This window comes from Mytilus galloprovincialis, chromosome 5, assembly GCF_965363235.1.
Source record: "Mytilus galloprovincialis chromosome 5, xbMytGall1.hap1.1, whole genome shotgun sequence".
NCBI lineage: Eukaryota > Metazoa > Mollusca > Bivalvia > Mytilida > Mytilidae > Mytilus > Mytilus galloprovincialis.
The window spans coordinates 47,301,454-47,373,542 of NC_134842.1; the positions used below are offsets into that span (position 1 = coordinate 47,301,454).

General features: G+C 32.4%; 1 protein-coding gene and 1 long non-coding RNA gene across 2 annotated transcripts; one reads left to right on the plus strand and one right to left on the minus strand.

The window, feature by feature from the left end:
- Nucleotides 1-8,369: 8,369 nt before the first annotated feature.
- On the minus strand, nt 8,370-12,753 carry LOC143075931 (uncharacterized). The gene is made up of 2 exons (XR_012978473.1): nt 12,136-12,753; nt 8,370-8,619 (listed from the first exon to the last, which is right to left on the minus strand). It is a non-coding gene; the product is annotated as an uncharacterized LOC143075931 (long non-coding RNA).
- A 2,671-nt stretch (nt 12,754-15,424) lies between these two features.
- Nucleotides 15,425-32,639, plus strand: LOC143075932 (uncharacterized). Its single transcript, XM_076251513.1, has 7 exons — nt 15,425-15,515; nt 21,397-21,465; nt 27,062-27,367; nt 27,891-27,997; nt 29,363-29,561; nt 30,204-30,299; nt 32,007-32,639. Exons 2-7 carry the CDS (start codon nt 21,399-21,401, stop codon nt 32,186-32,188), a joined length of 957 nt encoding a protein of 318 aa, XP_076107628.1. The 5' UTR covers nt 15,425-15,515; nt 21,397-21,398; the 3' UTR covers nt 32,189-32,639.
- The last annotated feature ends 39,450 nt before the right edge of the window (nt 32,640-72,089 follow it).

Here is a 72,089-nt window from a genome sequence, read left to right on the forward strand (position 1 = left end):
GGACCTAAATGCCAAAATATGCTTGAAAACTAAGAATTAGCGAATTTTGTATAATGAATGGATATTTTAAATAATGAAATACACTGCTGCGACCATTTAGTACCTTATGATAGATATACCTTATTTCTCATTCGAAAGCTTATTAAGAGAGGAAAAAAAAATATATAGTGGATATGTTCTGCAACGTATATAAGAGGAATAACGAAGAACCTTAAAACGGCAAAATACGTTTGAACATTAAGAAATAGCTTATTTTGAATAATGGAATGGACTGCTGCAAGCCGTTAGCCCCTTATCAAGGCAAAGTTAATACACAAAATTAAAGCTTATTGATAGAGGAATAAATTTAGTTTAAACAATATGTGCTGTAATGACCATTACAGAGGTTACGGAGGACCTAATTTCAAAAATACGCGTGAAAATTAAGAAATAGCCAATCTTGATTAACGAAATGGATATTTTGAATAATGGAATGGACTGGTGCAACCCTTTAGTCCCTTATTATAGATATACATTATACTTCATTCAAAAGCTTATGAATAGATGAAAAAAAATATATAGTAGATATGTTCAGTAACGCATATTAGAGGAGTAACGAAGGAATTAAACATCGAAATACGCTTGAACATTAAGAAATAGCTTATTTTGAATAACGGAATGAACTGCTGCAAGCCGTTAGTCCCTAATGTAGGCAAAACTAATACACTAAATTAAAGCTTATTAATAGATGAATAATTTTAGTTGAAACGATATGTGCCGTACTGACCATAAGGGGTTACGGAGTACCTAAATGCCAAAATACGCGTGAAAATTTAGAAATAGCCAATTTTGAATAATAAAATGAATATTTTGAATAATAAAATGGACTGTTGCGAGACTTTAGCCCCTAATTATAGATATACCTTCAACCTCATTCGAAAGCTTATTAAGAGAGAAACAAAATATATATAGTTGATAAGTTCCGCCGCATTTTAGAAGAGTAACGAAGGACCTAAACATCGAAATACACTTGATTTATGGAATGGACTGCTGCCACCATTTAGCCCATAATTATTGATATACCTTTTACCTCATTTGAAAGCTTATTAAGAGAGGAAAACAAGATAAATAGTCGATATGTTCAGCAACACATATTAGAGGAGTAATGAAGGATCTAAACATCGAAATACGCTCGAACATTAAGAAATAGCTTATTTTAAATAATGAAATGGACTGATGCAAGGCCTAGGCCTTTAATCAAGTCAAACTGTATACAAATTAAAGCTTATTGATAGAGGAATAAACAGAGGATAAACGATATGTTCTGCAACGCATATTAGAGGAGTACAGAAGGAACAAAATATCGAAATACGTTTGAACATTAAGAAATAGCTTATTTTGAATAACGGAATGGATTGTTGCAAGCCGTTTGCCCCTAATCAAGACAAAATTAATACACCAAATGAGAGCTTATTGGTAATGGAATAAACTGAGTATAAACGATATGTGCAGCATTGACTATTAGAGGGGTTACGGAGGACCTAAATGCCAAAATACGCGTGAAAATTAAGAAAAATAAGAAATTTTGAATAATGAAATGAATAATTTGAAAAATGGAATGAACTGCTGCGACCTTTTAGCTCTAATTATAGATATACCCCATATCTCATTCGAAAGCTTTTTAACAGAGGAACAAAAGGTATACAGTCGATATATTCCGCAACGCATATAAGAGGAATCCTGAAATTACTCCCAACACTTGAAACTTTAGTTATAAAATCAAAATCATTGTCTCTAATTTCACAAAATCGACATCGTTGAAACACGGACAGCGAAGAGGACCCCAAAATAAACTGGTTTGGAAACAGAAATGTTCATATTACTGCTTGCTCAACGTGGAATTGGGGTAACAGGACAAGTACAAAAAAGCAAATATTTATTTGTATGTACCTGTTATTTGTACAATAGTTGGCTAATTGCAGGATTCATTTTTATACCCCACGCAACGAAGTTGCGGAGGGTATAATGTTTTTGACCCGTCCGTCCGTCCGTCAGTCCATCAGTCCGTCCGTCAGTCCTGTTTCTTGTCATCGCAACTCCTCTCAAACCAAACAACAGAATGTCATGAAACCTTTTTAGATGAAAAGGACATATTATGTAGTTGTGCATATCGTCAGGAAATTACGATTCAATTTTTTTTCTAGGAGTTACGCCCCATTGAACTTATTTGCTTCAATGTACTACTGCAACAGTTTGTCATCGCAACTCCTCTAAAACTACACTACAGAATTTCATGAAACCTTTTTAGATAATAAGGACATACTATTAGATGTGCATATCGTCAGGAAATTACGATTCAATTTTTTTTCTAGGAGTTACGCCCCTTTGAACTTATTTACTTAAATGTACTACTGCAACAGTTTGTCATCGCAATTCCTCTGAAACTACACAACAGAATTTCATGAAACCTTTTTAGATAATAAGTACATACTATGTAGATGTGCATATCGACAGGAAATTGTGATTCAATTTTTTTTATAGGAGTTAGGCCTCTTTGAATTTTTTTGCTTTAAGGTACTACTTCAACAATTTGTCATCTCAACTCCTCTGAAACCACACAACAAAATTTCATGAAACTTTGTAGATAATAAGGACATACTACGTAGATGTGCATATTGACAGGAAATTACGATTCATTTTTTTTTCTAGGAGTTAGGCCCCTTTGAACTTATTTGTTTCAATGTACTTCTGCAACAGTTTGTCATCTCAACTCCTCTGAAACCACACAACAGTATTTCATGAAATTTTGTAGATAATAAGGACATACTACATTGTGACACAACAGCCGACAGTTTATTTTTGTGTTGATTTAGATGTAAATGTGAAAATAAAAGAAGATAAAAGATAGACGTTTTGCTATATAATATTTTGATATGAGCGTCACTGATGAGTCTTATGTAGACGAAACGCGCGTCTGGCGTACAAAATTATAATCCTGGTACCTTTGATAACTATTGCTACATTTTTGTTGATAAACAAACGCCACTCCGTCAATCACGCTCGTCGTTGAGAGATGTCCGACGTGGAGCGATTTTGCTTTTTATAATTATAATCTCATCCGTTAATTCACTGACCAATTCAGATTCACAGTCACTGTCATATGACGATTCCGTAGTTGAATCGGGAATGTCATTGTACACACGAGTTGTCGGACTAAACTGGTCACCCGCTGATTGATACTTCGGCACACGATAACAGTGAAACAACAGCAGGGGTCCAGTTTATTCTCGGACTTTATCGTTGCTAAATAACTAACGGAAGTCTTCGGGAGCATTCGAATCAAATATATAGGGCCTCTAATGGGAATCCAGCAATCGAAATCCATTGACCTTGTTGTGTTGCACGACTTCTTAATCCGGTAAAAGGCTTTCAAACTATTATTTAATTAAACAGTTTAGCTACAGAATGGCAGTTTCGATTTTGTGGCCGTAATTATTTGAGTAAGGTTCATTTAATTGATCTGAGGGAAAGTTCCTTTCTTGTCATTATCGGCGATGGGGGTAACTGACCAGTTTAACGTTTCTTTACGAAAAAATCACTTTATACATACACACAGACATGCTAATTAGTTTGTAATAACAACTCACAAGTTCATTAAACCTCAAATACCTTCGTGGATACTCTGCCACCCTGTGTTTGTTTAATTAAATCATGCAAATAATTAATTATATTTTATTGTTTTGATTGGTATTGATCGATTTTGACAGGTAATTTTTAGATACAAATTTACTAACGAGCCTTCAAAAAGCGTTCGGAATTCGGTGTTGACAGGGTTCGGTTTTTTCAGGTTAGATTAACGTTAATTAATAGGGAAATTGTGTGGGACTTTGAAAATTGTTCGGTTTAAACTGAAATTCGGTTTTATCAGGGTTCGGTTTACCCAGGTTTCACTGTTTGTAGATGTGCATATTGACAGGAAATTATTAGTCATTATTTTTTCTTATACAATTTTGTTTTCTTACACTTATTCAATTTCTCCAGTGACAGTGTGGGGACGTGGGGTATGTGAGCGTGCTCACTAAGGTTCTTTAATTTTATATGCTAAGACTTCATAAAGTTATCCTTAAAGTGAAAATGTCCTTAAGACCTTAGTAGTACTCCTAAAGTTGGGACCACCATTAGGACATCTCTTAAAATAAGATCGTTTCAATAACATGGCTAAGAGCAAAAAAATCTCCTACGATGGTCTTGGGACATGTCTTAGTCCTAAGACACCTTCGATGACACGACCCCAGGTCACTACAATTTAATTTATTTATCTACAATGTACGCTTGCGTTAAACAATGGAAATTAACACTGTATATTATAATTCTGTTGACTGGTAAAGAAGAATTTTACAAGCCTGTCGAAAGAAATTGTACAAGCCAATTCCGTAGAAATTATTGTATAGCGTGAAGATTGTATGTTTTTCTTGTATATGTTTCGACATTTTACAGATCGTTTTCAAAACTCCATTTCATTACTCTGTAATATTTTCCACTGAACATACACAAAACACTTTTAAGGATAATTATATAAAAACCGCGCCCAATAGTCAATAGTGTCCTGGTTTTGATTCCAAAATATGTAGTCATACTTGAATGCAAATGTTTTAGCTCACCTGACACCAGGGCTAGGTGAATAATTCTCATCATTTGTCGTGCGTTAACTTTTACAAACATAAAAGAAAATGTGGTATGATTGCCATGCAATGAGACAACTCTCCACAAGAAACCAAAATGACACTGAAATTAACAACTTTAGGTCACCGTACGGCCTTCAACAATTAGCAAAGCCCATAACGCATAGTCAGCTAAGAAAGGCACCAAAATGACAATGTAAAAAAATGAAACACTTAAACAAAAGACACCGGTACGTCTAAACACCGCTCAGGACGTCCTGAGTGCACGCAGGACATACAAACTGCACTCAGGACATGAAATATATGTTTTAGTGTGTTGTGAAGGTATGCATTCGATAGATAATATAACTCTTCATCTAATAATTTTTGTTTTGATAAAATCATTTTAACATTTTAACATTTAAGGAGTTATCGAAGTTTTCATCGGCCGTTTTTGTGAAATATGTCAGGCATGACCTAGGATTATATATATTGAATACCAATTATCAGGTTTATTTTGCCTAGCCAGTCAAGGTCGTTAAAAATTTCCATTTGTTGTTGTTTATTAGGTCATTTGGTCTTTGATAGTTAGGAGTTATTAGTGATGGTACTAACCGCATACAAGTAAACTTGGCAAACAAACAAAATAAGATGTCTTTTGAAATATCAAAAATAAAATGAAGATATATTGTTTTAGAAAAAACCCGCTAAATAAACATTTTTCGTTTTGTTTGTAATAATTGAAGACAGTCGAGAAATATGAGAAATCTACATATATAGTTTGGAAATTTTAATTCAATAGACCACTTTCGAGTTCATCCGTCACCGGAAAAAAACTCGTCAATTATACGCGCCTTTATGACGTCATTTACCAGATAGAGGGGATCGCCTGTATCCCTGCACTATTAACGTTCATCAAGCGTCTTAGTGATCGTCATTATGCAGGATAAACTAGAAATAATGCTTGTTATATAGGTACTTAATAACAATTCCGAATGACAGTAGTGCTGATTGTCAATTTTGAGAATTCAATTTGCCGAATAATTCGTACAATATAGAAGTATAGTTTTCCAACCACTCGTTCAATATTGGAATGGAAGTGACGACGCCCCTTAACGCACAAATGACGTTCACTAAAACTAGAGTTTTTGACGGAAATGCATCGAACTCGAAAGTTGTCTATTCATTTAATTTCATTAACTTAATAGAAACAAAACATATCGTTATTTAATATTTTATTTGTATGGATTTTCGTACACTACATTTTATTTCAATTTCGTGCGATGAAAATTTTAGTTTTATTCTTGCTTCAAAAATTAGGAATTTTTATTATTAGATGTATTAACGACTAACTTCTTTCGATGACAGAAACCAACCCGCGTCAGCATACACTCCAAAATTCATTTTTGATGGGGGAGTGTTATGACGACAAACGCTCGAGAGCTGTAACCGAGGTGTTGAATAATGGACATTCATTTAACTGTCTCACGACTTTGCATTGGTACTGATTATGCTACCTGTCATCGTTATTACTACGTCAGAAACTCGTAGACTAGTACGCCATCATCGTTGTTAGCGGGCTATCAAGCTAACCAACCTGGGCCTGAAAGTAGCCGTTGTGAAGTACAAAAGAAACATCAAAAGAGTAAACAAACCAAAAATAACTCAGCATAACCAAGATGGCCGCGCACCAAAATAGCGGCCTTCAACCTGTTGCTGATTACCAAGGATTTGTATAGTAAGTCTTACTATACAAATCCTTGTGATACCAACTGCAGAAAATATCTAAAGCTCACCAATTGCCCGCGGGATGTATATCCAGTCAATGTCGTTAAACACTTCCATCATCATCATGTTAACTACGTACAACAAGATCAAAGCCACAAACATGATAAGCAGAAAAAAAGCATTAATATAGTCCATTTGCCAATTCCCGACCCTGTAATTAGATACCTTTTTTTAGTTGTCTCCATTATGAGGGACATTCATTTTTTTTTATTACAATGGAGAGCTAGCAGGAACAGCAAATTTACCTGTGCGTAATCATAGATTTTGAAATCTTTTAATTACATTAATTTGTTGTTTAGATACATACTTACGACATCAGAAATTATTGTTAAAAACTTCCAAGTGCTCCACGAAACCTCTTTCTAAATTATTAACATCTATTTTATCAGCAATCAAAGATGGGCTTTAAAGTTATTGTGAAACTGCCTATTCTAGAGGTGGCGTGAATCAGATGTGGATACTTAAAAATTCCAAAGATCTTTTAGAGTACATACAATCTAACTCTCTTTCATCTTGTAACAGTGTTAAAACATTTGACTTTTCTACTCTTTACACAAGTATTCCACATTCCAAACTAAAAGACGAAAGAGTTGGTATTACTTTGCTTCATAAAAAAGAATGGCCAACGTAGATACAAGTATCTTGTCTTAGGGAGGGATAAATCATACTTTGTAAAGAATCACTCTGATTCAGACAAAAAATTCTCTGAAACCTATATTATCAAGATGCTTGATTTCTTGATTGACAACATATTTGTAACGTTTGGATTACGTGTTTTTCAACAGACTGTCGGCATCCCAATGGGAACAAACTGTGTCCCTCTACTTGCCGACTTGTTTCTTTATTATTATGAAGCTGACTTCATGCAGGAACTTCTTAGGAAGAAAGATAAGAAGTTAGCAATATCCTTTAACTCTACTTTCCGCTATAAAGATGACGTTCTTTCACTAAACAATTCAAAATTTGGTGACTATGTGGAACGCATCTATCCCATCGAATTGGAGATAAAGGATACTACAGATACAGTTAAGTCGGCTTCATATCTTGACTTACATCTAGAAATTGACAATGAGGGTCGGTTGAAAACAAAACTTTACGACAAAAGAGATGATTTCAGCTTTCCAATTGTGAACTTTCCATTTCTAAGTAGCAACATTCCAGCAGCACCTGCATACGGGGTATATATCTCCCAATTGAAACGATATTCCCGTGCTTGCATTTCCTATCATGATTTTCTTGACAGAGGGTTACTGCTCACAAGGAAGCTATTAAACCAAGAGTTCCAAATGGTGAAGTTGAAATCATCCCTACGTAAATTTTATGGACGCCATCACGAGTTGGTTGACCGTTATGGAATAACCCTTTCATGAATGTGACCTACCGAATTAGACTATTTACCGGATTTGTAATCACATAAGCAACACAACGGGTGCCACATGTGGAGCAGGATCTGCTTACCCTTCCGGAGCACCTGAGATCACCCCTAGTTTTTGGTGGGGTTCGTGTTGTTTATTCTTTAGTTTTCTATGTTGTGTCATGTGTACTATTGTTTTTCTGTTTGTCTTTTTCACTTTTAGCCATGGCGTTGTCAGTTTGTTTTAGATTTATGAGTTTGACTGTCCCTTTGGTATCTTTCGTCCCTCTTGTTGTTTAGATAAATACTTACGACATCAGAAATTATTTTTCATACAAAATTAGTTTAACCGCCGATACATCATTTTCAATCCATTATACTTTGCATTGGCAAAAGCCAAATTGTCCGGTATGGAACCAGTCTCAGATTAACAAAGGGAAGTAATTTGTTTAAAAAGTTTGTAATAACAGAATCAAATCGGACCAAACATTTTGCCTTATTTTGCATTAGAAATGCACAGAAGACTAAGTTGATGATATACATGCATTGGTTTAAGAATGGGATAAACATTACTTTTAACGAGTGACTCACTTTAAATATTGGTTTTATCGTGCAAAAAAACAAAAAAGAAGACAATTTTCATTCCAAATGTAATTAAGATTAATTGTATCGATGTATACCACCAGGACCAGTGCATCTATCCATTTTCAATGATTTTAATCTGAGGAATCTGCTCTAATTTCTGCATGATGACATTTTCAACCTTTCAAGCAACTGTGAAGTGCTGCAATATATTTTTAAGCAGCACATAAACAGTTATTAGAGAGGTACTTTCAGCTGAAACGAGAAAATATATTAGTTTTGAAAAAACACTTTATACACTAAATAAAACATTTCAGTATCTCTTTTTATAATTTTTTTTTTGTGTTATAATATTTTTTTTGAATTTTACATTTGTTAGAGATACATGAAGTACCGGTACCTTATCCCGGCCTCGTGTTTCTTGTTTGTACACCTGATTTCTCTCACAGTCTATTAAAAAATAAACAGGGACTAAATTTAAAGTCAGTCCGGAGATTTAAAAAAAAAATATGTGTTCCAGGGTTCACGTTCCCCTTTTCTTGCCCACTCTTCATGTTCTTTGTATGTACTTCATGTCCAGGTAAATGAAATGTGAGGTGAATATCAACTAAGGTGTGATCAAGTATAAAAAATCAAACGACACTCTCTCTAAAAGAACAGATATTATGAAACCATATAACATTTTAGTTCCAGGAAAATATCTTAAGAAGGTGGAAATAAAATTATGTTATGTTTGTTCCAAAGAACTTATTACCATTCAAAGACTTGTTCCAGGGGGAACAAGTATTATGGGAACAACAATCATGTTCACACCACTATGAGAATAAAAAGTTTTCTGGCTTTTGGCTTCAGTTGGAAAAGTTTTAAGATCTGTCATACACTAGATGTGTAAAAGTTAAATGCATTTTGTGTTTCAGAAAGATAATTTCTACAGGGGCGGATTCAGCCATATACATTATTAGATAAAGAACTTGTGTTATGATGAATCTTGAAAAATAAGTGATGAAAACTGCATTAATATGACCTCAATTGGAGATATAACCCAGAGCCCAGAGGTGGATTTAAGGGGGAGCAGGGTGTTATTTCTGAACAATTGGTGGAATATAAAGGGAACACAGACGGATAAACCCATTTGAAAAAGGGGTTCCTAACCCAGGACAAAAAGGGGGGATTATATAGGGAACACAAAATCTTACCGCTTTTGAATCCGCCACTGTGGAATCACTGAAGAATGACTAGAGAGGGCCCCTACTTTATGAAAATTTCTAGATCCGCCCGGGTCTGTGATAAATTTAAATCTAAATAAGCTATTGTTATTTATTACATTAAGTAGGTCAACAGCTCATCTAGCTAATAAATATATTGTTGTGCCTTTTTATGTATATGGCTCGTTGTAGATTAACATCTAAGAAATAGTTAAATTCATGTTTATGATTTGTGTCATTATTGTTTCATTATTGTAACAATTATAAAAATCATTGTAATAACGTATTTAAGCACGTGAGATTCATTGCTATAAAAAAATAAACAGCTTACGCCCGACGTCTTGTGTGGAAGTTTTATGCAATAACCATAAATAGTTTCTGAGGAAGTTTTAAACAATAACCATTTATTGTTTTTGAGACACGGCGGGACATGTGAACCCCCCCCTTTCCCACCCTGTTTTATTTTACAAATATCACTAAAATAAAATTTTGAATCAAACCAAAAAGTATACAGATCTTTAAATTAGTATAACAAAGAAGTGTGTACAGTTTCAAGCAATAATCATAAATTGTTTTTGAGCTACGGCGCGACATGTAAAAAAAACCCTCCCCTTTTTAACAAAATACTCAATAACTCAAAAATAAAATTTTGAGTCATCACCAAAAAGTATACAGATCTTTAGATTAATATAACAAAGAAGTGTGTAAAGTTTTAAGCAATAATCATAAATCGTTTTTGAGATACGGTGCGACATGTAAAAAAACCCTCCCCCTTTTAACAAAATACTCAAAAACTCAAAAAAGAAATTTTGAATCATCACCAAAAAGTATACAGATATTAAGATTAATATAACTAAGAAGTGTGTAAAGTTTTAAGCAATAATCAAGAAACGTTTTTGAGATACGGTGCGACATGTGAAAAAAAGCACACCCCTGTTTTAGTTACAAAGTGCCGTAACTCAAAAAGTTTAAATCTTATTTTCACCAAAAAGTATACAGATCATTTGACCATCATAAGAAACAACTATATTAAGTTTCATGAAATTTGGATAAGTCGTTCTCAAGTTACGGTGCGACATGTTTACGCCGGACAGACGGACAGACGGACGGACACCAGACATTTGTATACCATAATACGTCCCGTCAAAATTTTGACGGGCGTATAAAAAAAACTTTTAACGAGGCGTATATCGGTTTATTAAATATATCTTTTTAAACTAAGAAAGTTGGTTTTACTTAATTTAAACAAAACATTAAGGTATCTTACACTTTATCTATTTCATAAATAAAAAGCAATATATATATAATTATATATCGTTACAGTTTATGTATAGAGGGGAAATGCATACTTAAACCCCGTGCCTACTTTGGTGTTTGTACACCTGATTTCTCTAATATGACCTCAATTGGAGATATAACCCAGAGCCCAGAGGTAGATTTAAGGGGGTGCAGGGAACTATTTCTGAAAAATTGGTTGAATATAAAGGAAACACAGGCGGATCAAGCCATTTTAAAAAGGGGTTCCTAACCCAGGACAAAAAAGGGGGGATTATATAGGGAACACACAATCTTACCGCTTTTGAATCCGCCACTGTGGAATCACTGAATAATGACTAGAGAGGGCCCCTACTTTATGAAAATTTCTAGATCCGCCAGGGTCTGTGATAAATTTAAATCTAAATAAGCTATTGTTATTTATTACGTTAAGTAGGTCAACAGCTCATCTAGCTAATAAATATATTGTTGTGCCTTTTTATGTATATGGCTCTGATCTGGTTGTAGATTAACATCTAAGAAATAGTTAAATTCATGTTTATGATTTGTGTCATTATTGTTTCATTATTGTAACAACTATAAAAATCATTGTAATAACGTATTTAATCACGTGAGATTCATTGCTATAAAAAAAAACTTTTAACGAGGCGTATATCGGTTTATTAAATATATCTTTTTAAACTAAGAAAGTTGGTTTTACTTAATTTAAACAAAAAATTAAGGTATCTTACACTTTATCTATTTCATAAATAAAAAGCAATACATATATAAAAATATATCGTTACAGTTTATGTATAGAGGGAAATGCATACTTAAACCCCGTGCCTACTTTGGTGTTTGTACACCTGATTTCTCTAATATGACCTCAATTGGAGATATAACCCAGAGCCCAGAGGTAGATTTAAGGGGGCGCAGGGTTCTATTTCTGAAAAGTGGTTAAATATTAAGGGAACACAGGCGGATCAAACCATTTTAAAAAGGGGTTCCCAACCCAGGACAAAAAAGGGGGGATTATATAGGGAACACAAAATCTTACCGCTTTTGAATCCGCCACTGTGGAATCATTGAAAGTTGACTAGAGAGGGCCCCTACTTTATGAAAATTTCTAGATCCGCCAGGGTCTGTGATAAATTTAAATGTAAATAAGCTATTGTTATTTATTACGTTAAGTAGGTCAAGAGCTCATCTAGCCAAAAATAACAACTAAATGCATTTAATACCTATCTATTATATCTATTATACTGACAATAAACAAATAATACAAATAAAATCCTATTTGGAATTTTCATACCTTGATAAACTCGTAATATAGTGTAAATCTCAAAATATATAACTTCCATTTTCTACAGACTGTACATGATATCAAATGTCCTTCACATTACATGTGACGTATTTAATCACGTGAGATTCATTGCTAGAAAAGAAAACCCTTTTAACGAGGCGTATATATCGGTTTATTAAATATATCTTTTTAACTAAGAAAGTTGGCTTTATATAATTTAACCAAAAATTAAGGTATTTTACACTTTATCTATTTCATAAATAAAAAGCAATATATATATCAGTTTAAATGAGAAATATATGATTAAAGACCGTGCACTCTTAAGTTATATGTTTGAAGCAAGCGCATAAGTCATCATATATACGTCTTGAAATTTCGAAGTGTCGGCATTTCACGAAAATAAACGCAATTGAGCTAATTTTTGGTGCATGTGGAAGATAATGTAAAAGCCTTTAAGATAAATACCGTAATTCAATGAACAAATAAGTTTTTCATAGAGAAATATATCGCTACAGTTTAAGTATGCAGGGAAATGCATAGTTAAACCCCGTGCCTACTTTGGTGGTCATTTTTACGCACGAAATGCTGACTTTTACGCCAATAATTGATATATATATATATATATATATATATATATATATATATATATATATATATATATATGAGTCTGAAAGATTGTGTAACAATACCGATAAATAGATGGAAAACAAAACACTAAAAAGTGTTGAAGATCATTGCACAAAGATGGAAAAACTGAACAGATGATATAAATTATACAATAATTATTGTATAATTTATATCATCTGTTCAGTTTTTCCATCTTTTTGTATAATTTATATCATCTGTTCAGTTTTTCCATCTTTGTGCAATAATATTCAACACTTTTTAGTGTTTTGTTTTCCATCTATTTATCGGTATTGTTACACAATCTTTCAGACTCATATAAGTTTCCTGTTTGTGTAGTATTGTCAATTTTGATGATCCAATACCTATTAAGTTTACTGGTTGGTAGATTCGTATAGACTCTATATATATATATATATATATATATATCATTTAAAGAATGCAACGTTATTAGTTTAGGCTGGGGCTTATAGTCCATAAGGTTATAACGGTTATGTTTATTCGGTACTGGAATGAAAATACAGATATATCTTTTAAGTACATTCTTAATCTGATACCAAATGACATATAATAGAAAATAATTCGTTTAATGCAATAGAAAAACTCAATATAAGGTTATGTTGAAGTTAATTTTAAAGATATGAAAGTCAAATGAATAGTAAGTTCCGCTTTTGTCATGTGCTTCATAACAGAGATTAACGCAACGTTCTTTGATAGAAGTCGAGGGACTAGTTAATCGCACCGAAATACTAGTTGCAGACCACACCGAGATTAAATGGTATATCACGAAATTTGTTGTGTAATCTAGGTAACCTAGGTTGACACCTGAAATGTACAGTTCAGCAGATAACTTAAGATAAGATGTGTGTATGCTATGTTTTTTTACTACATGACTCTCTGTGAACTGCACAGACTTAAATGTAGAAGGATATATAATTTCATTCTTAAGATTTAGCTTTGTATTAATTTCTAATTTGTTTTTAAATGTTGTATGCATATTTTATCCACACTATTCATACATTTATTTAAAAAAGAAATAAACAGATACTTATCAGATTTTCCCGTTTACACCAATTTTTACGATACGATAATAGACAAAAATACTTCACGACACTTTTACAAATCCATGTTTTTAGACGGAGGACGAAATTTTTTTCCTGTTTTAAAAGTTTTCATCTCTCAGTCTTCAACGATATCGAGGTCTCCCGTATTAACATGATTGCATGAATCGCTTCTTAAATTTGACGATTCACATTCTCAAGTTAAATAAGTGTTATTTAACACTGAAGTCTTCTGTAACTGATGTTTAATTAAGCTAGCTTTACTTGATCGTAGTTTTAACATGGGTAGGTATGAAATTCGTGATTATTTTGCCCGAGCGAAACAATAAAGTATAGTTTTCACCAATTAGTCCGATTCTGATAAGGACAATTAAGGTAATTTCTATGTTCGATGAGTATAAGTGCAGAGCGTTTGTGAGGCTCTTACATGAACCTTTTTTTTTATTTAAAAAGAAGCAAACGACTGGCACTGTGATTTTTCAGAGAGAGGAGTTTTGAACAGCCAACATGGGCGGTTGTAGTATCTAGATCAAATTTGTCAATTTCGAAATGCAACACATTTCAGTGATAATAAATAAATTAGTAACAACATGTGCGTCATTTAAGAGTTTAGAAGTAATTTAAGTTAATGAAAAATATTAAATACATGCCAATGTGATAAAATCATTATTTTACAGTAGTCAACTTGCATGTGCAAACAAATTTTATTGGATTTAGAGCATGGGTTTATTCACAAAGCGAAAGAAGCACGTTACATTAGAATTAAATAATAAATTTTGATAGGGTTGTTTGTATGTATACGAAATAATGGTTGGTTTCTTAATTTAGAAAAAGGTGTGGTATTTAGTTATGAATGGTAGAGTCATTCAAAATGCTAGATAAGTTGATAAGATCAATGATTCCTAGTCTGGTGAATACAAGCTTTTGTACGGGTAAATTCATGAAGTGCGCTGAAAACAAGATTGTGTCACATTCAATGACAATATCATGTATTTTTACTAACTGGTAATTGACCAAGAATACAAACTAATTGATGTCTACTATTGATTTCAAATATAGATAAGAGATAGTCAAGTGCATCAATTGTTCGATGTTTAATTCGTTGATTTCGATGGTCACGCTTGTCATGAAACCTATTTTACCTTGTAGTCTTCTATCGGCAACATTCATGGTAATAATAAAAGATTTTTAAGGTATGTTCCCTTGTCCCATTATATAGTGATTATACCAATATGATGTGCTGTCTGAAGTCCTCAAAACAAGGCAGTTCGATTTTATAAGAATTTCAAATTGTGCATTTAATTGCCTTCAAAAATTAGTTATTTCTTGATAGTTTTGAGTGATTACAATTTTTCAAATTCAATACTGTGATTGTGTATTCCTTAGTGTTAATAAATTATACCTTCGAATTTTGTAAGGTATCGAAAGAGATGATAATGGTCCTATATACGTCTTAAAACACTGTTTGCTTAATGATAAAATTGAAAATGGAAATGAAGAATGTGTCAAAGAGTCAACAACCCGACCAAATGAATTCATTGTGTCATTAGATAAAGTAATGGGGTTTTTTTTCTTCGTACTTTTAAGGCACATTTTCTTTATATTTCATAGAGCTTAAAGAAGAATTTCTAAGTAAGGGACCTCCACGTGGTGATATTTGGAAACGGCAATTTGCAATTTGCTGGCTAACACCTTGCAATATCAGTAAGTATCGTATATGTATATGTCGCTTCTTTTTAACCTTTCTTCCATACTAAGGAAACAAGTCGTTCCTGGATGTACATCTTTATCAACCTTATGTCTCCAAAGTAGATATAAATTATTATAACGTTTCAAATAAATCAAAATTTATGTTCAGGAAGAAAATACTAGTTAAGGGAGGTAAATTTATTTCCTGAACCACTAGGCAAATACTCTTGCTTAATAGAAAATCTGTTAAGTTACATCGAACACAAAAAGAGACAGTTTGGCTAACGTTCCAATTCTTATTTGAACTTTCTCTGTCCAGAGAGCTAAATCGGTTGTATTTTATAAAAGAAAGATTTGAACACATGACAATTGCTTTCATTATTAAAAGGGCCATTAATTGACAAAAATCATGTTTCGAGTTGAAAACTGTTCGCAGCAATTTGGGGGTATTAATGTTGCATGTATTTTTTATTACACTAAACATGATAAAGAAGATACTTAAAAACACAAAATTTATTTGTTCTTTATTTGTCATAGCTAATCAATTATTTATGGAACAATGTACAATCCAATCAGGAGCGTTACAGTCCTTTGGTGGTGTAAACTTCCAACTAACAACTTACACCATTTCACTATTACACCATTCACCATACACCATTCCACCCTTACACCTTTCACAATACACCATTACACCATACACACTGTGCCATTACATCATACACGTTATACCTTTGCACCATACGTCTTAAAGCAATTTAATGTCAACAGAAAGCATTCGTAGGAGCAGGTTACTTCTTAAAGAAGAGAGTATACCTTACATAATAATGACTTCACGGTTCAACTAGAAAGCAAGCGAACCAAAGATATTATCCTTACCTACACACTCAATGCAATCGGCTGTAAATGTCGTAAACCATATATGATTCCACTTTACTTCATTACACTATTCCCCTTACACCATACACCCTATCTTACACCTTCTATCATGCACCATATGCAATATACCATTACACTATGCACGTATTTTTGTTAAGCTTACACCATACAGGGGCTCAACCTCTATAGATTAGTTCTACCTTTTTGAAGAACAATCATTCAAATACGAAATTTAGTTTTAACTAATATGATTTTGCCTAAATATTTCACGAGATTCATTTGTTTTTTGGCCAAACAATCTTTGTATGATGATTTGTTTATAAGATGATTATCACTCTTCTAAAAGTATCGTATGTATATCGGTAGGGATTTCTATTAGACAGTTGAAATGACACTAAAGTTGTCATTGTTATTGTAAAACTAGTTGAAGTTATTCAATGTTGTCGATTAAAAACCCATAGATAAATTAATGTATCAATGAGATAAAAAATGTTGCTCGTCCGAAAATCTTTTCTGGCTCATCATAAGCGCTTATTACAACAATATTTGAAAGCAATGGATGCGTAAATACGATGCAATGTTTGGCGCTATATGACATAAATGAATCTAAATCAAGTATGACATTTTAGCTGAGATGAACTTTGCTCGAGGGAATGAGAATATTTGTATCCGGTGATAGTAAATGAAATAATCGCCTTATAAATTCCATATATAAGCAATCTGTAATAGTTCCTTTCTGTATGCAATACATTTTGAATGCATGTTGTGACAGTTTTTTTTTTGATTTTATAATATGTTGCTTTATCCGTTCTACGTTTTAATGCTGTAGTGTACATAGTACCTTAAATTTACCACTTTTGTCACTGGAGAATTCTTCTTCTTTAAAATATAATTTCAACGCTTATATTAAGTTAATAATCGCAACATACTTGCATGTATCATACATATGACTTCTACTCTGACTTATGTTGTCGTATACCTCACGTATATCGAACATTCACTTGCTAGTACATTAATATCTTTTCTCATGGTCATTGAAGGTATTTGCAACCCATTACGAATCTAAGTTCATTCAGGATTTACAATTTAAACCTATGTTAATCCAGAAATTTCCAGAAAATTAAACTTTTTTTCTTAACCTGATTTTTGGGTTAATATGACGGTAAAAAATAATTGGTGGACTTTTTTTTGCTACGGTCGTTTGAAAATACCCAATTTCAACTATCTTCTCATTTGTTACCCATTTTTGCTAATATCATGCAAAAACACCCAGTTAAACAATGATTAGTTTTAATCATACTTTCACTAAAAAAATTAACTTAAACATGTTAAAAAAAATAGGTGTTAATATAAAAACATTTTATAACATTGTACCATTCATCCATTTTCATAATATTTTGGCTAGTGAGACTGACTTAATTTGTTATACAATTTCATTACTCAAAAACTGTTTATTATAAATACAATTTTTTGTTTCACAGAGATAAGTTTGATTATAATATTTTTTAAATTCATTCAAATTTTCCACTTATTATAAATGTTTTGAAATTATTCCAGAATGAGATTTCATTGAGACGGAAACTTCATCATAAAGGCTTCAAACTTATATACCCGGCACAATAGTATGTTTGTCCTAACAAATATTGCTCAAGTTTCAATGCAATTTCTTTTTTGGAATCTAAATATTTAACGTTTTGTTGTATCACGAATCCATGTTGAGTTTGGAAACAGCTGTGTATACACCATGTTAATCCAGGGTTATATAAATATCATTGAGCTTTAAGGGAAAGTTTGTAGTACCGAAAAAATAACTTGCCGATGACAAACAAATTTCGTGAAAACTGTTAGGATGGCACAAACTTATCTTTCATTCGTATTTTATCAAAACAAACTATATGCTTTAAAACATGTCATTGTATTTTTGACCGAAGCCGTAAATATTGCCGCATTATATCTATACATTTTAAACGATTAGTTCTAATTACTGTTTGCAAAATCACTTGACCCGCAATAATTGTCTTACTCGTGTAAAAAGTACAGAACTTCACAAGTCATGCAAGTAATCATTTGAATAATAGCGTGTACCAAAGTTAAATTTAGCTGACTTAATCATGTCAAGGGATATGGTGGATGACCTTAACATTAACAAACATGACAACGACCTTTCATTATCATTATATTTATTAGATACTGTTATATCTATAGAGGTGAAATACCCGTATTAGTGTCCCCGACTGGATCGTCTTTCTTGTTCCTACAGGACAGATTTAAACAATAAGAAAGTCATTATTGTTTACTCTGTAACTAGATCACAAATACAAAAATGAAACAACATCACGTAATTCGAAAGAATGACATTTGTGTTTTGTTAAATGTTAAAAAGGTTAGCGTTATTATACTGCTAGTGGTGATATAGATCACAGTTATTTTAAGTACCCCTGTATTATTAAGTGAAAGCTTTTCTTAAAAATGCCAATCAATTCTAAAGAATATTAAACCCGCCTATTAAACTGAAAATATCTATCAATATTTAGATAAGTGAAATGGTCTCCAAAAAAAACCGTATAATTTATATTCTTACTATGTCCTCATTTCGAGTAGAAAAAGTAAGACTAGTTATACATAGATACATGAACACGATAACAAAACAAAATCATTTTTCCGTAATATGTGTGATACCCTCGATATTTCTGTATACATCATTATTAACCAACTAAGTGCATTATTGCCAAAAGTGACTGTTTATCAAAAATTACAGATTTTCTGTAATGGCCCTGTTTTTCTGTAATGGCCCTGTTTTTTTCTGTAGTAGCCCTGTTTTTCTGTAATGGCCCTGTTTTTTCTGTAATGGCCCTGTTTTTCTGTAATGGCCCTGTTTTTTCTGTAATGGCCCTGTTTTTCTGTAATGGCCCTGTATTAATGCCCAGTTTGTTTGTATTAAGCCTTGTTAGGGTTTTTAATAAAGTTAATAAAACTAAGTTGTAAAGAGTATAATACCTTTTTGTATTTTATTTAATTTAGTAACCAGCAAATAACATTAAAGAACCATATAAAGGGATCACTGTTCATCCTGTTTTTTAACACATATCTCTTTCAACTTAATATCTTGGATATTTGATATATTTAAAGCTTTAATGGTGAAGTACACATTATTTTGTTCAAACTAAACTGTCATTAAAAGAGTAAGACCGTACATCAAGTTAGCAGCAACACATACACTTTTGGTCAGTTGGTTAATAAATGTATTAAGAAATGGGTGTTTTGATAATGGCCCTGTTATATGTCCTCGGTCAGTAATAATGGCCTCGGATGTCTGTAATAGCCCTCGGCGTTTCCTCGGACCATTACAGACTTCCTCGACCATTATTACAGACCTTGGACATATAACAGGGCCATTATAAAAACACCCATTCATTAATACTATAGTAATGCTGTATATGATAGTCCCTTTGAAAGTTAAACATAAATTCTGAATATTCCGTCAACAATTGTATACATCATTAATGTTCTTATCCTAAACAGATAATCTTAGCCTAGTACCCTTAAAACTAAATAAGAAAGAAAAACAAACTGTTAACAGCAAAAACACTACCAGCAATACATGTACAATATGAAAACAAATGAAAAATGAATGAAACCATTTAACGGCTACTTCTCAGAATTATTGTCCATCCATAATGGTTTGTGAGAAGTTTTCATATGTTTCCCATGATCAACTTCAATAAAAGACGAAACTGCAAACATAAGACATAAACCTGATTAACAATACAAGATCTTAAACATGCCTAACGCAATTAACAGTCTATCCTCTTTTAAAGAAGAAATTGCCATTGTTATTCATAATGGTTGCCTTTTGCTTTGAAAAATGTTTTCGACAGAGCAAAATGTTTAGCAATAAGATCAACAGAAATGAAGTTTGTTCAGAAAATAGTTTGCCTTTTTTTTTATCCTCACAATGAATCAACAATTATATAATATTGTATTAATAACACTTAGCCGAGAGGGTGATAGAGTAGATTGTTACCCCGTGAAATTATTGTCAACCGCGGCGAAGCCAAGGTTGACATTGCCTTTTCGAGGGGTACCAATCTGCTCTATCATCCTGTCAGCTATGTGTTATTTTATTCATTATACTGAATGTCCTTCTATTATAGTTTTTTTTACAGATTTCTATGACGTCACGTACATAAGAATGTTACAGGTATTAGAAAAAAATAACAAAAGTTAAGCAAGATAATTTTATTTTAATTTGACAGTCTAATAATAAAATCTGACCCAAAACGTGAAATTTTATCATTGTATTTAATAACTGGATGTACGTTCAAATAAACTCCTCATAGATACCAGGACTAAATTTAGTATATACGCCAGACGCGTTCATTGTCCTTTAAATTATCGATTTTTGATTGGTCTAGCCTAGAGTGTACCATTCAAAACAATTGTCATTCTCTCAGTCATATAATAGAGTAAATTAACACCCTCGTATCAGCCAATCAAGTTATGGCATTCTAACTTGAAGTATAATTAAGTCAAAGATCTGACAGAGACCAAATGACCTTGATAATAGAAGTATACAGAGGCCCAATTCGACATATAACACCACATTTGAAAACCATCTAATTACTGACGAGGATTGTCACGTTTCCCAGTGCTCAATTCTCTTCTGAATCTGGGAAAGTGTTGTTACAGCACGACATAACTGTTAAGTTAATTGGAAAGGGACTTAAATATCAGATAGAAGCGAAGTACAAAAGAACATTTAAAAAATGACAAATAGAAAAACAGCATACCGATATTAAAGCGCTCGCAGTTATAGAAAAGCTAGTTCAAGCTAAATACAACTTATAAATAAATTATGATATCTGACCTTATTTTTAACTTATGGGTTATGTGTACTAGGTCTTACCTGGTAGCTCAGTATTTATAAAATATGCGGTATGATATCCCTAAACAAAGTAGATTTCTACCTTTAACTTTTGTTTAGATCTAATTATTTTCTTCAGTTTCTGTATATTTTCAGATATGTGTACCACTATCACGATGTATATAGTCAGTCTCTGTCAGTTCATTGCCGCATCAGACACATCAAGTAAGGGTGCAGCTTTTCATCGTGATTATCTCATATCAATTTATTTAACTATAAAACAAGATCCCTTTGCTGTTGTACGATGGTCTTGAAATGGAAGTACTGCTATACGAATAATATGTAAACATATAATTTCATTATTTTAAGGTAATATGCAAACAAATTTGACCATGTAGATATATGCTGAATGTATAATGATATAGTAAATTTGAATATCTAACACCTGTAAATAAATGTTATATTAATTCATAGCTGAAATACGTAAGACCAAAGGTAATAATGTTTCATTTAATAAATAATTTTCTGTCGTATCGTGAAGTGTAAAGACAATACAATTCTTATGAGTGTTTCCGCAATAGACATGCCGTCGATTTGTGTTGACTACTTAATATATATAATTGCTATTTAACCTCAACTGTAGTATGTTAAAGGATTGCCAACAAATAGCTTTGTTTTCAGTAGAAATAACTCTATCAGGCCTTTCTTGTTCTACTTGTTATCATCTCTAGAAGTAACTCATGATTCCTCATGACTCATGAGATGGAAAACACAACTCAATAAAACAAAAACAAGATTTTTAAATGAAAATTAAAGGAGTAGGTCCGGTAAGACCCCTTTTTGGCCCCAAAATATAACAGTTTTACAAAATTGTTAAAATGTAAACTTTTAGTTATTTATTGTACAGTTGAATGCTTCTGCTACATAAATATGGGCTGTTTTTGACAATACAATGCACATATATCGGGTTGTAGCACCATTAAGTCATGCGAAATTACTGAAATCTTCAAAATTCTATCATTTTAGTTAAATTTTAGACAGTTTCTGTGTAAAACGAAAGTGGCCGCATTCGTGTTCATCCTTAATATTGAAATGTAAGTTGTATTTTATGATAATACATAACATATATAAAGGTTGTGGATGAACACGGATGCGGCCACTTTCATTTTTGACAAAAACCATCTGAAAAGTGACGTTTTTTTGGCATATTTTAGAGATTTCTCATATTTGAGCTTGAATCGGATCGTTTTTAATGACTAAATTAGTTAAAATCTTTCACAAAAACTAATTGAATCAAGTGAAATAGACACTTAAGTGTTTAAAAAGTGGTCAAAATCTTTCGTCAGATGAAACTGAAATTTGAGGCCAAAAAGAGTCCTTACCGGACCTACTCCTTTAAATGCAAAAGATAGTCCATTAAAAATACAAAGAACTTTACATTGTTTGAAATCAATGGCTACATATCATGGTTCTAAAGTTATTCTTTTTTAATTCTTAAAATAGTTTTGATGCGTTAAAACAACTTCGAACATAAGTGCTCTTTCTTGTTGCATTATTCAATAACATGCGTTGTTGAATACCGTATGTCGACCTATATTTGATTGTATTACGATAAAGTTCTCGTTCTTTGGCATCTAATTGGTGCTGGGAGCTTACAAAAATTCTTTATCGTCAAAAACTTTAATTTTGAATAATTGTCTTGTAATATATGTATGCCCCTAATTTCTTTTGAAATTGATTTACATAGTAGTCAAAAGAAGTTTAAAATTGTGAAGGATTATTTTTTCGAATTTCTGAAAAACCAGGTTCAGATTTTTTGTTTGCTGCTTTGTATTTGTTCCAAATCTCTTTCTTGAAGTTAAGTTAGAAAAACTAAATGATTTCATGGTTCATTGTACGTAGAAGTTATGCTTTATACCATTGATGAGATGCAGTTTTTGGTAATGTATTCTTGTCAGGAAATGTTGTAATTTTAGTGGTATTTTTAATTTGACCCTATAAGAGGGAATTTTGACTAGCCATAAAACCAGGTTCAGCCAACCATTTTTTCCTAAATTGTCTTGTTCCAATTCAGGAATATGTAAATTGTTATCAAGTAGTCCGTTGCTATGGAAGTTGGTGTTTGGTTTTGTTTGCTGTTCAGTGTTTCTGGTGTTCCGTTGTAGCTGTTCCCTAAGTTTTATTCGTAACCCGGATTTCTTTTCGCTTAATCGATTTATGACTATTGAACGACTTATCCATTGTTACACAAAACAAAGAAAGGCATGTGTCTACGAAATGCTAAGGTATGTTTCTTTTCGCAAATTAAAATTTGTAGTTCTCTGTAATCTAAAGAACGTTTGTTTAAGGTAGATCATAAGTAAATGTTTTTGAGACAGAATTTTCTGTTAATTTGACAAAATGAAGATTTTCCTATGCTTTTTTCAAAAATATAATAAAAAGTATGGTCACCGTGCTATTTTGCAAGCTATGAGTCTTTGAACATTGCCTAAATTTGGTTAGTTTGTTCATGAAAAAACACATAACAGTGCATAAAAAAATTTCTATGAGATAGAATTTTGAAATGAATTGCGAGAAGATAGGTTTTATAATATGTTTTAAGAAAATAAAAAGAAAACATGGTGTCACTGAACTTGTTTTCTTGCCACAAGTAAAAATAAAAAAATTCCCTATTAGCCCAGTATAAATATTGTGCTAAAAGAGTTATCCTCCCTTAAATGACTCATTTGAAAAAAATGATTTTAAAAACCAAAAAGGTTGATATTTGTTAAAATATTTTGAATAATACAATAAATTAGCAAATTGTCTTTATATAAATAAACAGTCTAACTATTAAATTGCAAATCTGTTTCCAAACTTGCTGATTTGGGCAAATGACTAGACCGATTTTGTACTGTGATTGTAGTATCCAAGATGGCTGAATACCATGAATCTACCTTAAAACGGATTATCTTAGTGCGTTACTGGTCAGCATTAACACAGTTTGCATTAAGCAATCTGCCAATTTCTCTCGGCTTAACTCTCGCAAACTTTACTAGTCTAAATGCTGTTCTTCTTAAATGTTTAGTCTAAATGATATACCGTTGGAAGTCAAGTTTTAATGTTGTACGCATGACATCTAAAATAGTCTTGATTTTTTGTTCCTTATTGTTAATTTTCCCTTTTTGATGGGGATGTTCCTTTTACACCATCTTACGGTGTTTATATATCACAACTCGTTTGATATCCCTATGTCTGTAGTGACGCTAACATGAGTAACCCCGCCACATTCTATATGTATGTGCCTGTCCCAAGTCTGGAGCCTTTAATTCAGTAGTTGTCGTTTGTTTATGTGTTACATATTTGATAAAATAGAACTGACTGTGCAAGATCCTTATGTTTAATCAAATTCGTTAAAAACAGAATGTGTTATTATTTCTGCAGAGGTTATGAAAATTAGATACAACTGATTTTTAGTTAAAAGCTAATCAGTCTTAAAAATGCTACTGTATCAAAATAGAGTCTTTAGTCTTAGATCCATGATTTTTTTTATTAGTTGTATAATTAGTGGCTTTGAACAAGCTGTGAGTAACTGCGAGTACGCGCAGATCAGTATTTTGGGTCTTTTTGTTGTTTGATATACAAGTTCCCGGCTACTTTTTACTTTGCTTTTGTTACGTGTATTTCTATTTGTTACCATCTGAGGAGTTATGCCATTCTTTACTCATTTTTATAGTTCGCTTTTATGTTAAACTGTTACACCACTGTCGAAGGTTAAGGGGGTTGGGATCCCACTAACATGTTTAACTCCACCTCTTACTGTATGTATGTGCCTGTCCCAAGTCAGGAGGTTGTAATTCAGTGATTGTCGTTTGTTGATGTGTTACTAATTTATTTTTCGTTCGTTTTTTGTACATAAATTAGGCCGTTTGTTTTCTCGTTTGAATTGATTTATATTGTCATTTGGGGCCTTTTATACCCGACTATGCGGTAAGGGATTTGCTCGTTGTTGAAGGCCGTACGGTGGCCTACAGTTGTTAATGTTTGAGTCATTTTGGTCTAATGTTGAGAGTTGTCTAATTTGTAATCATATCACATCTTCTTTTTTATATTGAACTCAGACATTGCTAATCTGGACTATTTATTTAACATATATTGTCTCTCTTTATAATTAATTAGGATTTATCCTTTAATAATTACTTAAAACTTAAACATGGTATACAATCAAACTTTATACATTAATGACGACTGTATTCGCAATCAATACTTCAACTGTATATTTTAAATTGAAATATATTAAGATTTTTACCGCTTCATATTTTTTTGAATACATGTATGTATTGTGTTCTATTTCAATGCATTCCTAAGACTTAACCTGTTTCCTAGTAGTAAGCCTGGTTTGAATTGATCGTGCTTCTTTTTAGAGCCTCTGTTATAAAACTACAGATACACAATGAATCATTTATTGAATAACACGTCACAGATGTTCAAGTTCTCTAGACAAATATAAACATAACAGCTGTTCCCACGGCGCCGACCATGCCGACGTCAATAACTTAGCATTGATCAGAAAGATAACCTGAATTTATCACCGCATAAATAAATATCACGAACAACTAGAAATAAGTGGTCTTTTATTTCATAACTACCATGATGACAGGAAATATCTAGTACCCTTGGCCTATGTTCAATATGATTACTTTTTATGTAAATATGAGATAGAATCGACAAACTACGATTCTAAACCAAAGTACGTTATTTGTTTACTCAAGAGCTTTTTATGTGCCAATGAACAATGAACAAAGACACATTTGCATTTCTTATTCAACACAGCAATTTCAAACTATACTTATTCTTTAAGAGTATTGATATTTTTCTATCTCGGTTATTAAATTGTATCATCTAAATACTCACTTTGGTATGGCTTGACAAAATATTTTCGAGTATGCGCTTCCAAATTCTTCTTTTCTATTTAGAGTTTAATTTTAACATTAACGAACTAAGAGCAAAATACGAACGTGATTTCGAAAAGCAACTCTAACAATTTTTTTCCGAACTTTATCTCAAACTTTAACTCCGTGGTATGCCACATGGCTATGTGTTGCATATCATTATAGTTACATGGGGATTTTTAAATACTTAATACCACACACGTAGATTCCAAAACCAACAGCAGATAACTTATGTGCACTAAAGGACAAACCCTAGAAATCAGATGTAAATTATATCTTCTTAAAAGTAATGTAAAATGATATTTTAGATAGAACATATACATGTAATAATTTTTTTCTTTTAATTCAAAAAGCAAATGCGAAGAATTTTTTTATATATTGCAGTCACCATATATGTAATGATTCCAACCTATTGCTGATTAAATAACGCTACGCAGCTTATTAAGAACTAATAAACAAACAAAAGATAATTCTCATTTGTTAAAAGCAATTCATGAATGTAAATCTATATATGTATATATGTATATATATTGTCTAAAAATAGCAACAATCAACATTCAATCTATTTAAGCGTGGATCAGTTTGTGAAAGTAAACTGATACAGTTACTGAACTAAAATTATATAAATGTCTAAGAATATAACTTAAACACGCTAATACGTATATATGTATATATGTATAGATATTATTAAGTATTTAGGTATTTTTTTTCCTCGATATCAAAATATGAACTGAAGCATTATTCTTATTCCCAGATTTCGCTCTTTAATTACGTTAACAGTTTGATAGTGTTTATTCGCTTCATATGAGATTCAATTTTTGCGGTATACAGTAATTTGTTGTGATTTTAGATTGGATAAATCATATCAAATTATACCTGTTACATTTCAGTCAAATGGGATGTCAAAACTAAATCTGTTATATATGGTAAAGAAACGTCACTCACCTGTAATGGCCAAACCTGTTCACCTCACTCAAGTAAGCAATGGATTGGAGGTCCAAGCTATGATTTGCTGTGCTCGGAAGATTATACGGCAAATCGAAACAAGTATGAAATGGTGGTCCAGTCTACTAGTTTTTATTTTGATTTGATGATAAAGAACTTCACGTTTGATGACGCCAACTGCAAATACACTTGCGTTTGTGGATTACATCAATATACAAAAATGCTAGAGTTGGACAGTTTAGAGTTCATTTGTAAGTGTTGGTTTAATCCAGCAAATTCACGTTAGACAAATAACACGGAACATATGTATTCTGGCTTCATTTGATTAGATAATCTGAAATAAGGTATGTACTCAGCGTGTCAGTCAAGCACAAATCAGGATATGTATGAAGATCATCACCGCTTTTTATATGATTTGAGTGATGAATATCTTACTAAATGATCAATTCAAGCTCCTGAAAAGTCACAATATTTACATATACTATGTAATTTATGTATATGTATATCTAAACATAGTACTAACTTAAAGTCAATTTAATGAATCAAAATCTTTTAAAAACTTCGAAATCAAGAAGCAACAATTGTTCTCAAAAAAAGTGAAAAAGATGAAACGGGAGGAAAAAAAAGAATTTAAAAACCTTCTTACATGTACATACTTTAAAAAGTGCCATAATAATTATTTCTAGACGACACTTTTACTCAAAGAACAATACATATTTCTTTTTTTGTTCTCGTAATGTATTTTTTATTCTTCCATATTTTGTATTGATTCAGACCCACCGTATTTAGAAAAAGACGACATTGTGACAAAAGAGAGCAAAGTTCAGGTGGACATATTAATGCAGGTTTTCCCTTTACCTACATGTGTGATTTCGTATCAGGTAATACTTAGTGAAACTTTATGAAAAATATGTGTGTAGGTGTGTAGGTCTATGTGTTAAGAATAGTAAAAACCAAAGAGTAGTAAATGTGCTTTGTCACAGATTTTGGTATTTTATTTCATTTTTGTAACATTTTTGGTAAAACTTTGCGTACGACTTTGAAATGAAAATTGAAAAAACAGTGCATTTATCTCTTTTTTTCTACAATATTAATGATTTCAAAGTAGATGAACATTTGTATAGAAAAAAAATATATAAATCGAAAAACGTTTTAAAATATGTCTTTCCCCGTCTTGAAAGCATGTAATTCGACCAGTAATTTCTCTTCCAACATGTTCGTGACCAAAATGTAGAAATCTAATACAATTTTGAAGATCTGATATAATCGCAAAAACAAAAAGTGCCATGCTGAATCCATGAGTACATGATAATGTATCGCCGTAGCTAAAGAGAAATGGATTGTTTATACATATGAAGAAACTGTAACATTATTTGCATCACATGCCAAAATAAAGACTACAACTGAGAGGTCTATTCCTAAACATGTAGGAGTGTACATGTTAAAATATTTGCAAGGTTTATATGAATCCTATTTATATTTCCTACGAAACACGCGAAAGATCTCATCAAGTTTCGATTTGTGTCTGTTTGTGTTCAACGCTTGTACAAATACAACACATCACATAATGTCATATTGTGTATATCAATATTCATGATTTTATTATAGTTTCAATTTTGCGTGTAGTTCTATTTGTAAAAACAGTAATTCAAAACAAGTATTTTCCAACATTGTTTGCGGGTACTTCTTTAGAAAAAAAACATAAGTTTAGAAAATCCGATTAGTATGATATACTGCCCAGGAGAATTCATATTATTCAAATAATCTAATTTTATTTTATCTGGTTATCAGGTATTTGTTACGCAAATGTTGTTATTTTATTGAAACTATGTATTTTGGTTTAATGCAAGGATACCACAATAATGGATATATCATATCCAAATTAAAACATTCTCCACAAAAGTAGAAAATTCAGAAAAGTAGAAAGCAGATAAATGTTGAGCAATGTGCTTTGTTTGTTCTACACGTTATCAAAAATTTTGTTTCCAAAAGACAACTATTTTCATCATAAAAAATCTGACCTTTGCCTGAATGTATATTATGTATATAAAAAGACACTCTGTGTCGAAAATCAGGAAACAAAAAAGATCAAATTGCTCGAATAATGATCAGTTTGCGTTATCAGAGCACGCATTTCCTGATAAGAATAAACCATTCGTTGCGTTATTCTAAAGTCATAATTAGAGATTAATTTCGTGACTATATGGTGCAACTGTTATTTAAGTTAATGTATTATATCGTTTAAGGAAAGTGTGATGCCACTGAATATTTCTGACTACGCAACCACGTACGAGCATGGTGATTACTTTAAAATATTTGAAGTAAGGATATACCAGATATATGAAATTGACCACTTAAGCTGCAAAGGGAGTCTCAATTTGAGTTGTACAGTTGGATCACACCATTATATCCCTATAGAAACGACGATTAATTTCTGTACTGAAGGTATGGTGTTTTAAATGCAAAAAGTCAATTTTATCTCGAAGTGTATATATAAATGAACGGTTTAACACTGATAGGTCATGAAAATTGTAAACGTTCTGTGACAAAAGAAATGTTTTATATATTTGTACCAGAACGATAGTTGAAAAAACAAAGGTTAAGAGTAGACAACTGTATAATTGTTATGTAGGTTAATAGCGCTTCAATTTTCTATAATGTACTTATCTAACTATTTTGAACAATTCGGTATACGTTGTGAATGTTGATCATTCAACGAATTTAGAGTCGAAAATTGCATGCCAATCATAAATATTCAAATTACATCTCCATTGATGACAGTAGGTTAAGATGTTATTAAGCTGTTCTATATTTTAAAAAAATGCTTTAATACGTTAAATACATAATACCTTACAAACTTTGGTCTAATACAATATCAATACTACTAAAGAATTTGAAATAAACCAACAGGGAGGTGTAATATCTTATCATTTCAATTTTGATTTCAATTTATTTTAATGAGAAATATGGCAATAATAGTATAATCATAAGGCAACTCTCATACGGTAATTGAATTTAAAAAAAGAATGAGCAACGGATTTTTTTTTTTTGGAGTAAGTTTTTAATAATTCATTAACTTGTTTTCAGACAAAAACGATCTGAAATCTATCGCAGTTGTTGTTGGAATTGCAGTATTATGTCTCAGCGGTTTTGGAATTATAGCATATGGTATATGTAAATTCGGTGAGTAATTTTAAGGTGGCATTTCTGCTTACTTTTATTGTTCATTGATTAATAATACGAGATCATATTTTGAAAAACAATCGTACAAAAGACAAGTAGAGAAAAACACTCAGTCTTATAAACGGTCATTATGAACTTAACATCCACTTAAAAGTCTGAACAATAAAATCAGTAAGTTTAATTTTTTGTCCAATTGAAAGAAAAATATCCATTGCGGTTATGTCAGTACTATTCAGTCATTTTCTTGAAGTCAATAGAATACATTTAGTCGTTTTTCAGAAAATTCCTGAAACTACTGAACAGATTTTAATTGACTCTGAACAGTTTGGAAGTCTTGAATTTCCCTCAATAGATAAGTCTAAAACTGACTCAAACTCCGAAATTAACTGATTAATGTATTGTTAGTTTTTGAAGAGCTGTTCAGATCAAACTTGATTTACAGGTGTATCAAAAGGAGAAGTATTTTTCTTCTGTCAAGTTCTTAAACGACTGAGTAAAAAAGCATATTTGAATTAAAGAGTCACAAATATTTCCTTTTAACACAACGCCTCATAAAGACAAAAGAATCATTGAGGGTCAAAGTTAAATGTCACTCTGGTATCTTTCGACTATATTTTTCTTTCCTGACCAAAGGTAAACAAAAGAAAAATATTATAGAAAACTAAGCTCCACGACAAATTCAAAATGGAGGGTTATCAAACCTGACACAATCAAATCAACATAATGACAAGAAAACACCTGTTATATTCCTGACTTCATATGTATATGATCGACGATAATGGTTAGTTTCGTCGTGTTTTATAGCTTACTAATCCTTTCACATGTATGACAGATTTTTATAGTTCCAATATATATTTTGAAAGCAACCCAACTAAACATACTTAGTTGTAGTTAGGATAATTTTCATTGACCAACCAAAGATGCGTTAACATAATTCACAGAAATTCAACACAACTAATTGAAAAATTCAAACAAACATGCAAATAAATCTGAAAATACAACGATGCCACTGTTAACATGTTTAACAAATATCTACGGTAAATTAGGTATAACAAAGAAGAAAATCGAGTTTTCTCTTTTGACTTAAGCATAATAATACATAATATCAATTTAGAAAAATGAGTTACATGAATACAACATGTGGTATTGCATGATCTATCCCTTGCACAAAAATGAAGTACCTTTTATTAAATCCTGTTTATTTCTAAATAGTCATTTTGTTGTAAAATGCAATGTTTTGTTGGTTTACTTTATAATAGCACTACTATATAATTACTTATATATTGTGATTCGTTACAACAATAATAGTGTTAAATCAACAAATTGACCAAACTTAAATTATGATACTGTTTAATAAATTATTTACAACACTTAAAATACTCTGTCGGACAAAGTGGTCTATGTGCAGATTCGGCTATTATTTCCCGGCCCATATGGTTATAATGCGGTTTTAAATTTTTCGGTACTATGTGGTTCTTTCACTGGACTGTGATCACACATATTTCGCAAAAATTATGAAATAAATAAGCGAAAATAGTGTTATTTTTCCACTTAGATGTGATTAGATTTTAGTTCATACAAAAAACATCTTTTATCTTATTATGTTTGTACACAAGATTTAAGTATAACTCGTTGTATACATTGTTGAGAGCATCCTTAGTTTGTCATAACACTATTTTACCTAATTATATTGATATTATTTTCCAGTAATACGTAAATTCCAGCATTCAATAAAGGAAATCCCTGATGTCGGTGACTACAATATGACGGAATCTACTGCAAATGCTAACGAAGAAATGGAACCAATCCGTTGCAGTACAGACCGGATAGACATAGGTGTTACAGATAATGAAACTCACTCCTTATTTCAGGTGGACGACAACGGTTGAAGGGAAGTGCATGCATGCGTTCGGTTTAAACTGTGTTCTAATTACACATGTTACGAACAGATGCATGCGAAAAGCCATTACGAAAAAAAACGTTATAGAACATCAAGAAGAGCTTCAACATTCAGTTCCTTAAAATTCTGATTGTACAGAATGCAACTAATGCTAGAAATATAACATGTATAAAGATGTTACCAACGTCGAACAAAAGAAGTTTCAGTAATACGTTATATCATTGAGAGAAAAGCAACAAGAAGATAGACAAGTCAGGTTGAAGCATTAGTAGCTCTGCTTTTCGAGTCAGAGAGTTATCATTTCATGTTTTAAAAACACTTCAGGCATTTCATCAGATATCAACCAACCTCAAAGATTTTATTATTGTTCTGTTACACCATGTACAGTTATTAGTTTTCATGTGTTATTTTGTTAAAATAAAAAAAAAAATGTTCACGAAGTTTAGTTTTTTTTAACATTTATGGAACAACGTGTCCGAACGCACTACTTAACTGCATCGGCAAGATTTATAATATAACAATATCTTAACTATACGTATATCCTTAATCCTACAAATAAGACAAAACACCTTTATAAAGTGATGTTATATTTACATATATATTTTTACATAAGTGGTGAATTAAATTGTCTGCCGTCTCTATTTAGTTAAAGATAAAATTGAGTCTCAGTAAATTGGATATAAGAATCCTTTATTACGTTTCAAATCATTCATTTAAAACTCTATGCTAGATATTGTTCTTTGGGAAATGAAGTTAAATTATAACGCTATTTATAGTTTAATTCTAACTCGGAGACCTACATCATTTTACATATTAAAATTTGATAAATGCTAAAAATGAAAAATTGTCAGTGGAAGAGTTCAATTGGAACTTAAAAAATGATGACTGTCCAAGGAGAAACACGTCAACAAAAGGTAAAAAAACGACTTTACATACTAACAATCAGATGTGTGTTACACCGCTCAACATAAAGACTGGTCAATACTTGCAAATACTTAATAGTAGATAAATTAGTCTAAAACAGTTATTTTGATCATCATTCTATCCCTAAAATCGGAACAAGAATTATGAAATTATCCTCAGTTTTTCAGTCTATTTTCAACTCGCTGGATATAAAAAATAACTGTTTCGTAGCTTTTTATTCAATGAAGTTTGTTTTTGAAATGCACAGGTAAATAGCATAAAGTCAAACAACAACAAAAAACGAAATCCAAGGAAGATTCTAATCGGAAGGTCCCTCAGCAAATGACAAAATCAAAGTCTCAAACACATCGAAAATTGATAACAACAGGCATATTCCTGACTTGATGAAGGTAAATGCACAACAGGTTATATTTGTTTAAGATTAGTTATACTTAGGAGATAGTCTAACATACCTTTTAATATTTTCATAATAATGATGTACAGTAGGTTAAAGCTTTGAAAACAAACACATTGATCAATTATTTATTTGACACCAAAACGATTTCGCATTAAATTTTAATCTCTTTGAATACGTTCAATATCATTTCACTGTCAATACTATAAAGTTTTTAAATTGTCCTTTACCTTGGCATTCCTCATTAATTGAACGAATAAAATATTTTTGTTTGTTAAACTTAGTTTCATTAATCTTTCTTATGAACATGATGAAAGGATTTATCATATTTTGTAAAAAAAAAAAAAACAGAATACATTCTAAGAAACAATTTTCTGAAACAACATCATCAAGGTGCTTGATAATTTTATTGAGAAAGTAGTTGCTACGTTTGGAAAACATATTTTTGGGCATTCTTATGGGAACAATATTGCTTTTTCTTCGGCTGATGTTTTCCTTTGATCTAATAAATTAGATTTTTTTTTAAACTAACATTATCCGTTAAATACGCCATAACAAGATGATGTCCTCTCAATAGGTAACTTATTCTGTGACTTTCCTATCTCTGACATGAAATTTGAAATCCAGGATTTCACATATTCATTTAAATCTGTCTCACAACTTTGTTTTCATCTTGAAATTGTCGATATTAGTTCGATGAGAACAAGTATTTACAACAAAAGATGTTGATTTGAGCTTTCCAATTTGGAACTTTTAATTTCTAGCTTCCAGCAATTCCAGAAGAGTATAATAAATATGCAGTATGAATATCTTAGTTGATAATACAGATCTTTTGTTCTCAGTAGTGAAGTTTTAAGGGTGCCATCAAACTTAGGTTGAACCCTGTTGAATATTTATGCCACCGGTGACCACAAAGCCATTCTATTCGTCTCTGTTTCTTTGATTCATATAATGAGACTACACTGAATGTGTACTTTTGATCTGAAGCATTCCTTTTGATATGAACGCCTCAGAAATGAATCATTTTAATCATTTTCAGTATTCAGTTAATTGTCAATCTTCATTACTGCAGTGAAGTCAGTACTTTCAGACTTTTGGCTTGCATTCAAATAAGATTGGTTCTGTCAAAGTTCAGACTGTGTGAGAGTACATGTTGTAACCTGTATATTTAACTTTGATAGTGATACGTGACAAGCTAACGCACAACACTGAATTTATAAAGGTTGATAAGTCTGCCAATTGAGGATAGTCACATGTTAAACTATATTGTCGAAGGTAGGGAGCAAACGGCGGATAACAAAACGCATATTGCACAGCCAAAGGCATATTCCACGATTTTTTTAGAACATCTAAAAACCGACATACTCTGTGACGTCATGTAATGAATTTCATGACATTATTTGAAAGTTAAATTTTTTTTTTTATCTATGATCGATTATTTGAAAATAAAAATCTTCAATTTCATAAGATGTAAAAATAAAAAATAAAATGAAAAAGTAAATGAAATAACAACTAATATGTTGTTATTGTCTAGATGACAATATGATATCTATAAAATTCCAACAAAATCGAATAACGATTTTGATATAAATACGGTCGGAAATGAATAAGGTAACAATTATAGCCTATTTATAAGGTTAATATATCCTTGTATTGACCTCATACAAAGGCTATAATTGTATAATGTCACGTACATTCTGTTTCAATAAGATTAAAGGACATAAGTTAACATACTCGGACTTTTTTCAATAAATACTGATGCGTGATATTGTCGTTTCATCTCCATGTTCCTCCAGAAAAAGCCCGATACAATACCGTTTTTTATGTATTTTACATTTTACAATGTATACACGGCTTCATAAAGGTGTCAGGTATTGACATTTCAATGAATACACAACGAATACGATGATTTCTAAAGAAGAACTATTAAGTTATTATAAGGCAATTTTCTCTCCTAATAATAATATGATATTATTACGTAAGTATTTCTGTATTGGCCTTGTTATTTGTCCGAGGCTTGCTGTATTTGCCTGAGGCGAAGCCTAAGGTCAATACAGCTGGCCGAGGACCAATAACAAGGCTAATACAGAAATACACGTAATAATATCTTTATTAATTAACTACAGTGTTACAATATTTGTTTAATTTCATTTCAAAAGAGAAAAATATTTTTACCTTGAAGTGGAACTATCCAAATCTCAGTTTGTTTCTTTTTATTCAATGCAATACATTTTGTACATAACGATCTTGTGCTGTTTCCAGGTGTCTTCAGCATTTTCTCATCTGATGAATTTTTCTACCCTTTTCAGTCACTATAAAGTGTTACAACTTAAATTTAGACGCAACACATCAATAGTAATTGGAAAGGTACTGCCATTGCATGTGTTATGCAGAAACTAATTTAAAATCGATGTGAAATTATGAGGTCGTGAAGAAATGAACTTTGTGATAATCTACTCGTTCCCCAAGCCTGAAATAGTTCTATCGTCTGCTTTCAAAGTACCTTTTAAATGAATGTGACCGTCTTTCGCCTGAAATGTATGCCATACTGACATTTTCAGCATTTTTAAGATAACTATAATGACAACTGCGTCTTCAAAACAACTGTTTCCTTTCAGTTTGTGTTTATCGTGTCTTTCGATGTAAAATCTAGAGACGTTCCGAAATCCTGCACTTGTGTCAACTCGGCCAATACAGAAAAAAATCAATATTGGCCTAGTTATTCTGTATTGGCCCAGTTTACACATTATATTGCATTGGCAGTTTTCATCATATTAAGTCCAATAACAGTGTAGTTAGTTAATAATAACTAATAATGAAGAAGTGGACCTTCTTGCACTCTACCATATACAATTTACATTAGTGCTATTAAACATACATTTTGAGCACCCAATACAACTTCTTTCCAAATTTTAGCATCTATTGTTATATCAATTATATCCATTGTTTAGTGTCATTATGAAACAACGATTTGTTGGTGGTATGCATTAGATGCAAAACCTTATATATTTCACTGAAGACCTTCTCTGCAACTATTCGTACATAAGTCTTTTTTTTGTAGAAAACATAAAAAAGCAAAAAACAGAGGAAGGTCACCATTTGGTTTTTCAACAGAGCGAGAAAATCCCGCAACCGGAGCCTGATTTCAGCTGGCCCCACAACAAGAAACGTGTACTAGTTTAGTGCAAATGGACGTCATACTTATCTCAAAAACGCATAAATCAAATAAAAGTAAAATACATACAAGACTAAAAAAGGTAAGGGGCTCCTGCTTTTAAAAAAGCTCAAAAATGCAGCGTGGTTAATAGATATAATTAGAAGATGTGGTATGAGTGTCAATGAGACAACTCTCCATCCAGGTCATAATCTTCTTAAATAATTCATTATAAGTCAAAGTGCCCTTTTATAAAGATTTTTTTTCTCACTTTTTTTGGGAGGTTTTGGGCTAAAACTAAAGAAATTAGATTGAAACTAAACTGATTTAATTATCAACAATACCCAATTAACAAAAACAAAATTGTGATGACATCTATTCTCGTCTACAATGTAATAAAGTGTCCTTTGTTAAATAAACACGTATATCATCCGACAAAAGCTCTGTAGAGCCTCTAGTTTGTAATGTTATCTTAAATCCGCAATTAGAAACGGATGGAAAATTCATATGTTTTGTCTGGGAAATTAGATTACCTTTAATAGAAGAAAAATCAAATGCGTAAACATGTGCTTCAATATAATAAAACAAAAACACAATGAATAATTCATTGAACACACACCATTGTCGGCCAAAATCTTAACTCTTACATATTGATATTGTCACGACAAATTCAAATATTCGACTTTGAGCGTTCCTAATGAAGGTAAATCCCGATAAATTTAACGTGATATTTTATTTTTTACTCAAGCTATTTGCTTTGTAAAATCAATAGCTGAAACGATATGGAAATTCAGCAAAAATGTTCTATACTTCACGAATTAACACCCTTACAAAACACTCGGGATCAACCTCAGTTTTTGGTGGGGTTCGTGTTGCGTAGTCTTTAGTTTTCTATATTGTCTCTTGTGTTTTATAAGTTGTCTGTTTTCTTTTTCTTTTTTATCCATTACGTTGTCATTCAAGCGATTTGTAGGTTATTAATCCATATGGGAATTGCTTATTGTTTGAAGTTGTTATAGACCTAAAGCTGTTTTCAGGTTCATTTGTTGATCTCTGGTGGATTCATTTTATCAGAATTTACGTTGGATGTAGAACAGAAGACCGAGTATTCATTCTAACATATTGTTGATACTTATACCATATCTGAGATAAACAATATCTCAACTTTATTGTTCTTAATTGTGAACCTCACTGAGAATGGCTATAAACTGAATTAAATGTTTCACTTTATTTTTTTTCTAAATATTTTCCAGGAATAAAGGATATATGGCAACAATACTTTGTTACGTTTATTGGTATCGCTTTATATTCGAAAAACAGTAAGGGCACAGTAATTTTTTATGTTTACAGATTTTTTTCCGTGAATCCCATCAAAGTTTAATCAGGCCCAAATATAGTTTGGTAATCAGATAACTACAAAAATATGTCAACTGCGTGCATGATTGGAAGATATCCAAACACTAGGGTTTTGACATGTTGATCTTTTTAAACATTTATTTTGATAAATAATCCTCATTTGTCAGGCTTTATTTGTCCTTTAATAAAAATTACGTAAGACTCGGTTAATCAAGACGTCGGTCCGTTAATCGAATAATGATACAAACGGTAAATGAATGCAATTGACTTTGTAAGGTGACTTTGAATACTTGGTGAACAATAACGAAATGTAAAACGTCTAATCAATAAATACACATTTTGTCTATTTGTGCAAAACAATATATCTGTTACAGTAGTTATAGACAATGTTCCTGTCAAAATAATTTTCTATAGTTACACTTTTGTCTGCAATTCACTTTCTGGAGATAACGATAAAGTTTTGTTTTTAACAATTGTTGAAGGCCGGATGGTGATCAATAGCTGATTATTCTCTTATTATTATTGAACATGTTGAAGATAAACACCGTCTCAGTCGCTAAAACTCGTTACCAAGATACGTTTTGATCGCAAAAATTGAGAATGGATATGGGGCATATGTCAGGGACAATAACCGACGAGCTGAAAACAGCCGAATGCAACCAATTGGTCTTCAACGCAGCGCTAAATTGTCGCACCCGGAGGTGAACTTCAGCTGGCCCCTAAATAATGCTATATACAAGTTCAGTGAAAATAACGTCAAACTTAACTCCTAACGTATAAAGGATCTAAAATTTAAAAAAATATACAAGACTAACCGCGGCCAGAGTATTGACTTGGGAAAGAAGCAAAAATACAGCGATATTACTGTTTTGTGAGATCTCAACCCTCCCTATACCTCTAGCCAATGTAAACATTGTTACGGCTTAACTTTATCCATACCGCGTAGTAAATTATTGACATTCGAATTGTATGAATTTATAACCGCTTGATTGCCGTACAACCAAGGAGACCAAAAACGAGACAATGTGTACTTCAATGAGCACAACAATAAACTTGAATTTATACAGTAATGAAATATCATCTGCGTCATTGGAAAATTTAAAAAACCAGGTTATGTTGACATTGTGACATAATTTTAAACATGAATTACATTTGCTTTTAAAATAATCACGTACGTTGTTATCGGATTATCGAGACTTCAGTCCGTTTATTTATACCTTCGATTTGAATATATATATATTATATGATTAGGTCCGTTGATGGAGCAATACGAAAGATTGGAAAATATGATTGCCTCACAACCATGATGCTTGATAAATAACAACTTTTTGCAAAATTCCCAATCCATTAATCCATTAATCCGAATTTTAGATAGATTAAAAAAAAAAAAAAAAAAAAAAATTTCACAAAACAGTCTTGTAAAAGTAACTATAAACAACTTTCAAAAATTTGGGTGTTTAGCTAGCTATAAAACAAGGTAAACCTCACAATTTTCTTCATGCAATGTCTGTACCAAGTCAGGAGTATGACTGTTGTCTTAGTCTTAATGTCTTAGTTCCGTCGCTCGACAACTATTGATTTTGTCAGGTTTTATTCTACGTTCTCACCATGGAGTTCAATATTTATACTTATTTTACTGTTTAATATGTGAATGTAAGGAAATTATATCATCGATCGAGCCCTGATATCAATATATCTAAGAATCCTTGTATTTATCCAATATTTGAATATTTATATAAAACAATAATTTGAAGTACCATAATTGAAAGTAAAATAAAAATAAACGAAGGTCAACATTGCATCTGTATATATCGTACTAAATGACTACTGACTTTTCAATGTTTCTTGTCTTCACATTTCTATGTTTAACAAAAATACATTTTAATATTCCATATATACAAGTCTGTTTCAATTGAGGTGGGCATTTGAAATTTAGTCTACATTGTTTATGTTTCAGGAACGATTGTAACTATATCACGACGGCAGATCGACAGTTTTATGGATAATTAATACAAGTGACCATTGGTTATACATAATCATTAGGTTGAGAAAAGATAGATTAATAGTTGAAAGTTATAACCAAGTCGTGTAAAATCAAATGATTATATTGAGGCGTTAATGCTAAGTTGCTTTTGAAATATAAAGATGTGTAGAAACTTAGATCAAACGTTTTTCATACTTAAGTGTTCGATTAGTATGTTTTTCCTATATTCTTGCTCTTACATGTCACTAATCTAATGAATGTTCTTCCTGTTGAAAACACAAGTGTTTGATTAACTAATATGTAGTTCAATCACTTACTATTGTTTGAACTCGAGACTAATCTTTATTTCTGTAATAGAGAGACGAAAGATACCTGAGGGACATTCAAACTCATAAATCGAAAACAAACTGACAACTCCATGGCTAAATATGAAAAAGACAAACACACAAACAATAGTACACATAACACAACATAGAAAACTTAAGAATAAGCAACACGAACCACACCAAAAACTAGGGGTGATTTTTAATCAAAATTACTCAACAAAAAAAACATTGGGAAAGCGCCGACATTGAAATCGCTACCAAAGACAACGTTTGTGCATACATTTCATGATTATCCCCTTTTAAATCACTATATGCTTTGGACGCGAATGCTCCAAAAAAATACTTGAATAACATAACAAAAAGTAAGAGAAAGGAAAAAGATATCGAAAGGACATTTTGAAAACACATAAGTCCAAAATAAACTACTCTGCCAAACAAAAAAGACAAAAAAAACCAGAAATGCAGCATTTAAAACACAACAAAGAAAACTAAGGACTGTGGAACACGAACCCCACCAAATATTAAATGTGATCTCAGGTGTTCCAAAATGGAAATATAAAAAAATATCATGCATATCATGCTCTACATGTGGTAGCCGTCGTTGTTGCTTGTGTAAGCAAATATCCGGATTTAAGACTAATGCTTAAAAAAAATGTGCGGTTTTATACATACCCTGCTTTCAAATATTTGGTTTTGAAGGTTCATGATTAAAGTGATGCTAGGACAAAGCTGCGGACGCATATAATTAGTAAGGGGGTTCGCGAGTCTAAATCATTTATATAGGATTTCTCTATATTTTTCTATAAATGAACTTTATCTTATAGTTAATAGAAAAATAAAATAAAAAAAGTGGGGTCACCGTTCATTTGCGCTCACAATCTGCCTTCGAAAGAAGCATACATTTTTGTAAAGGTGTTTTTTTTTCTGTTGAAGTAATAGGAGAAATAAAGGTGATATCGAAATTAAAAAAAAGAAATTTATTACAGAAATCGCTAAAATTTTACAATAATTTAGTTTAAGTACAGCTTATATGGAAATTATATTAAAAAAGATATGTCACCGATGAGTTGAAAAAGATATTTCAATTTAAGAGCCAAAAAATGGCATTTTTCCACCAAAGGGAGAGAATTTGGAACTTTTTCAATGATGTATACATTTTGAAAGTCATCTGGGGCCAACACGATTTGATTGTTTTGAATGATTTTTGTACCATAAGATAAAGTAACAATTACAAAAGGAAATAAATAAAATTTGTAATGAAAAACAAATGTTTGATTATTTTCTGAAATTTGTATACCCTCGAGCCTCCTTAAGAGTTATTTTCATGATTTTACCACTCAATATACAGAGGTCATAGGCAGTTTTATTTCCCCGCCAAACTCGTATTCTGCCGACTATTGTTCGTAACAGAAATCGACTCTCATCTGCCCAATTAACTTTTTTGCCAGCTTCTCATGTTCAAGTGCAATGGTCATTAGCTCATTGACACCTGTTATACAGTGCCTGGCTATTTGAGCAGGTCTCTTGAAATTACGATTTGCACTTAGGTAGCCTCTATGAAGTCGACGGACCAATGTTCTAACACCAACACGACCACCTGGAGGCCAGTGGTGTCTAAGCTGTGAAACAGGAGTCAATGGATTGGTTTAAACGCGATCAATAAGCAGTCTGCCAGCACGACAGGTATTAAAATGAGGTCTATCATTTACAGTTCCGGTGTCAAAGTCTGACAATGACGGTGTGATTAACATTAAAATGGTTACCTTTGCCTCTAGTGCCCCTACCGTCATGCCAATTACTTGCCAACGTTAATTTTTAGTCACAGATAACTTATGCCTGCCATATTTCACAAAGACTTGGTGAATGTCACATTTCCCCTGTACGCGGGACAGTAGGAAGATTTAAAGGCATCGAAACAGTGTATTTGTAAAAGTAAAGATGACCTTTAATACAAGATTGCTTCGCGGGTTTTTCTACGTTCAATATTTTTGATCGTAATGAATTTTCTTAGTGTATGTTAAAGGCAATTCATAACACCAAACAAGAATATTTTTTTCCAAATAGTTAAAAAAAATATTGCCAGTTATATTTAGGTGGTGCTTAACTTTTAGCGGAATGTATATATCTTCTTACTCTATCAATGATGAGAGGCGAAAGATACCATTGTTTCGTAGTTGATTTTAAGTTTATGAATAAAAGAAGGGCGAAAGATATCAGAGGTACAGTCAAACTCATAATTCGAAAATAAACTGACAACGCCATGGCTAAAAAAACGAAAAGACATAAAGACAAATAATAGTACACAAGACACAACATAGAAAACTAAAGACTAAGCAACACGAACCGAACCAAAATCTGAGGGAGATCTCAGATGCTCCGGAAGGGTAAGCAGATCCTGCTCCTCGTGTGGCACCCGTCATGAAAACCTGTATTGGGAATAATACTTTATTCCCACTTTTATTTCACAAAAACTGGTTTATAAATTGACTAACAAATACACTTCTGACTGATTCGTACTGCAGATGAATGTGCCAAAATTATGTAGGAGTGAGAACGACAAATTTAGATTTGGAGCACCCCTAAATAGTATCGAGACCGGAAGCTATGAGCATTTACGAGTATAAAAAAAAACTTGATTTTGATATCATAATTCAACTACGGACATAGAACATGTACGTCTATTTGTTTTGTCAATACTAGAGACAGTTGTTTTAATACCTTAATTAGTGTTGGATTGGATAAGCTTTCGATCCAAGGTACAAATGTATTAAGCTTTTTCTGTTTCTTGGCTGAGTACAAACGTTTGTTTTCCATTTTACGTCGTAGATTTTCTGTCTCTCTTTTCATCTTTAATCTAGGTTCAATACTATGTTTATTGTGTTCAAATGATCGTCTCTCGTCTTTCTAAAGTAATATATTTTAAATATTTGTTTGTGAAAGGTGAGACGTAAATAAAATTATAATTTAATGGGATTGAAAACCCGTTGGTCTTGCATATAGTTCTGATATAAAGCGCTTCTGCGCAGCAGCTTCTTACAAAATATAATTCTGACAACAACCTTCTTAACATTCCCCCAATTGAAAAGAATATGAAAGGAAGCATTCCATTCTCAAGTACCGTGTAAAATTAAATGACGAGCATACAAAACGTGTGTCTCATTCATCGGAAATGTTAATCTAAATCAGCAAGTTATTAACATGTACTGTTTCTATATATGTTTTTAGAAATACCTCATGCTCACGCCTTTTATTTGTGATCACTTGACCAAATTCCCACCACACGAACTAATAGTGCATTGCACAAATAATATTACATGATGATGAACAACTGATAAAAATACCATAAATGATGTGGCATATTTGTACACCTGACACGCACAGTGGTGCTCAAAGAATTTTTATTTAATTCTGATTTGTTTCTTTTCCCAATCAGACATAGTGGTGATTGCAGACTTTGCCATATCAAATTCACCAGTGGTAAATCGGAGTGGTGGTCTCCGCTCTCTGGCTGAAAGACGTATGGGAACCGGTTCATCTTCATCATCTTCATCATCTGTATATGTTCAAGTGTATCCTCATCTTGCGAAGCGCTTCTTTCATCTTCAGAAATCAGGTCCTCATCAACACTAATTGTGTCTTCTGAAGATTGGGCGTCCCCTCCTGTCTCTGTATTCTGTAACTCATCAGCTTGAACGTGGGATAAATTTTCAATGATGGTTGAATCACTGTCTCCTTGTTCCTCTCTGATGACATATCCCCAGTTTGATTCCTCATCAGATGTTGTATCCTCTGAGAAGTCATTCCTGGTGGTCGGTTCCTTCTGTTTTTGTCTCCTCTTGGCAGGTGTTGGTCTTTTCCGGGTTAACCTAGGAGCAGGTGTTGGGGTGTCACTAATAAATCCTATAGGAAGAAGCAAGTACCTGTGAAGAGTTCTAATTCTTCCTTCACCATTTTCCTTTTTCACCGAAAAATGTCGCTATTGGGTTGACTGATGACATGATAGGGGTCATGCTCCCATCTGTCAGCCAATTTGTGTTTTCCTTCTTTGAAGGCGACTATCTTCACCAGCACCCTGTCTCCTGGTTTAATTGTACCACCTCTAACTTTCATGTTATAAGCCTTCCCTTGTTTGGTCCTTGCATTATCCGCTGCTGCAGCGGCTAGTTCGTGTGCCTGAGTAATTCTGTGTCGCAACTCCTTGATGTATTTTGAGCTTGGTTCCTTCTCATTCTCTCTTAAGCCAAATACCATATCAATTGGTAATCTTGGATTTCTACCAAACATAAGCAGATAAGGTGTCTGTTCAGTGTTGTCATGACGCGTACAGTTATAGGCGTGAACAAGCGGAGCGACATAATCTTTCCAAGCAGCTTTCTTGTGTGGTTCCAAGGATCCCAACATTTCCAGTAGTGTTCTGTTAAACCGTTTACACATTCCATTGCCCATTGCATGGTAGCTGGTAGTTCTCGATTTCTTCATGCCAGTGATGTTACACAGTTCTTTAATCACTTTATTCTCGAAGTTGGCTCCTTGGTCAGAATGTATTCTCTCTGGTATCCCGTAGTGGAGAATAAAGTGATTATAGAATGCTTCAGCTGTAGTCTTGGCTAACTGGATCTTGTAGGAATGGCCATCGAAAATCTAGTAAAATGATCTTGTTGATGCCCCCCTCTAGATGGTTCCAGCGTTAAGAAGTCCATGCAGACCAATTCTAGTGGCGAACTAGTTGTGATGTTCACTAAAGGTGCTCGCTGAGTGGTTGGAGTCTTCCTTCTGATGCATCTACTACACTCTGAAATCCAACTTACTATATCACTGTACATTCCTGGCCAGTAGAAACGGTTGCTGGTGGACGTTTCGTCCCCCAGGGTATCACCAGCCCAGTAGTCAACACTTAGGTGTTGACATGAATATCAATAATGAGGTCATTTTTTTATAAATTTCCTGTTAACAAAAGTTTAAATTTTTCGAAAAACTAAGGATTTTCTTATTCCAGGCATAGATATCCTTAGCCGTACTAGTATTTGGCACAACTTTTTGGAATTTTTGATCCCCAATACTCTTCAACTTTGTAATTGTTTGGCTTTATAAATATTTTGATATGAGCGTCACTGATGAGTCTTATATAGACGAAACGCGCGTCTGGCGTACTAAATTGAAATCCTGGTACCTTTGATAACTTTAATCAAAGATATGGTTCTATCTTTACCAGGATGACCCATGTCGATGTGGATAGCTTGAATTACAGTTGGTACATGTGCTATAGGTAACACTAACTGATGTCTTTCTTCTTCATCTATACATTTTGCTCGATGTAGTACTCCATCTATTAACTTCAGGTGGTTATACAGCTTGAGTAAATGGTTTGGTCCAACCTCTTTACGTGATGGTTTCTTGTTTTCTCTGATGTATTCAATTATACGGTGTATGTCAGGATCTAAATGTTGAACCTTTTCCCAGTCAATAAGGTTGCAGGTACCTGTTCCTCTTGGGTCAAGGTCATCCAATACTAACTCTGGGTTGAGCGTCAGTTTTTCAATATGGGACCTCGAAACCATGGAATTACAGATGGCTTGAACCGCTTCAATGCTAATAGGTAGACGGCTAAGAGAATCTGCATCTGAATTGTTTCGTCCTGGTCTATACTGTATGTCAAAGTTGAATGTTGCAAGTGCTGCAAACTAACGATGTCCTGTTGCATCCAACTTTGCGGTGGTCAAAACATATGTTACTGGATTGTTGTCAGTGAGGACTGTGAACTGTTGGACGTACAGATAGTCTTTGAACTTGTCACAGATGGCCCACTTGAGTGCAAGGAATTCCCTCTTATGTGGCGGATGGTTCTTCTCTGCCTTGTTCAAACCACGACTGGCATAGCTAATAACATGTTTCAGGCCTCCCTGCTCCTGGTACAGAACTGCTCCAAGTGCTTCCTCAGACACATCAGTGTGTATCTCGTATGGAAGCGAACTATCAGCAAAACCAAGTACAGGTGCTGAAACAAGATGGTCCTTTAAAGTCTGAAACGCCTTATCCCGTTCCTCATTCCATATCCAGTCCTTCTTACTCTTGACTTTTCTCTTGTTCTTCTTATGTGGTGTAGGAATAAGATTTGTCAATGGCCTACTGATCTTACTAAAGTCCTTTATAAATCTCCTGTAGTATCCTACGAAACCTAAAAATCTACGTACATCCTCCGGTGTTGCTGGTTTAGGCCAGTTGACTACTCTGTCCGTTTTGTCTTGATCTACTCCATCCTCCGATACTACATGACCAATATACTTTATTTTCCTTTTAAAAAAAATCACACTTGCTTGGACTCAGCTTCAGGTTTGCCTCTCTGATACGTTGAAATACCAGCTGTAAATTCTCTAAGTGCTCTTCGAATGTCTTTCCAAAAATGATAATGTCGTCAATAAATATTCAACAGATCTTTAAGTTGTAATCCTCCATTAGTCTTTGATATGTTGCTGGAGAGTTCGTTAATCCAAATGGCATCCGGTTAAACTCATAAAACTCTAACGGTCCTACGGAAAAAGCAGTCCGTTCCTTAAGTTCTTCCAGAATTTCTACTTGGTGATAACAGGACTTCATGTCGACAACTGAGAAAAACTTGCTTCCCTGACAGCAATCCAACAATTCTTCAATGCGTGGAAGAGCATAACTATCCCGTTCTGTCTGATTGTTCAATTTTCTGTAATCCACACACATTCTTAAGGCTCCTGATTTCTTCTTAACGAGGACGACATTTGACGAAAAAGGTGATCGGGAAGGTCTAATAATTCATATGTCCATAAGTTGATGTAAATGTGACCTGACTTCGTCATACATGGATGCTGGTATTCTCCTATATGCCTGTTTGAATGTTCTCTCTTCATATAAATTTATACGGTATTTCACTCTATCGGTGTGACCTACATCGTGATCTCCTTTACTGAAGATGTCAGAATATCCGACAATTAACTGCCTACCTACCTGTGACTGTGTAGTGTTTAGGTCACTTTCAATGATATCGACTTGCTCTAATAAACTTTTACCATCATCTTTCTATGGTTTGGGTTGTTCCTCAGTGGTTACTGGTTGAATCTGACATATAATCGACTTCGGTGATATGGTGAAAGTCCTTGTGGTTGTATTCGACATTCTAACGGTTATCGTTTCATTCTGTTTGTAATCATACTGATGTAATGCTGGTTCAATGTCAATGCCTTTGCATTCCTTCGATAACTCGCTTGACTGTAAGATAGATGGTGTTGTACAGTATGGAACTTCTCTATCAAAATATCCTGTAACTTTCTTCATGGTATTTGGTTGTATAGTAATTCCCTGTTGACATCTTACAATGCTAATCGGTTGTTATTATTTGACAATTCTCTTTCTCTCATTGATATGCAGCGAAATGTCAAGTACCATGGAGTAGTCAATGCTGCATTATGTAAATATCTAGCTCCGTGTTGTTCTTGAAGTTCCAATATAAGGTGATCTAAAATATTGGTTCCTATTAATGCTGGTACATGTTGACTATAACGGCTATCTGGTACTACAAGCAATACATGCTTACTACTGATGTTGCTATTGCCTGGTGTTTTAATATCCACTTCTATAATCCAGCTGTCCTGATGTTTGGTTCCAGCCTCTGCGGCCTCCCCTACCAGAACCTCCAGACCCAACATTACCTCTGTATGGTGCATGTTCCTGTTGGCGTTGATCTCGTAATTCTGTAAATTGATGAGTCAGTTGTTGTACCATCCCTTTTAATTCCTCAACATCCTTTGATTCAGGTGAAGTAGTAGCTGCCTTAGAAGTGTTAGGCTTGGTGGTTTTTTTAGGCTGATGATCTTTCTCGATTTGTCTAAGAGCAACTCTGAGATGGTTGAAATCTTGTATTGAGTCATACTTATGGCCACTAACATCTTTTAATTCCTGCCTCAGTCCGGTCCATAACATGGCATGACGCATGGTGTTCATCTCGTGATACGGAATAATACCCTTTTCAATTCCTTTTCCTAAAATATCTTGAAGTCGATTGCTTCAGGTAGTTACACCTTCATCTTCCTTCTGGCGGGCACTGTAAAATTCTGACAGAAGTTGTTCTTTGTTGTCTACACTTCCATAAACGCTGTCTAAAATTTCTAATAAGTCGTTGATAGGTTTATCCAAGCCTTGGTACATTATCATACGTGCAGCTGATCCAGATAAAGAGCGACGGATGGCAAAGTCTTTTTGTGTTTTGGTATATGTCGGATCCTTTAATGCTATCTTCACATCATATCTCCATATGTCATATGCAATCTCGCCCTTGTTATCTCCACCAGAAAAGTTCCTAACCTTGGGTGCATATGATGACATGGTAACTGTTGGCTTAGATGCAACTTTCATTACCGATCCTGTTTCTGTTTTCAATGCAGTAATAGGTGGTGGAGACAAAAGTACATTTTCCAACGGCTTGAATTCTTTCTGGTGCTCGATGTAATCCTTAATCCATTCATCCAAGTCCTCTGGAGTATCTCCCTTGGGGTTGAGACCCATAGCTTGAAAAGTGCTATACATAGTATCATACTGTTCTTTTACCTTCTCTGGCTCTGCCATTACGAGTAGTATAAAAAAAAAATCCGAATAAAATAATACGGACGAATCAAATCAAAATGATCAACGGATGAAATCAAAATCTGAAATAAAATATATATACACAAATACAAGTACCTTAAACTGAATATCAATGTAGACTAAAGACTAAGAAATACTATCAACTGAATGACCTAGGGCAATCAAAGATACCTAATCTCTAAACTCTAAACAGACAAACTCAATCAAGAATCAAAGATCACCAAAATTAAAAAAAAACTAAATACCGACAGACAGTAACACCAGCTGAAAACAAATAATACTAATCAGGTATGTAGGGTGTGCTTGGTATGTTATCGAGAGCAGGGTAGGATGCATGCATTATGATATGACTCGCTCAACTTTCTATCAGTCAAAGTGGTTTAATTTTTATTTTATATATATAGTTCAAGTTTAGACTACAAGATTATTTATGTAAGTTTAAACTAAGTTTTATTTATGTTTAGATAAACCTTCAAAATATTTATAATATACCTTGTATAAATTGTATCGTGTTCATAAACGATTACACACTAACACTGACAAAGTACAATGTAACTGATAAATAAAATAAACTACAGTACAAAATTCACATACAAACAATGAGTACGGTAACATATATGACATACCATAATACTAACTACACAATATATACTGGCAACAAACAACAGTAATGTAAATAATAATAAAAAAAAACAATTTAAGTGCGTGTGTGAATGTGTATGTATGTACGAAGCTGTATGTAAATATTCACAGAAAAATTATTTTCAGAAACTAACGTCCTTTTATGAAAATAGTTTACATGAATACGAACAAATAATTGCAAGTCTCAATCTAGTATACCCTATCGAAACAAGAAATTTCAATGTGTACCAAGTTTCCAATACCCTACAAACAACTGTGTAATGTAAACAAAGCTACTTCCGGTTCAGGACCTTGACCTAAGTGTGGGTGTGTCTGCAAAGGGGGTCGGATCAAGTATAGATGAATGTCAACAAAGTCCACAAAGATCTACAAAGTGACTTTAAATTTTTTTAAATGTTTCCAACTCTTATTGACAATTACCCAAGCGTGGAGTAGAATCGAGGCGTAATGTTTAAAACAATAAGTAACAATTGCTGTAATTAACCAGTCACAAAATCAACCACAAATTCTGCACAAAAAATACGTTCAAATAACAAAGTTTTTTTTATCGATTTTTTTTAAAATTTTATCGATTAACAACTATAACATTAACCATTGAGTTGCTCAGGTTACCATACTTCGGGTTCCTGTATCATTACAGATATTCATTTACCGGGGGGAAAACAAACAAGCAAAATAATTAACAGTTTAATCAGAAAAGAACATATCTAATTGTTTATTTAAAAAAATAAAAAAAATAAACATACATTTAAACATAATAAAATATGGTCATTATATTACATTACAGATGGATTTCTTATTGTTGAGCAATTATATGCAATACTCTGCATTTGCAATGTTTTAGTGTTAATCTTTTCTGGTAGTCTAGCTAAATGCAAATAGGACTTCGGACACAAAACATTTATAAAGTGTTAGTTGTTTATTTATTAGCACTTGGTTTATACCACTGTTGATTGACTGTTGTTCTCCGAGGATATTAGCAGCTCAGTAGTAAGTGCTTCGGTATTCAATTGATTTATATTATTATCCTAACGTATTCCAAACTCTCCGTTAATAGATTAAGATTAATTTTAGAAACTAAGGTTTTAACTCCCTCGTGTAAATTTGGCCTAAGTGAATTTTACTATTTTAGCTGTTAAAGTCATTTTGATCATACATATTTTATTGAACCTAGTTGATAAGGTTTAATATAGAAAGGTAAATTTAGTCAGCCTCAATAACTTTTTAATTCAGCTACTGTATAGTATGTATATTGAGTGATCCAGTATCTTTTCTCAGATTGTACACATAAATTCTGGTGAAAAACAGCATATTTAGTTCGTTAAGATTCCTACTTCTAGTAATATGTGTAAAAGGAGCAATTATATTGCACAAAGTGATATGCATCTTGATTCTGACACAAGAAGGGAGTCGAACCCTTTACCTGGCATAGCCAGGTACTCCAAGCAAGTGTTTTTTTGTTTTTATTTAAAGAAACCCACTTTGCAAAAAGTATGCAGTCTTTCCTGTTAATTTTTGTATTCGAACTTTAAGATCCCTATTTTTTAAAATTTTATTTAAACTTTATTAATTTTATCGATTAACAACTATAACATTAACCACTGAGTTGCTCAGGTTACCATACTTCGGGTTCCCGTATCATTACAGATATTCATTTACCGGGGGGAAAACAAACAAGCAAAATAATTAACAGTTTAATCAGATAAGAACAAATATAATTGTTTATTTAAAAAAATAAATAAACATATACATTTAAACATAATAAAATGTGGTCATTACATTATGTACATTACAGATGGATTTCTTATTGTTGAGCAATTACATGCAATACTCTGCATTTGCAATGTTTTAGTGTTAATCTTTTCTGGTAGTCTAGCTAAATGCAAATAGGACTTCGGACACAAAACATTTATAAAGTGTTAGTTGTTTATTTATTAGCACTTGGTTTATACCGCTGTTGATTGACTGTTGTTCTCCGAGGATATTAGCAGCTCAGTAGTTAGTGCTTCGGTATTCAATTGATTTATATTATTATCCTAACGTATTCCAAACTCTCCGTTAATAGATTAAGATTAATTTTAGAAACTAAGGTTTTAACTCCCTCGTGTAAATTTGGCCTAAGTGAATTTTACTATTTTAGCTGTTAAAGTCATTTTGATCATACATATTTTATTGAACCTAGTTGATAAGGTTTAATATAGAAAGGTAAATTTAGTCAGCCTCAATAACTTTTTAATTCAGCTACTGTATAGTATGTATATTGAGTGATCCAGTATCTTTTCTCAGATTGTACACATAAATTCTGGTGAAAAACAGCATATTTAGTTCGTTAAGATTCCTACTTCTAGTAATATGTGTAAAAGGAGCAATTATATTGCACAAAGTGATATGCATCTTGATTCTGACACAAGAAGGGAATCGAACCCTTCACCTGGCATAGCCAGGTACTCCAAGCAAGTGTTTTTTTGTTTTTATTTAAAGAAACCCACTTTGCAAAAAGTATGCAGTCTTTCCTGTTAATTTTTGTATTCGAACTTTAAGATCCCTATTTTTTTAAATTTTATTTAAACTTTATTAATTTTATCGATTAACAACTATAACATTAACCACTGAGTTGCTCAGGTTACCATACTTTGGGTTCCCGTATCATTACAGATATTCATTTACCGGGGGGAAAACAAACAAGCAAAATAATTAACAGTTTAATCAGATAAGAACAAATATAATTGTTTATTTAAAAAAATAAATAAACATATACATTTAAACATAATAAAATGTGGTCATTACATTATGTACATTACAGATGGATTTCTTATTGTTGAGCAATTACATGCAATACTCTGCATTTGCAATGTTTTAGTGTTAATCTTTTCTGGTAGTCTAGCTAAATGCAAATAGGACTTCGGACACAAAACATTTATAAAGTGTTAGTTGTTTATTTATTAGCACTTGGTTTATACCGCTGTTGATTGACTGTTGTTCTCCGAGGATATTAGCAGCTCAGTAGTAAGTGCTTCGGTATTCAATTGATTTATATTATTATCCTAACGTATTCCAAACTCTCCGTTAATAGATTAAGATTAATTTTAGAAACTAAGGTTTTAACTCCCTCGTGTAAATTTGGCCGAAGTGAATTTTACTATTTTAGCTGTTTAGGTCATTTTGATCATACATATTTTATTGAACCTAATTGATAAGGTTTAATATAGAAAGGTAAATTTAGTCAGCCTCAATAACGTTTTAATTCAGCTACTGTATAGTATGTATATTGAGTGATCCAGTATCTTTTCTCAGATTGTACACATAAATTCTGGTGAAAAACAGCATGATTAGTTCGTTAAGAATTCTACTTCTAGTAATGCCTGTAAAAGGATCAATTATATTGCACAAAGTCATAATTTTTTTATTTAATTTACTTACAACACTGAAAATACACACAATTGACAAACATACATTGAAGTCATTACAAAATTAAACAATTGTCAGAAACCTTACTATAACAATAGAAGTTTTATGCAAGCAGTTGCACTCATCCTAATTAGCATATCATAAAATAAGGGTCACTAGTATGGTCTCTTTTCGATTTATATTTAAACTATAACACCTCGTAACAAAGTTTCATTATATTTATTGTTTGATCGATTGGTGGAGGCTAGTTGTCCGGCGATACATATATAACTTTCATTTTCAGGACAATACCAATTTGATGTAACATGTGATCATGAACCACGCTTAGCCTGATTTTGAACGTACAAGCTCACAAGGTAGTAGTCTGTTGTAGGACTTAGCACAATATCTAAACACATACGTCTGACAAAAACCCGATTAGTCAGTGTTATTTTATCCATTACCCCGCAGATAAGCAGCGTTAACCAATTTTAAAGTATTTGATTGCGCACTCTTGTCATGGATCGATCGAAAGACATCCACCATGAAATAAGAACGTGCTTAAAAAAAACGCTGAGGCATTTTTGATATTTTTTACGTATGTTATTGGCATGATTATCTTATTGTACGAGAATTTGTGAAACGTTAAAAATATAACCCCAAATAATATTGAAAGTGTTTTCAAATTCAATTTAAATTTGTTTTTCAATTTGATATTTTAAATACAGTATATGTTTACCACTGATTTTTGTATCCTGGATTGAAAATCACCTTCTCATTATAATACACTGTATGTAATCGTAATTCATTTGTTTCCCTGGTTTTACATGTTTAAATGATTGTCACTTTCTTCTTTCAAATATATATCGATACACTAAAACCTTCTTTTTTATAGCAATCGAAAAATTGTCGTTATACTTCATCATTACGTCCATTAATGATTAGACAATAAAAACCTAGTTCTTATCTAACATGTGTTCCATCATCAGTGGCCCGCATTTACAGGGTCATTTCTTGTATTAATCAACGCATTTGAAGATGGTTTGTCTCTTTTGTCAGCCCGACTGTCAGTTTCACTGTCTTGCACTGTAAGAAAAAGAGAGGCGACAGATACCAAAGGGACAATCAACCGCATAAGTAGAAAATAAACTGACAACGCAAATGCAAATAAAAGACCAAAAGACAAACACCTGTATGCAAAAAATACACAAAGATCTTCTTGAAATATTATCGTATTTACATATTTGTCTATTATATTGTGTTTCAATTCATTTTAAACATTTAAAGATATCAAAACAACGATATCAATGTGCTTTTACATGTTGTTATTATAAGAGTATGTATAAAGTTCACCTCAGTTGCTTTTATTATTTCCCGCATGATGTAAACGTTCCTTAAATTTGAGTTTAAAACAAATATTATGCATTTGTCAATACTATTTTTTCTTACAAAGGTTTTCTGTTGACTTGAGAAAGAATTAAAAAAAATGCCAAAGTTCTTTAAATTAGGTTTCTTTTATATACGGTGGTTTAACAATCGACAAAAAATGCGAAAACAATAAGTGCACTTTCACGGTATGCTCCTTAGATAAAATGCAAATAACAACTTCTAAATGTTATGATTTTGCGTGACCTATCCTGTATCCAAGGTATCAGTTCCCATTAATGAAATAAAATGGTTAAAGATTTTGGATATTTCTATGGCAATTTTTTTGTTTCGGTAAATAAGGCAGATAACATGTACAACCACTACAAAATAGTAGAATAACATATTCGTTGAAACTCATGAGTTTCTGTCTAATTGCTCACAAATTTCATTATTCATATTTTTTTTTAAACTCAAGTCTCAATTTGTGTTTGTAACCTAAAGCTGTTTTAATCAATCATTGTCAAATAAACTCATCATAGATACCAAATTCATAGTTTTAATTCGTTGAACGGAAATGACTATTAGCATCTCTTAATAAAGTCAATAACAATTTTCCATACGTTTACATATATGAGACAACAACTTGAAACATAATTTGGAGAGGAATTGTATCAAATGATCTGAACCCATTATATATCTCTGATGATTAACTATGCATGAGTATTTTGATTTTAACGCAAAACAGAACCAATCATCAATTACTTTTTTTGTCAGTTGCTTTACATGCTTCGATATTCTACGTAAATCGTTACACAGATAATTAAGAGTAACATTTTAATTCTTCTAACGCAAGGCCTAACGCTCTATGGGGTAGACAACTTCCTTATAGCCAAAACTTAGCTTAAACCCTCTCCAGGACATTTGAAAGTCAATACAGTTGACTCCCCAATCTACCCAAAAAATCGCGTTTTTCGCGGGTTCTAGTAAGTTTTTCATTACTAAAATTTCTGTCCGTTTGAATTTTGTGATGAATCATATGCAGATAATGAAATTAATTATTTTCGCTGTGTAACATACTTTTTAAATAAGTAAAATAGGTTTGGCAAATCGGTATTGAAAGGAACAGGTGTAACAAGACCACGTTTTGGTCTCTAAACATGCTAAAATGTTTTTAAAAAAATATCAAGAATCTATTAAACACTATCTTTCAGATGTTTATAAGTTATTTGTACGTAAATAAACTCTTCATATCTACCAGGGTGAAAATTTTGTACGCCAGACACGCTTTCCATCCTCAAAAGACTCATCCGTGACGCTCAAATAAAAAAAAGTTGAAGAAAAGGCAAACAAAAATGCATGGAGTACACAACAATTTAAAAGGTTTTGAAAAATAAAGCTACGGTAAGTCATCACATATTGTTGTTTGTTCCCTAAAACTTCTTCGATTCAGTGCAAAACAATGAGAAGAACAAAACAAAATACAAAATACAAGGCTTTTAATTTATAACTTCCGATGCGCTTTTCATCCAGACCAGACTCATTAGTTCCGCGCGAATCAAAACAGTTAAAATGCAAAATAAAAAAACGAAGTTGAAAAGCAATAAAACCTCATATCCATGTTGTGAAAACAAATAGTAAAATGGCCATTTTTTGCTTTTTTCAATTTCGATATGTTTGTAACATCAAAATGAAATCACACAATTTACTTTTTACACTTCAACCTGATTATTTATAAAATAATCTTATAATGACATTTAAAGGCTTGAATAAATATACTATCTTTGCAAGTTTAAGAGCGTTAAACTCGCTCTTATATTTCCTCCTTTTATATGACGCCAAAAATCTAGAGGAGGTCTAACCTGTTATATGTCTCGATAAGAACGGGTTTTGTTGATTTGCTTCGTTCAGAATTGCAACCAAGAATGATTTAAGTTTACGCTTATTATGTATATCAATTCCTAGCATAGAATTAAATAAAAGTAGGTTTTTAAATGGCCCTCGTCTAATATTGGAAAGCAGACAACCATCATTATTATGTGATATTCACCAGTTAATCGTTACGGAAATTGACTACTTCTTTAATTGCAAATTTAGATAGAAAATACAGATAAGTACTAACCACTTCTGCGTTTGGAACGACACATAATCAACACAAATACAATTAATAGAGATATTCCTCCAACTGAACATACTGAACCAATAATCATACGAGTGTGTTCTTTTTCGTCTGGTTTGTCTTCCTCTGCAATCAGATACATGTTATGTTCAAATGTTCAAATGAGTTTAAGCAAAAAATAATGCATTAACCTATGACAATCATATCTTTATCCACATCATGTTGGATTAAGACAACATTTCTAGCTACATAAAAAACATATCAACCGCAGCTAAACAGTGTACCTGTATAAATACCAAGCAAAATTTTGATCGGAGTGTGTGCAAACAATTCATTCCTGATTATAAGACCAAATTGTAAATTAATCACAGCGATACAGAAAAGAATACAGACCTCTTAGTATAATTAGAGAACACGCAATAGAATTTAGTCTTTGAAACATACATGTATACTGTGGAACGCCTACCTGTGCTGATGACATTGCCCTGATAAGCTCCAATCCATCAGAACTACAAATAATGTTAAATACCATTGGAAGATATTCACATGTTGTAGGCCTATAAACACTAGTTCAGTCAATATACATTGATCCCATAGTGTTGCTTTGCAACAGGAAAATACAGAATGTCTTACATGTCATAACCACATGTTCTGTTCTATTTAATGAGGGAAAATAATAATTCACTCCTATTATACAATTTGTGACAGAAAACTCTTCTTCCGAAACATGGAAACTACTGTTTAACAATAAGCTAGCAGTTACTCAACTTATGTTGGACTGTACATACGTATACTGAACAAATAGGATTCAAAGAAGAATCAATTCTTCATCTAGAAACCCTGACAAGACACTTCTGCTTCAAGTTACATTATCACAGATTATCTCTTTTAGAAAAGCCAGATGTCTGACAAGTTTCATTAGGAAGCTGACAATGACACATTATAGACAATTGAAAAGTGGAATATCAGATAATTTTGTAATTTAATTGTAGCTTCTGTATATAATATCATTCTAACTATTCTGTAACAAGTATTTATTTATAATTCGTCTAAACATCGGCCCAAAAATGTTAGATCTGTTAATTGGCTTTTGCAAATTTGTGTTCTTCCCTCGCCGGGATTCGAATTCATACTACTGAGATATAGTGCCACTAAATCGCCTTGAACTGTATCCGACGCGCTAGACAACGCGACCACCTAGGCTTCACAAAAGTAAAGCTTTCGGTTTTTCGCTCGTTGTCGGAGTTTTTGATATTCCCCTGCGTTTTGCATGTGACCTTCATTTGTCTCTCCTTCGAAATCGGTAAACAGCTTTCTCCTTATTAAGTCCCATTTGAAGATGTCACAATCAAAGAAAAGAGGACGAGTTGACACATATTTTTCATAACTCTCAAATATTTCATATTTGTAAAAACAAAACAGTAACTATATATCCTAAAGGTTCAACGAAATCACATCATATATTGTTCCAAAGCGTATTTTATTCGTTGTTAAATTATCAAGATACTAAAAAGAGGCAAAACATACCAAAAGGATATTCAAGCTCAAAAGTCGAAAATTAACCTACAATGCCATGCCTAAAAAGATCCAAACGTACATAGAAAAAAAATAAATGACTAAAGACTGAGCAATAGGAACCTCAAAAACAATTGTGTATTAACTCAGATTCCATCTCCTTTCTTTAAAATTGAACTGAGATAGAATTGACACTTATATGTAGGTCCCTTTTGATCATATATTGTCTTAACGTGTTTCGGATCTGATACATCCTCGGCTTTCCATTAATGTTTGCTTTTGAATATCCCTGGTGAATATTTTTATTATGACATAATTTCAAAAATATATTATCCTTTATCAAAGGAGATTTTTGTAACAAAGAAATTAATGTCATATAGGATCTGTGGTTGCCTCATCGGTCAAATATTTCATTAACAACATTATTTAAAACTAAATAGCCACAGCAATGGGAAATGAATTCTTTCAGTTCATCACTGGTTTCACAAAATTTTCAATCATTTTTCTGCAAAGTACGGCTTCTGTTTGTCCAAGATAGAGATTACGAATGCATCAAACAATACACATTCATTACGTTTTACTTTAATTTATCATATGTACCGTCCACTTATGATCGTTTTGACTTTATAACCCTCAAAGTATTCATACTTAAACATATTTGGTCTTACTGATGTTATTGATAATGGAAATTTCAGAAATGCACATTGAGATAGGCACATAAAAATGAAGTAAGGCCAATCATTTTTGTTTTTGTTTGAGGGCTATCCACCCCCCATTACATATAGCTGCACTTGATGTAACACCAAATCGTGTTGATGACCGTTAATTACGACAGTAGTAGTTTACCGATGCTCATATATCGTATGATAAGGGAGAGACGAATAAAAGCAACAAACAAAACAGGGGGAATTATTTGCATATTTCCAAAAGGAACAAAACTATTAGTGTAAATAGAGTAAACTCTACCTGTGTATGCATCACCCGCAAAGCGAGTCCACGGGTTTTGTTTTAGAATCACAATCTTGCAAATGAAGTCCTTATAGGATGATGTAAAAATATGAAAGCGTGACGTTTTAGTTGAGGTATGTAAACGCCATTGATTGGCTAGGGGGTAGTATGCTACAGCTAAAATATGAAAGGTTGACAAGTTGGAAGTAAAAACTAGAATTTGTCATATACTGTATTTTGAAATTTTGGAAGGATAACAAAATTATGTATCATTCAGAGAATACTGAAGATAGCAATGATTTAAAGGAATGCGTAAAAAATTAAAAGGCCCCATACGTACGTTTAAATTGCGTAGATACTGGGTTGCGAAATAAGCATTACAATAACGAAACAATGATTAACAAGGTTGTATTTTAATATGAATACCTGTACAAGTTTGTATTGTATGACGACAAACTGAATATATAGTAGATCCAACTTTGCAATCAAGGGTTAGATTTCCATTACAAACACTGCCTCCTGGCACAACAATTGTATGGTGAAAGGCAACTTCATATAGCTCAAACCCAATTTCAAACGGTACTGTCCGCACTGAAATGTTGTATGACAAAATGTTGTCCTAAAATATAAGATACGTATTTTTTAATTAAAAAGAAATGATTGAGAACGTCTTTTCAGAATATGATTGTACAATCAAAATTGCAATTGTCAGAGGTTTCCACTTTAGAAAATTTGAGAGCAAACAAAAACTAATGCATGCACATAACATGCATTAGACATTTAAGGGGGCTCGCGGGTCTAAATCATTTTTTTTTATTTAATATAGGATTTCTCTATATTTTTCTATAAATGAACTTTATCTAATAATGGGGTATTCAAGAAGTCGGAACTTTCAATTAAACCCTTTTGACATTGGTAAAAAAATAAGCTATGTATACAAAGTAATAGAAAAACAATGTTTGTGTCCCTTTTTCTTAAACGGTTATGTTCTTGACCCCTAAAATCAATCCAAATCTTTCGTTTATGGTCTGGAACCTCGTAGTATAATTTCATAATTTCAATATACTCAAATTATTGTCAAGAGACAGAAAATCCAAGTTTTTTCCCCCTTATTCCTAAACTATTTTGAGGTATGGGAGTGGTGAAATTTAATAGAGATCCATACACTTATACACAAGTTATTGTTTGGTAACCAAAATGTCTTCGGACGACGAATATCTGTGGACGACGACACAGACATCGTCATGACATAATACGAATACAACAATTGTTCATTTACGCTCAAAATCTGCGTTCAAATAAACATACATTTTAGTAATTGGACCTTTTTTTCTGTTGAACTAATAGAGCTTTCTTACAAATTGACGAAAGGTACGTACGCATGTCGAATCATACGTAAGACTCGTATAGGGATCCTTTATTTTGACATATCTAAATAATAGTCATGGAACCTCAGACAGACCATTGCCCTACATGCATCGACATTTTTTTTCCGATATATAGGACATATAGGATATCGGGACGTACGATAGGTTAACATATAATACCACCAGGTAGAAGGAGATAACTCTATAAAATATCCTAAATATATGGAATTCAGAAGAAAAAATGCCCCTAAAAACAAAAACAAACAAAAACCTTAAGCTGGGGTCACACATTCACGATTTTTACTGCCGTCCTTGACAGGACCGTTCCCGATTAAAATTTGTCAAAAGTATGATCAAGATCCTGTGAATCGTTGATGTAAATTAAAACTTCAATTAAAATTTGTAAAACAAATAATTTAAATAATTTAATCACAAACACATATATTGTGGTTATGCAGATTACAAACAAAAAATTCTGAATTCAGATTTTCCCTTTACCCTACAGTGTTAAAATTTTGAAAAAAAAAATCAATTGCTTTATACCGTCGAAAAACCAAGAAAAGAAAAAAAACCATTAGCCCTCCTCTTTTGAAGTTGGTTGCTCCCATAACTTGTTTTTCCCCCCATTTATACTTGTTTCACAGTGTGAAATTTGTAACGTTCATATTTAACTGAATTTGCAATCATAACTAAAAGTTATAGTTTCAGATAGAAAAAAAATTGATCACAATTCAATTCACATTATTTTTTCAAAACAATGCAGCATTATTGTTTTGCAAATCTCGATATTTCACGTTAACAATTTGCTGAAAGTGTAATATAAAAAATAAAAACTAACGTACCTCAATTATGCCATTAAAATTTTAATCATGAAACTCGTGCTTAAAATATTCCCGCGGAAATTTGTGTACTCGTGGTTTACGTAAGTAACGTAAGTAAGTGCATTTGACACTATTTTTCTTTGTTTTCTTATATTAAAAGCTTGTATTATTTGCGGTATGCTTATTTTTGAAAGATAAATTTGATCCAGGAAAGAACGCTGTTTTACCGGATAAAGTTAAGACTCTAAATTGTTATTGTGGAAATGAAATACGTGCTCCCTTTACGTTCGTTCGTACCTTTCGTCATTTTGTAAGAAAGCTTTAATAGGAGAAATCGAGGTAACATCGAAATAAAAAAAGAACTTAATTACAGAAATCGCTCAAATTTTGTTTTGTATAAGTATAGCTGATTTGAAGATTAAAAAAGAATATAGATCACCGAGGTAAAAAAGATATTGATAATTTGAAGCTTTTTCAAAGATATCTACATTTTAAAATCAGACTACACAATCATCCGAGTATTGTTTCACGTACTCTACAGCTTGTGAGTAATGAAGCGAATTTTCCTAACTTTTTTCGTTTAGTTCTAAAAATAGTTGTTTGTTGTTTTTTGGTTTTTTTGTTTTGTTCTTTGGTTCTACACATCTAAGTGCTCATATTATAAGGATATACCTCAAACAAGAGCGTGCAATTCGGTGTGGGATACACTTCCACTAATATATCTATATGAAGTATATTGTCTCTCTGTTTAAGGGAATTTTGAAGAACTCTAGGTGGATCTGAAAATAATGTCGATGAAATTTTAAAATATATAGATAGTAGATTAGTACATTATCCGTCTTCATTGATAGATTAATAAAGTCGGTCAAAAAAAAATGATAAAGAATTACTTGACCGATACAGCAAAACCACTGTTGGCACTGGTAAAGGAAGAACTGCTTGAACTGGAAATTTTGAAATTTGAAATTGGACTTACTTATTATGGTCCCATATTCAAAATCTCAATGCATATGTATATTCAGCATATTGATTCATTTATTATTTAGAATCCTACAAACTTTAATTTTGGACCCTTTGAACCTTAATGTGGACCAATTTTATACATTTATATTCATCATATCAAAGAACACCAATTAATAATATGTTTTTTTTATGATATTAGACAAAGTTTAATTTTGGACCTTTTGACTTTTAATATTCAAATACAAGGTCCAAAATCCAAAATCTAAATACACGGTTACATTTGGAATATTAAATAACCTCAAGAAGTCGGAACTTTCAATTAAACCCTTTTGACATTGGTAAAAAAATAAGCTATGTATACAAAGTAATAGAAAAACACTGTTTGTGTCCCTTTTTCCTAAACGGTTATGTTCTTGACCCCTAAAATCAATCCAAATCTTTCGTTTATGGTCTGGAACCTCGTAGTATAATTTCATAATTTCAATATACTCAAATTATTGTCAAGACACAGAAAATCCAAGTTTTTTTTCCCCCTTATTCCTAAACTATTTTGAGGTATGGATGTGGTGAAATTTAATAGAGATCCATACACTTATACACAAGTTATTGTTTGGTAACCAAAATGTCTTCGGACGACGAATATCTGTGGACGACGACACAGACATCGTCATGACATAATACGAATACAACAATTGTGCGGTCGTATAAAAGAGAAACCCACACTCAATGGCCAATGCAATATATTCGTCGTGTTTAATTTAAAATGCAGTGCAAATTAATTTATTCAAGACAATAGTGAGTCAAACATGCTTCTTGAATTATTTTAATTTTAGTTTCTTGTGTACAATTTGGAAATTAGTATGTCGTTCATTATCACTGAACTAGTATATATTTGTTTAGGGGCCAGCTGAAGGACGCCTCCGATGCGGGAATTTCTCGCTACATTGAAGACCTGTTGGTGACCTTCTGCTGTTGTTTTCTTCTATGGTCGGGTTGTTGTCTCTTTGCACCATTCCCCATTTCCATTCTCAATTTTATTGGTTGATAACAAACGTTTTTAAATATAATAGAATACATAAAATACCGGGCATATACATCCTATGCGGTATGGGTTTTGCTCATTGTTGAAAGCAATACGATAACCTATATTTGTTAACTTTTCTTATAGAAAAGCCCCACATGGTCTAAAATTAATATCATTTTTGTTTTCAAGATTTGGATCGATTAAAAGCAAACTAAAAAATTTAAAAAAACAACTATGCCATTAGATTTTACATTTCGTTAATGTTGTGCGTTTTTTGCATATTTGTTTTACACCATGTACTAATAATTGTTAAAATTTTGACCTATTCCCTCACAACAATCTGAAAAAAAGGTTGTAAGAAACTACCAAACATATTGAAAGCGACCGCGTTTAACTGATCATTATGTTTACTTACATATAAGTTCTCCTGGGTTGATCTTTATCATGTTGGTATATTTAAAGAAACCACAGGCACATGTATATTCAAAATTTAAGTCAGTCAAGTTGATATTTTTAATCATGAGATCAAACGTTGATCCATTTGTCGTCATTGCATATTTGGATGGATTATATGAGACGTCATCTATGCAGAGAAGATCGAAGTTTGTTCCACGAAACCATTTTTTACTGAATTGAGGTGGACATTCTTTTCCATTACACGAAAGTGATGCTTTTCCTCCAATTATCAATGAGTTTGTGGCAGTTTTCCACTTTACTTAGATAAAAACAAAATCTTATTCATTATTACATATACTTTTTTACACGTATTAACTATATTTGACGAAAACATCGATAACAAATGTAAGTATTGAATAATGACAGGGTTTTAAACAATATAAACAAGAACATTCTTCATTGATCAGGCAAAACCGATGATTTAGTTAAATTTTGGTTAATTTATAACTGAATTGTAGATCAATATCATCAAGCAAAACTAACAATAAATTTTAATGTTTAATTTAAGTATTTTCCAGTTTATTATATAGGCATGACAAAAGCTTATTAGAGAACAAAGTCATTCATTTCTTTTTAACTACTCGTTGTTGTAATAACTCACTAATGCTGTAAAAGATAAAAAGATAGCCTATGATATTTTGGGATTGAAATTTATAACTATTTTTGAGATTAATCATATCAATAATACTAAAATCACGAGGTCCAATTTGTCAGCCGTCATCATGTAAAAACGACGAATCAAAGAATTCAACTTTATATATAACTAATAAAGTACAAAGGTGTAGATTACAAATTACACCACTCCAGGCCCTTTTGTTTTCCACGTAATTAATATTGCCAATAATTAAGAAGTTCCGGGTCGAGTCCGATACCGATACCAATAGAATATTCACCTATTACCTATTACCTTATCTGTACGTTCCGCATCTGACAGGCGCTATATGCTATATAGTATTACACGGGTCATAATCACAGGGTTGACACTACTTAATTGTCAAATTGTTATCTATTGTAGTATTTTAATCAGTTAGACTTTCTAAGATAACAATACGAATACTAAAAATCTGGACTATAATAAGGCGTATAGGTACAGTTTTCAATTTGTTGTCGGGCATGACGTAAACTAGCGAATCAAAGAATTCAACTTTATGTATAACTTAAATATAGGACAATGCTGTTGATTAAAAAATTCTCCATTCCAGGACCTTTTGTTTTCCAAATAATTAATATGATCAATAATTGATAAGTTCCAGTTCGACGGGTCTAAACAGAAAGATTTGAAAGCAGAGAAAACTGTGTATCTTATAATCGGCATGACTTTATCAGATGACAATACTAATACTAAAATAAGGCTTGCGCATAGTTATATACTTTAATTCAGTCATGGACCCGCGATATCACGGGTGTGTTCTAGTTTAAATAAAAATTATAGTTGAAATTTTCAGTGCTGAATTGTGTTCAAGAATTGTGTTAAAGCATTTTGAATGAAAACCATTCCTACTTCAGAATATTTTATATTAACTAATAGAAAATCTGTTTTGGACCTTTTCAGGCCTGTTTGGTATGCAACTAATAGGTTTGTAGTAGATACGCCATTGAAAAAAATCAAAAAACATATATAGGTATGACAGACATCTTTACTATTGAGAACGTTTCGTGTTTAGTGGTGCTTGTGTAAACTACAGCTCGGGAACCTAAATAGTCCACCTAGAAAAAATACATTTTGATTTTGATATTTATTTCAAAACAATTTATTCATTTTTAGATATATTTCTCCAAGTGCGTTTTAAAATTTAATATGAAATCAAGAAAATATGTTTTATCTTCATTGCCTGATCTCATTTTCATTTTTTGGAAACATACGAACAGTCTTAAGCAGTGCTAAATATTCTAAGCCCTTGTGAGTAGTTTTATAGTTCTAATAAAGAATCGTCTAACAATTTTCATTGATTTTATTGTAAATCTTAAGATCAGGGTAATTTATGTAAAGTTAAGTTGATTTTGTTCCGTTGTTTCAAACACAAATATATTCAATTCAAAATTTAAATAATAGAAATAAATAGTCAATATAGCAACAATAAGATAACTTCGTTAGTTTTTCTTATTTTGAATACCTTGCCAAGATTATAATGTGTTCCCATAAAACAGAATTTCATTGAAGCACTTCAATTTTGATTTTTTCCTATTAAAATGTTTGCCAATTTTTATTTCATGGTATCTTGATAAGCATTACACAGATATGATTTTTTGCGTCTGGCCAACTAAGGAAAATAAGAGCTTGTGCTATATGTGTTTTGTTTTAAACAACTGCTTACGTGATGTATCTGTACTGCCTAACACAGGTACGACAAAGGCTGCAACAGTTAACCATATATTCTACAAAATATTTTGTTTTATTAGCAATCAAGGACACATTTAGAGTAATGTATACACTTAGTAAAAAGTCCAAGCAACTTACATTGGAATCATGAAACACGTTTTTTTAAACGAGAACTATTCAATTTAAAATGAAATAATATGTTTAAATGTGTGCGTTTGTATGATACATTTTGTGAAACTGCCTAATAGTACGATGTAATCAAGAGTTTAATGCATTCAATTATCTAAGAAAATCTATTTAAGCATATTTTTCATGTATCATGCTCTATTTCAAATAAAATCGAATGAAAAAACGGTAGCATAAATGTAGGCATAGGCAAGGTAACGCTCATTTTAATTTCCATACACCCTCAACCACCTTTTGTAAACAAGTTTATGCTAGACCTGTGCTACAAAAAAATATGTTTACACTTTTATTGCTGTTTTCTGTTTGTTTGGGTATTTTAAGTGGAGGGGTGACCAACCATGGATCAACAAACTGTATCCGATGAATGTTAATCTTAATACTATGAAATCGAATTAGAGAAAATTTGTCCTCGGAAACTACTTCATAATGAAATACCGTGTCTTTGTCCATGAAATTTTGTCACCTCCTTTTGGAAAATATTTCACTATGAAATACTGTTCATGGCAAAATTTCACTACGAATTACTGTCCATGACAATATTTCATAGTGAAATTCTGTCCATATTCCTATAATTCAAAATGAAATCCTGTCCATGAAAATATTTCGTAATCTAATCTTCACTGAGAAATCTTCTGCCATTAACATGATTAAATTGTGATAATTTCTGTTATTTTTTTTAATTTCATGAATAGTATGTGTATACCATTAATTATTGTATTAATCGATTATGCAGGTTCGTTTGTTATTATCAGTCAAAGAAAACACTTTAATAGACAGTTTACGAAAAGGTAGATACTCGACGCTGAGGTTGACAAAATAGACTTTAAATGCGGGTATCGTATCAAAACAAAAAGTGATTTAAATATTTAAAATACCTGTGTATCAATTAAACCCTGTGTTTAAACTACGTAGTAATGATGTCCGCGTATATATATTTCTAATTACAAATGTCCTTTCGAAATCTGTATCATGCATGTCATGAGAGATCATTTCATTATAAATATTCCTTATTGAACAAAATTGTAAATTAATTATTCAGTGAAAAATAAAAATAATATAACCCATAATACATATGTAGTTATTCCTTCGTATATTTTGGAACACTCATACAAGGCGAAGGTATAGCAGAAAGAATATGAAACCCATAAGGATAGCCGAGAAAATAGGAGTAATGAGAGAAAAAAAACTCGCCAACCCTTAAAAATTAAAGCAGCCTTTTTTTTCTTTTCGAACACAATAGTAACGAACATTTAAGTATAACTCCGCTTAAAAAAGTGGGGATATACTGTTTCACCTCTATCTGCCCGTCCGTCATTCCACTCATCCGCCAGTCCGTCCGTCTGACATATGACTATTTTTTAAATTTTTCTAAAGTAATTACATTTCAAGGCTTTCTTAAAATTGGTTCCAAGGTTACCGTGTGAAGTTTTTTCATATTGATTGATCACACAGCAACGTCCTGTTTATCGTCATTTATTTGGGCGGGATAATTATCAGTGATCAGTAGCTCGCAGTTTCTCGTATTAAAGGTGTGTTTATTCGTAATCAGAACTTTAGGACGGGTTGTACTCAATGCAGAACCAACTTAGCATACGATGTTATAAAATTCAGCTTGCAGACTGGTAGACGTACAGCGTGAAGTAGACGATTATACCAGTTTTGAGAATTAAACTCCTTGCTAAACGTTCTTACTTTTCGAACACAATAGTAACGGACATTTAATTTTGGTTTTATATATAATAATCTGATAATACATAATCTTGATATTTTAAATTATTTTCGTAAAACGTGACTGGTTCGACCCAACGAATTCACCAATATGATCTTTCAGAAAAGACAGCTTTAACATACAGTATTCATTCAAAATTCCAAAACATTCCAAATTGTTATTTCTGAGGTTTGAAATTGTCTTACCGGTTTAACATCCCTCTTTAACATTCCGAAAAGTATTCGCTGTCATAAAAAAACTAATGCATGTACTGTGTTTGTTTATTTATTTTAATCTTTACAGAAGCATCAATAAACTTTGATGTAGTAATTTCTCTTGTAAGGGTTCGTTTGTAAAATGTGACTAGGAGTAGCTTTTCGCAAGTTGCACATCATCGACAACTACGTGGAAGAATGGCATAATAAAAACAACGTATGCGGTACTTTACATAAATTGTTGTGCCATTTTCAGACCAGACAAGAAACCTCAAGCACAATTTTACCCCAGATAACGGCATAGATATGCAGGTTTTTGTTGATGATATGAATCATATCAGGCTAATACGCAGTGATTTCCTAGAACAACAGGAGGATGCTCTACAGTTTAATTGAAAGAAATAAAAATGCCTTGAAATTTTCCAGGTCATTTTAGGTAGAATAAAATTACCGAATGTTGTTTCCCGTTCGTTTTCTCTATTGGCGCCATTACTTGGTGCTACGTGTAGGACAAGATCAGAAAGAATATAATGTAACATTTAACTTACAATATTGTGTGGGTATAAGATATATGTGAAACATGCTATATGGCGCTTAAATTTTTCTAGTCAGTAGAAGCCTCGTATGGAGACATCCGAACAACAAGAATGTGTCCATAATACATGGAAGCCTCACTCACACTATCATTTTTTAATGTTCAATGGACCATGAAATTGGGGTTAAAACTCTAATTTGACAGTTTAATTAGAAAGATCTTATCATAGGAAACATGTGAACCAAGTGTCAGGTTGATTGGACTTCAACTTCATCAAAAACTACCTAAGCTTTAAATTGAATCGGGGCAGACAGACAGACGCACACACCGAAAAACATAATGCCCTTCTACTATCGTACATGGGGGAATAAAAAAAACAGACTGGAGAGTTTTATGCAGTTTTTGCAGAGTTTGGTTGAATGTTGTTTCTTATTCGTCCAGTGACAAATATTTCATACATTTTAAGGACGATGTTCAGAAGTGGAGTGATAGATTCCTATCGCGTAATTAATAAAGTAATAAAATCAAACTAGCTATTTAATTGATTTTTTTTTTAATTAAGAAGTTCATACTAGATAAACCGTCGTCTCCATTCCAAACAAACGCCTATGTATTTCCAATCCAACAATGAGAAGTGGGAAATTTAAAGACGCATCGTATCCGTATCTGATACGTTGATGTATATGAACGTATCAATGGATTATTGCTTAAAATTTATTATTTATGTGTTTAGTTGGTACATGTTAATATTTTTTTTTGTTATGTTAGATGTCTGTCGGTCATTACCACACTCTTTTTATTACACGAGAGTTTTCAATTAATTTATGTTTACTCGTTTATAACTAAACACTCGATATTTAAACCTTTAATCATCACTTTTGCAGACATAGCTTTAAATGAAAACGCTGAAAATGTTAATGATTGAGTCAAAAACTGTGATAAAAATTGCGAGAACAGGGAATAGAGAGGGAACAAACAGGGAAAGGGTGATGACAATTTTTGTTCTCTTTTATTTTTAATATTTGAAAAAAGTATTGCCTGCTAATTCATAAATGTATTTGACACAGTTCCCGCATTTAAAGTCTAATTTGTCAACCTCCGCGTCGAGTATATACCTTTTCTTAACATGTCTAATGATACCATTATTCCAAAATACTAAATGTTTATAATTTTCCTTTCATGAGACAAAATTGCTAACAATCCACCTATGAAATATTGTCTCAGGATCACTGTGTGGGATATAAAATATGTTTAATGTTTAAAGAAAATATTCAATGAATCGATTCGTATACGGTCGTGCTTTTTTGCATAAAGTTAAAGGTTACAAAAAGCAACCGAAGCGGAAACGTTCGTGGCGTTCTTTAGTCACCTTCTTCTATTACACATGGATAGTCGAATTCCCATGGATATAAACAAGTGCTTGTGATTTGTGTGTAAATGTTATAATGTTAAAAATATCGACAATGCGATAAAAATTATACGCAATATTTTCGCAAGACAGACCAGCTTCATCGACGTGCATCTATCTAGGCGAAATCCGATGCAGATAAGAAACTTTTGCAGCTCATTGTACCTTGCATTTACTAGCTTATGAATAAATTTTGATTTGGATGAATTCAAGATTATTTATTTAATTACGAATGATGTGCGCATGTGTGAAAAAAGAAATGTCGACTTTTCTTTCTCTCTTGAAAATTTATTTTAAAATGGAATAAGATGGACTAAAACGGAATTCAACTTGAACAATTTAAGTGATTTATGTGAAAGGAACTGTTAAATTTCTATATGAGTCCAAAAAAGAAAGCCAAAAATCTAAAGAAAAGGAAAAATACGAGTGTTCAAAATGTTAGTGGTGAGAAACGAAATAAAAAGACACCGAAATCAACTCACACGCCGAATGAAAACAAAAACAATGCAAGTCAAAATAAAACCGCTAGTAATGTAATTAAAACAGCGAATATGGACGCGTTTAACGTTCCAGTTTATGATCCCCCAATGATCCAACAAAACAGATCACAATGCCAACAGTATGCGTTATCGCAGCATCCGATTCAAAATCCAAATTTCACTCAACTTTCGCCAACACTACCAGCTGCCGGGTTTTACACAAGTACCCCACACAACTTACAACCTATGATGAATCCTAGTATAGATGCAAATAATAAACTTGATATGCTTACCCAGAAAGTTAACGAAATTTTCAACAAAATGTCGATGATAGATGAACTGTCTAAAAAATTAACTTCGTTTGATAAAACTGTCCAAACCTTAGTGAAAACCGTCGAAAATGTAACCAAAAGAGTCGATGAGGTCAAAAGAGCATGAACTTTGTGAACTAACAATTCGAACATAATAACAACGATGTTAAAGAGGTTAAAAGTGCTTTTAATGAAATTCGATCCGGAAAAGATGCCACTATTAGCACAATCTTCCGACTACAACAAGATCAAGGTGACTTATATGATCGGCACATAAATCTCTAAACTAGATCAATGCGAGAGAACCTGATTTTCACTGGAATACCGCTTCATGATAAAGACGAACAAACGGAACAAACGGAAAAATCATTGAAAACTATATGGTCAAACAACTCAAACTAAACAGACCCGCGGAATACGAACGTGCTCATCGTTTTGGGAAGGAATATGTTGAGAGAAATAGAGATGGCTCAGTTAAATTTGCAACAAAGCCAATTGTCTGTAGATTCAAATACTTTCAAGAACGCGAGACTGTTCGAAAAGCCGCAAGAGAGTTGAGGGATACTGGATTCGGCATTAGTGAGCAGTTTCCAAAAGAAATTAATGACAGACGAAAAACGCTATGGCCATTCTTCCAAGAAGCACGGAGACAGAGTAAAAAGGCATTCTTTAGGAGAGATCGCCTCTTCGTAGATGGAGTCGAATTTTGTCCACCAGAGAAAACTGATCATCAAAACCCTGGAGTGACAAGACAACAACCGAGACGAAACTACGATGATGAAGGCACTCGCCTCAAATTAACCCAAGGAAAAAACAACGGGAGACGTTCCAAAAAAGGACATTAGGATAACCCTGGAGGCAAAGATACAGTACGAAGTGACCAGTCAACCGATACATGTGACTTTCACCTTTGTTAATCGAATTTAACTGTAAATAAAACTGACAATATTATTAACCTGTTATGTTTAAACGTATGTGGTATTAAAAATAGATTACTTTACCCTGAATTTAAATCCCTATTGTGTAATCATGATATTATCTGTCTTACTGAAACTAAACTAGATGATTGCGACGTAATTAATTGTGATGAATTTGTTTTTAGTTTTAAAAATAGACACAAACTTTCAAACTATAGATCTGGGGCCTGTTTATCGAAACTGTCCTAAGTTCCGTCCTAAGAATTTCTTAGGACAGAATTTAGGATAAAGTTAGGACCGACTTACGACACGTCTCAGCATGCACATCGAAGCTATCTTAGGAATATCTTAGCTAGGACCTTCTAACCCATGTCCTAAGTATTGGCGGAAAAGAAAATACAAATTAGATATGAAAAAATACAATATGATATCATATTTTATCAATAATTGTTTTTTTTA

What these genes read in the sequence shown, in the direction of transcription:
- LOC143075932 (XM_076251513.1), top strand. Translation starts at nt 21,399, where the DNA reads ATGTGTACCACTATCACGATGTATATAGTCAGTCTCTGTCAGTTCATT. An exon ending in TGCCGCATCAGACACATCAA is followed by an intron (nt 21,466 to 27,061) that starts GTAAGGGTGCAG and finishes GTTACATTTCAG; the next exon opens with TCAAATGGGATGTCAAAACT. An exon ending in CATGTGTGATTTCGTATCAG is followed by an intron (nt 27,998 to 29,362) that starts GTAATACTTAGT and finishes ATATCGTTTAAG; the next exon opens with GAAAGTGTGATGCCACTGAA.